Genomic DNA, 72,089 nt, shown 5'->3' on the forward strand with positions numbered 1-72,089 from the left:
AACTTCCTTTCTTTTAGCAACAAACATAAACCATAAAAAGAGCATTTTTCAAAGGAAGTAATGATCTCTAATCTTTCTCTCGCACTCGAACACTTCCTTAATTGGCCCTTAACCACCTCTTAAGTTTGTACATTTCCGTTTCATATACATTTTTCTTAACAAAACATATTTCATTAGTATTTTATGATATAATAAAAATGCCAACACAGGCACATAGCCTGTGTGCAAGCATTCACGCAAGTGAGTGATTTTATATAAAAAAAAATAAAAAATCGGGCAAAAAAAAATAACAGCTTTTTAGAAAAAAAAATTAGAGTTAACAAACCAAACAAAATAAAATTGAACAAAAAATCAAATAAAATACAAAAAAAAAAATAGAAGCAGCCAAGCTAACAAACCAAAGCAAATATCATCATAATATTCATTTATTTAAAAACTCTATATACATACATACAATCCCATACATATAAATAAACAACACAGTCCTTTAAACAAAAAAAAAAAACCTTTAACAACCATTACTAGGATGATGAGTATGATGATCATTAACATCACTATTACTGCTACTAGCAACTAAAACTTAAAGGTCTTTGATGCTGATGAGATGATGGCTTTAGTTGGTAACAATAATGAGAAAAAAAAGCTTCTAATATTGACACTCTTCAACAAAATATGAGTGCACTTTTGTTAAGACCATACCAACTAGAGCTATTCATACCAGACCATACCTTGCCATTCATTAATGTTCACACAATCATCAAATAACACAAAACCATGAATTGCTATGATAATAATGAAGGCTATGATGATGTTGTTGTTGATAATGATGATGGTGTCATAATGTATACATAGAGTGCTAGTAACCTTTGTTGTTGTAAATATGGTTTGTTTATAACTATTTCAAATATCTCAACCACTCAACTCTCTTCTTTCTCTATAGAACTGACTGCAACCTTCTGCTTTGGCAAACACAAAACACAGCTCCTGGCATTGAACTTTGCACAACTACCTTTAACATCAACGTCATTATCATCATCATCATCTTCAACAACAGCATTGTCCTCATCAACACTAACAACATCATCGTCAGTACTAATCATCACCATCGTCATCACATCAACATTATGATTTTTGTGGAAAACCTCATCAGTTTTTATAACACTGAAATTCCATAGATGGAAAATTTATGTTTTCCCATTTTTGCATAGACTTTACACAGTTGTCTTCGTAGTCGCCGACTTCTCATTTGGGATTCAAACAAAACATTGACTACGACGATAATAGCAGTAAAAATCTCTGGATATTCATTGCTTCAGAGGCTTTTATAAATGTTTATGGATTTGTTGTGTATGTATCTTAAGTACCCTACAGTCCTATAGTAATATCCCATAACTAGAACTGAACTAGAACTGAACTAGAAACAGAACTAGAACTGAACTGAACTAGAACTGAACTAGAACTGAACTAGAACTGAACTAGAACTGACTAGAACTGAACTAGAACTGAACTAGAACTGAACTAGAAATAACTAGCTAGAACTGAACTAGAACTGAACTAGAACTGAACTAGAACTGAACTAGAACTGAACTAGAACTGAACTAGAACTGAACTAGAACTGAACTAGAAACTGAACTAGAACTGAACTAGAACTGAACTAGAACTGAACTAGAACTGAACTAGAACTGAACTAGAACTGAACTAGAACTGAACTAGAACTGAACTAGAACTGAACTAGAACTGAACTAGAACTGAACTAGAACTGAACTAGAACTGAACTAGAACTGAACTAGAACTGAACTAGAACTGAACTAGAACTGAACTAGAAACTGAACTAGAACTGAACTAGAACTGAACTGGAACTAAACTAGAACTGAACTAGAACTGAACTAGAACTGAACTAGAACTGAACTAGAACTGAACTAGAACTGAACTAGAACTGAACTAGAACTGAACTAGAACTGAACTAGAACTGAACTAGAACTGAACTAGAACTGAACTAGAACTGAACTAGAACTGAACTAGAACTGAACTAGAACTGAACTAGAACTGAACTAGAACTGAACTAGAACTGAACTAGAACTGAACTAGAACTGAACTAGAACTGAACTAGAACTGAACTAGAACTGAACTAGAACTGAACTAGAACTGAACTAGAACTGAACTAGAACTGAACTAGAACTGAACTAGAACTGAACTAGAACTGAACTAGAACTGAACTAGAACTGAACTAGAACTGAACTAGAACTGAACTAGAACTGAACTAGAACTGAACTAGAACTGAACTAAACTGAACTAGAACTGAACTAGAACTGAACTAGAACTGAACTAGAACTGAACTAGAACTGAACTAGAACTGAACTAGAACTGAACTAGAACTGAACAGAACTGAACTAGAACTGAACTAGAACTGAACTAGAACTGAACTAGAACTGAACTAGAACTGAACTAGAACTGAACTAGAACTGAACTAGAACTGCTAGAACTGAACTAGAACTGAACTAGAACTGAACTAGAACTGAACTAGAACTGAACTAGAACTGAACTAGAACTGAACTAGAACTGAACTAGAACTGAACTAGAACTGAACTAGAACTGAACTAGAACTGAACTAGAACTGAACTAGAACTGAACTAGAACTGAACTAGAACTGAACTAGAACTGAACTAGACTGAACTAGAACTGTACTACAACTGAATTAGAACTGAACTAGAACTGAACTAGAACTGAACTAGAACTGAACTAGAACTGAACTAGAACTGAACTAGAACTGAACTAGAACTGAACTAGAACTGAACTAGAACTGAACTAGAACTGAACTAGAACTGAACTAGAACTGAACTAGAACTGAACTAGAACTGAACTAGAACTGAACTAGAACTGAACTAGAACTGAACTAGAACTGAAAAACTGAACTAGAACTGAACTAGAACTGAACTAGAACTGAACTAGAACTGAACTAGAACTGAACTAGAACTGAACTGAACTAGACTGAACTAGAACTGAACTAGAACTGAACTAGAACTGAACTAGAAACTGAACTAGAACTGAACTAGAACTGAACTAGAACTGACTAGAACTGAACTAGAACTGAACTAGAACTGAACTAGAACTGAACGAAACTGAACTAGAACTGAACTAGAACTGAACTAGAACTGAACTAGAACTGAACTAGAACTGAACTAGAACTGAACTAGAACTGAACTAGAACTGAACTAGAACTGAACTAGAACTGAACTAGAACTGAACTAGAACTACTGAACTGAACTAGAACTGAACTAGAACTGAACTAGAACTGAACTAGAACTGAACTAGAACTGAACTAGAACTGAACTAGAACTGAACTAGAACTGAACTAGAACTGAACTAGAACTGAACTAGAACTGAACTAGAACTGAACTAGAACTGAACTAGAACTGAACTAGAACTGAACTAGAACTGAACTAGAACTGAACTAGAACGAACTAGAACTGAACTAGAACTGAACTAGAACTGAACTAGAACTGAACTAGAACTGAACTAGAACTGAACTAGAACTGAACTAGAACTGAACTAGAACTGAACTAGAACTGAACTAGAACTGAACTAGAACTGAACTAGAACTGAACTAGAACTGAACTAGAACTGAACTAGAACTGAACTAGAACTGAACTAGAACTGAACTAGAACTGAACTAGAACTGAACTAGAACTGAACTAGAACTGAACTAGAACTGAACTAGAACTGAACTAGAACTGAACTAGAACTGAACTAGAACTGAAGAACTGAACTAGAACTGAACTAGAACTGAACTAGAACTGAACTAGAACTGAACTAGAACTGAACTAGAACTGAACTAGAACTGAACTAGAACTGAACTAGAACTGAACTAGAACTGAACTAGAACTGAACTAGAACTGAACTCGAACTGAACTCGAACTGAACTAGAACTGAACTAGAACTGAAACTAGAACTGAACTAGAACTGAACTAGAACTGAACTAGAACTGAACTAGAACTGAACTAGAACTGAACTAGAACTGAACTGGAACTGAACTAGAACTGAACTGGAACTGAACTAGAATTGAACTAGAACTGAACTAGAACGGAAGAAGAAGTAGCGTCCCTTTAATTCGTGTTAATCAAGTAATTTTCCTGACTTCCTTCCTCTTTTGTATATTTTTTGTATACCGGATAAACATTTATATTTGAATGTTGTTTTCAATTCTCCAAGTGCCTCATGATTTTTATATGCACCAACCTTTTTTGTCCTACAACATAAATTGCGTTTTCTTTTAACTGCTCCATACTCCAACCACAAAATGAATGGCAGGCTATGTCTACTCAGTCTCCCTGCCTGCCTTTATGACTTGCCTTGTCTCTGCAGGCTTTTCTTTGCCTTTATGCAATATTTTTTTGGTTGCATGCTTCTTTTTTGTAGCATTCACACATATTGTGCGAAATTGTTTACAAAACTCATAAAAAATCATGCAATCAAAAGGATGAATACGTAACTTCACTTATTTCCTCAGTGTTTTTAATTTTTGTATATATATGTGTGTGTGTGGTTTTTTATTTCCCATATTTTTTTTCAAACTTTTCAGCTTTTTATTATTTTCAGTATTTTTTCTTGTTTTAATAAATACTTTACATTCACAAACAAAAAGGAGGTTTAATTAAATTTTGAGCCAGGCTCACTCTCTCAATCTCTTTTAAAACATTAAATTTTCTGTTTCGTTTGAAATTGAAATTTGAAAAAGCTTTTATCAGCAATTGAAAGTTGAGTGGATCCATTAAAAGGAAAAGATATATATTTAAAAAAAAAATATTATTTCCGAATACTGAGCAGTACACGAAAAAAACAATTATGAAAGTGCTAGGATATAAGAGTGTGAGTGTGTTTTCACAAGGACTTTCAATTGTATCAATTAAATCAGGACATTTGAAGTGTGGATACGTTTGAGTTATTAAAAGATGTAAGGGAATATAAAAAAATTGTTATTAAATTAATAAAATTTTGGATTTAAAAATTTAATTTTTAATGTTTTATGATGACATTAACTACTTAACTTGGAACAAAGTATAACTGTAAAAAAACACAGTTATATTTTCTTACCTCGCTGATGAATTGTGACAAAAAATAGTGTTTGTTTAGCACTAAAAATATGTGCCATATACATACATATTAATGTAGAATATTTTTATTAACACCTTGAGAAAAATATTAGGGTTTTTAAGAAATTGACACTTGCTATAAAAATGAGAAATTGTCGCAGATTTTCTATAAAATGGAAAGAGTTAGAAAATTTTCTACAATAAAATCTCCTAGAAAGAGTTATATTCTAGTTCAGTTCTAGAACTGAACTAGAAATATAATAGAACAGAACTATCACTGAACAAGGACAAAACTAGAACAGAACTAGAACAGAACTAGAACAGAACTAGAACAGAACTAGAACAGAACTAGAACAGAACTAGAACAGAACTAGAACAGAACTAGAACAGAACTAGAACAGAACTAGAACAGAACTAGAACAGAACTAGAACAGAACTAGAACAGGACTAGAACAGAACTAGAACAGAACAACTAGAGCAGAACAGAACTAGAACAGAACAGAACAGAAAACAGAACTAGAACAGAACTAGAACAGAACTAGAACAGAACTATAACAGAACTAGAACAGAACAGAACAGAACAGAACTAGAACGAACTAGAACAGAACTAGAACAGAACTAGAACAGAACTAGAACAGAACTAGAACAGAACTAAACAGAACTAAAAGAACTAAAACAAACTAAACAGAACTAGAACAGAACTAGAATAGAACTAGAACAGAACTAGAACAGAACTAGAACAGAACTAGAACAGAACTAGAACAGAACTAGAACAGAACAGAACTAGAACAGAACTAGAACAGAACTAGAACAGAACTAGAACAGAACTAGAACAGAACTAGAACAGAACTAGAACAGAACTAGAACAGAACTAGAACAGAACTAGAACAGAACTAGAACAGAACTAGAACAGAACTAGAACAGAACTAGAACAGAACTAGAACAGAACTAGAACAGAACTAGAACAGAACTAGAACAGAACTAGAACAGAACTAGAACAGAACTAGAACAGAACTAGAACAGAACTAGAACAGAACTAGAACAGAACTAGAACAGAACTAGAACAGAACTAGAACAGAACTAGAACAGAACTAGAACAGAACTAGAACAGAACTAGAACAGACTAGAACAGAACTAGAACAGAACTAGAACAGAACTAGAACAGACTAGAACAGAACTAGAACAGAACTAGAACAGAACTAGAACAGAACTAGAACAGAACTAGAACAGAACTAGACAGAACTAGAACAGAACTAGAACAGAACTAGAACAGAACTAGAACAGAACTAGAACAGAACTAGAACAGAACTAGAACAGAACTAGAACAGAACTAGAACAGAACTAGAGCAGAACTAGAACAGAACTAGAACAGAACTAGAACAGAACTAGAACAGAACTAGAACAGAACAGAAGAACTAGAACAGAACCTAGAACAGAACTAAACAGAACTAGAAAAACAGAACTAGAACAGAACTAGAATAGAACTAGAACTGAATTATAACAGAACTTTATTGAAAAAAAAAAAAATTAAGATTCCAAAAAATTTTTATTTTCATTTACTATGACTTTTTCTTTCAAATTATTTTGCGTTTTAAAAAACTGGTAACATTTTCAAAACTAGACTTCATTACCTGTCCAGTGATGTATAATAAGTGGTATGCTTCTGATCGCCAGACTCTAAAACAAGACATTGAAATCATACCCTTTTAAAAAAAATTGCTACGAATTTTATCTTGCTGAACGATGCTTACTATGCGCTTCTCATTTAATCATGTACCTACCGCATTTTGGTAGAAAAGGCTTCTTTTGATGTTTTTGTTTTTGGGGCATAAGTAAACTTCTGCAAACGGCAAAAGACGCTAGAACTAGAACAGAACTAGAGCAGAACCAAAACAGAACTAGAAAAGGAAAGGTGAAAAGGCTTCTTTTGATGTTTTTGTTTTTTGAGAGCATAAGTAACTTCTGTAAACGGCAAAAAAACGCTGAACTAGAACTGAACTAGAACTGAACTAGAACTTAACTGGAACTGAACTAGAACTGAACTAGAACTGAACTAGAACTGAACTAGAACTGAACTAGAACTGAACTAGAACTGAACTAGAACTGAACTAGAACTTAACTGGAACTGAACTAGAACTGAACTAGAACTGAACTAGAACTGAACTAGAACTGAACTAGAACTGAACTAGAACTGAACTAGAACTGAACTAGACCTGAACTAGAACTGAACTAGAACTGAACTAGAACTAAACTAGAACGGAACTAGAACTGAACTAGAACTGAACTAGAACTGAACTAGAACTGAACTAGAACTGAACTAGAACTGAACTAGAACTGAACTAGAACTGAACTAGAACTGAACTAGAACTGAACTAGAACTGAACTAGAACTAAACTAGAACGGAACTAGAACTGAACTAGAACTGAACTAGAACTGAACTAGAACTGAACTAGAACTGAACTAGAACTGAACTAGAACTGAACTAGAACTGAACTAGAACTGAACTAGAACTGAACTAGAACTGAACTAGAACTGAACTAGAACTGAACTAGAACTGAACTAGAACTGAACTAGAACTGAACTGGAACTGAACTGGAACTGAACTAGAACTGAACTAGAACTGAACTAGAACTGAACTAGAACGGAACTAAAACTGAACCAGAACTGAACTAGAACTGAACTAGCTCTAAACTAGATCTAATCTTGAACTGTACTCTCCCAGAAATTCATAAAAAATCCACCCTATTACCTGTGCTTTATTATCGTTACATGTTTGTATGTTAATATAGTGGGTCCATGAAATATTTTCACATAATAAATCGCTTAAATAAACCTCTTTTTTATGCAAATTAACATACACGAATGAAAGAAAAAAAATGTTTTAGAAAAATATCGCGTACTATTGTTTATTTTCTGTTTGCATACATTCATTTACTCACACCCAACATATGAAGACATGAACGGTAACAAACACACACACATACAGCTGCTATCATGACACGTATATAACAATTGCTTTTCTTTATATATTTTTCTTAACAAAGGCAGTAGGCAGTCGGAAAGGAAACAATTAACTAATCAACTAATCTATCAATAGATTAGTTTTATATCCTTTAATGCAAAGGATCCAAGTTTAACAAGTATAATTGTGGAAGACTTTTGCCAGTGATGGGCAACACTAACAAAAATTGGATCTTTTTAAATATAGGCTCGAAAGTTTGCCAAGTTGTGCATGTAGTTTCTGAATTTCATAGAAAACTTCTCTTACTACCCTCGTATTTCACAATTGTTATTAATGCAAAGAGTTATGAGATATATTTTCATACATCCATGAAACTGTGTTGAGATCTTTGTTTCTTCTTTTTTGTGAATTTCTGCAAATGTTTTTCTTGAAATGTTATTTTGTTTCTTTTGTTTTTTTTTTGGTACGTGCTAAAAAATTTCATGGTCTGGCAACTTAATTCATTTTGAGTTATTTTATCATTTTTATTTACATTTCAAAATAAATCTCATACAATAAAAAATACACATACTTTCATCAAGATACATACATTGTAAACGTTATACATCTAAAAACAAACCCCCCCCCCTGCTCCACCTACAACAAACACTTCCTTGTGGTTCTTTATGCATAAAATGAACTGCTTGGTTTTAGATTTTCTTCCGTTTTTCTTGGTTTTCTAAAAAAGGGTTTCTTAATTTTTGGGAAATTTTGCCGAGATCTTCCCTTCTATCTTTTTTAAGAGAAAATTTCTTGTTTCTATATAGAAATTCTATATCTCTTCTTTAGAGAATTTTTTCTAAAATTTCTTGTTCTAAAACCCCTAATTTTTTTTAGCACTTCTTTCCTCTAACATGTCATCATTTTTCACGTGTAAATTGGAGTAGAACATACATTTATTTTATCTTCTGTTTAGATTTCTTTAAATAAATCATACCGTCGTTCTAGGTTGGTTGGTTAAAGTTTTCCAAAAGGAGAGTTAACGCCATTCACACGTTCCTATCCATATGTTTTTCGTTTTTTTTTTTGGTTCTTTCGCATTTTTGTCTTTCTTTTTGAGGTGATTACCAGTGTAATGTGAGATTTCGTGTGACATGTTTGTTATATATTGTTTGTTTGCTGTTTTTATTTTCATTCAGCAAAATTAACATGGAATGTGCTGTTTCCGTTTAAAAAAAAAAATAGGCGTTACCTTTAAATGAGCTAGATAAATACGGTTAACATTAAACTTATGGCAGACAATTTAATGGAATGTTTGATGTGGAGGAAAAACTTAAAATGCTGATATCTATATCTAATGGGAAAAAGTTAGAAAAAAACTAGAAGTTTTTCTTCAGTCAAATACTTATATGGCAATGCCATATCTGGACCAAAAACAAGAATATAATCTTGAATATAGAATAGATTACGGACTAGACTATAGACTAGACTATAGCCTAGACTATAGACTAGACTATAGACTAGACTATAGACTAGACTATAGACCAGACTATAGACTAGACTATAGACTAGACTATAGACTAGACTATAGACTAAACTATAGACTAGACTATAGACTAGAACTATAGACTAGACTATAGACTAGACTATAGACTAGACTATAGACTAGACTATAGACTAGACTATAGACTAGACTATAGACTAGACTATAGACTAGACTATAGACTAGACTATAGACTAGACTATAGACTAGACTATAGACTAGACTATAGACTAGACTATAGACTAGACTATAGACTAGACTATAGACTAGACTATAGACTAGACTATAGACTAGACTATAGACTAGACTAAAGACTATATACTAGACTATAGACTAGACTATAGACTAGACTATAGACTAGACTATAGACTAGACTATAGACTATAGACTAGACTATAGACTAGACATAGACTAGACTATAGACTAGACTATAGACTAGACCTATAGGAAACTAGCTATAGACCTAGACTATAGACTAGACTATAGACTAGACTTAGACTAGACTATAGACTAGACTATAGACTACCTATAGACTAGACTAGACTACATAGACTAGACTATAGACTAGACTATAGACTAGAACTATAGACTAGACTATAGACTAGACTATAGACTAGACTATAGACTAGACTATAGACTAGACTAGACTAGACTATAGACAACTATAGACTAGACTATAGACTAGACTATAGACTAGACTATAGACTAGACTAATAGACTAGACTATATACTAGACTATAGACTAGACTATAGAACTAGACTATAGACTAGACTATAGACTAGACTATAGACCTAGACGATAGACTAGACTATAGACTAGACTATAGACTAGACTATAGACTAGACTATAGACTAGACTATAGACTAGACTATAGACTTAGACTATACTAGACTATAGAACTAGACTATAGACTATGACTAGACTATAGACTAGACTAAGACTATATAGACTAGACTAGACTATAGACTAGACTATAGACTAGACTATACAGACTAGACTATAGACTAGACTAGACTATGACTAGCTAGACTATAGACTAACTAGACTAGACTAGACTAGACTAGACTAGACTAGACTAGACTAGACTAGACTAGACTAGACTAGACTAGACTAGACTAGACTAGACTAGACTAGACTAGACTAGACTAGACTAGACTAGACTAGACTAGACTAGACTAGACGACTAGACTAGACTAGACTAGACTAGACTAGACTAGACTAGACTAGACTAGACTAGACTAGACTAGACTAGACTAGACTAGACTAGACTAGACTAGACTAGACTAGACTATAGACTATAGACTAGACTAGACTATAGACTAGACTATAGACTAGACTATAGACTAGACTATAGGCTAGACTATAGACTAGACTATAGACTAGACTATAGACTAGACTATAGACTAGACTATAGACTAGACTATAGACTAGACTATAGACTAGACTATAGACTAGACTATAGACTAGACTATAGACTAGACTATAGACTAGACTATAGACTAGACTATAGACTAGACTATAGACTAGACTATAGACTAGACTATAGACTAGACTATAGACTAGACTATAGACTAGACTATAGACTAGACTATAGACTAGACTATAGACTAGACTATAGACTAGACTATAGACTAGACTATAGACTAGACTATAGACTAGACTATAGACTAGACTATAGACTAGACTATAGACTAGACTATAGACTAGACTATAGACTAGACTATAGACTAGACTATAGACTAGACTATAGACTAGACTATAGACTAGACTATAGACTAGACTATAGACTAGACTATAGACTAGACTATAGACTAGACTATAGACTAGACTATAGACTAGACTATAGACTAGACTATAGACTAGACTATAGACTAGACTATAGACTAGACTATAGACTAGACTATAGACTAGACTATAGACTAGACTATAGACTAGACTATCGACTAGACTATAGACTAGACTATCGACTAGACTACAGACTAGACTATAGACTAGACTATAGACTAGACTATAGACTAGACTATAGACTAGACTATAGACTAGACTATAGACTAGACTATAGACTAGACTATAGACTAGACTATAGACTAGACTAAACTAGACTATAGACTAGACTATAGACTAGACTATAGACTAGACTATAGACTAGACTATAGACTAGACTATAGACTAGACTATAGACTAGACTATAGACTAGACTATAGACTAGACTATAAACTAGACTATAAACTAGACTATAGACTAGACTATAGACTAGACTATAGACTAGACTATAGACTAGACTATAGACTAGACTATAGACTAGACTATAGACTAGACTATAGACTAGACTATAGACTAGACTATAGATTAGACTATAGACTAGACTATGGACTAGACCATAGACTAGACTATAGACTAGACTATAGACTAGACTATAGACTAGACTATAGACTAGACTATAGACTAGACTATAGACTAGACTATAGACTATAGACTATAGACTAGTTTATAGACTAGACTATAGACTAGACTATAGACTAGACTATAGACTAAACTATAGACTAGACTATAGACTAGACTATAGACTAGACTACAGACTAGACTATAGACTAGACTATAGACTAGACTATAGACTAGACTATAGACTAGACTATAGACTAGACTATAGACTAGACTATAGACTAGACTATAGACTAGACTATAGATTAGACTATAGACTAGACTATGGACTAGACCATAGACTAGACTATAGACTAGACTATAGACTAGACTATAGACTAGACTATAGACTAGACTATAGACTAGACTATAGACTAGACTATAGACTAGTTTATAGACTAGACTATAGACTAGACTATAGGCTAGACTATAGACTAGACTATAGACTAGTCTATAGACTAGACTATAGACTAGACTATAGACTAGACTATAGACTAGACTATAGACTAGACTATAGACTAGACTATAGACTAGACTATAGACTAGACTATAGACTAGACTATAGACTAGACTATAAACTAGACTATAGACTAGACTATAGACTAGACTATAGACTAGACTATAGACTAGACTATAGACTAAACTATAGACTAGACTATAGACTAAACTATAGACTAGACTATAGACTAGACTATAGACTAAACTATAGACTAGACTATAGACTAGACTATAGACTAGACTACAGACTAGACTATAGACTAGACTACGGACTAGAATATAGACTAGACTTTAGACTAGACTTTAGACTAGACTATAGACTAGACTATGGAGTAGAATGGGCAAAAGACTACACTGTAGACTAGACTATATTCTGGACTATAGACTAGACTATAGTCTGGACTACAGACAAGACTATAGTCTGTACTATGGGCAAGATTGAAGTTTTGTTTATATGTAAGACTATGGTGTGGAATATAGACAATGCTATTGTCTAGACTGCATACAAGACTGTAATTTGTTGTATTTTGTCAAATATTTGAACAATATGACAACATCTTTATTATTTTAAATTGCTACTATATTTAGTAAATTTTACTATAAAACCTTAGTAAAACCGTTTACATATGGTTTAAACATATAATTTTACAACCTTTATTTTTGTGCTATATACATATTTGACAACTATTAAACTGCTACCAGCTGCCTCTTTGTCATCTCTAAAAACAAATTTTGATAATGAAGCATAAAATTAAAATAATTACAAGTATCAAAATGTAAATTTTTCTTAGTTTGTTATCTAAAATTAAGTTGCTTACTTATTAGCATTAAATCAACATTAAAATGGGAAAAATTAAATATCCAAAAAAAAAACACAGAAAACTACTATAATATAAAAAAATAAATAGATAAAAATCAACAATTTAATTATAAGAATATAAAAAAACACAAACAATCCCCAAAACGAAAAAAACACATTGTCAACAGAAATTAACAACAGTAGCTACAACTTACCATAGAGCGAATGCATCAGCTACAATGTTGATGACAAAATAAATTTAAACACAAAAATATTTGACTAATTTCCTTTCAACACAAGAAAAAAAAGAATAATATAGTATTAAACTAAATAAACCAGTAATAAATTATAATACAATGACTACCAGCCAAACATTTGACCCATAAAAGATGACTGCCAGCCAGTCAGTGAATATTTGTCTTTGACTGCCAAAGTTTTTTTTGTTTCTCAGGAAATTGTAAGCAGTTTCTAACCACAAATACAAGTGAACATATAAATTATGTCATAAAATAAATAATTAAATAAATAAGATTGAGATAAAATAATACAAAACAAACTAACCAAGTTACTTTTACTATTTTATATACTTGTAATAGTGGTCATAAAATGAAAGTCTTTTTCTAATTATCAAGCTTCTGGAGAATCATAAACCGTTAGCAGAGCTGGCAGGAAGGGTTAATCTTAGACAAGTAACTTGGAAATTAAATAGGAGGGTAGAACAGTAATGAAAGCAAAATACTAAAACAGAATCAAGAGCTAACTAACTAAACTAACTAACTAAAACACCACTAGAACAGAACTGAATAAACAGAACTAGAACGGAACTAGAACAGAACTAGAACAGAACTAGAACAGAACTAGAACAGAACTAGAACAGAACTAGAACAGAACTAGAACAGAACTAGAACAGAACTAGAACAGAACTAGAACAGAACTAGAACAGAACTAGAACAGAACTAGAACAGAACTAGAACAGAACTAGAACAGAACTAGAACAGAACTAGAACAAACTAGAACAGAACTAGAACAGAACTAGAACAGAACTACAACAGAACTAGAACAGAACTACAACAGAACTAGAACAGAACTACAAAAGAACTACAACAGAACTAGAACAGAACTAGAACAGAACTAGAACAGAACTAGAACAGAACTAGAACAGAACTAGAACAGAACTAGAACAGAACTACACAGAACTAGAACAGAACTAGAACAGAACTAGAACAGAACTAGAACAGAACTAGAACAGAACTAGAACAGAACTAGAACAGAACTAGAACAGAACTAGAACAGAACTAGAACAGAACTAGAACAGAACTAGAACAGAACTAGAACAGAACTAGAACAGAACTACAACAGAACTAGAACAGAACTAGAACAGAACTAGAACAGAACTAGAACAGAACTAGAACAGAACTAGAACAGAACTAGAACAGAACTAGAACAGAACTAGAACAGAACTAGAACAGAACTAGAAAAGAACTAGAACAGAACTAGAACAGAACTAGAACAGAACTAGAACAGAACTAGAACAGAACTAGAACAGAACTAGAACAGAACTAGAACAGAACTAGAACAGAACTAGAACAGAACTAGAACAGAACTAGAACAGAACTAGAACAGAACTAGAACAGAACTAGAACAGAACTAGAACAGAACTAGAACAGAACTAGAACAGAACTAGAACAGAACTAGAACAGAACTAGAACAGAACTAGAACAGAACTAGAACAGAACTAGAACAGAACTAGAACAGAACTAGAACAGAACTAGAACAAACTAGAACAGAACTAGAACAGAACTAGAACAGAACTAGAACAGAACTAGAACAGAACTAGAACAGAACTAGAACAGAACTAGAACAGAACTAGAACAGAACTAGAACAGAACTAGAACAGAACTAGAACGAACTAGAACAGAACTAGAACAGAACTAGAACAGAACTAGAACAGAACTAGAACAGAACTAGAACAGAACTAGAACAGAACTAGAACAGAACTAGAACAGAACTAGAACAGAACTAGAACAGAACTAGAACAGAACTAGAACAGAACTAGAACAGAACTAGAACAGAACTAGAACAGAACTAGAACAGAACTAGAACAGACTAGAACAGAACTAGAACAGAACTAGAACAGAACTAGAAACAGAACTAGAACAGAACTAGAACAGAACTAGAACAGAACTAGAACAGAACTAGAACAGAACTAGAACAGAACTAGAACAGAAACTAGACAGAACTAGAACAGAACTAGAACAGAACTAGAACAGAACTAGAACGAGAACTAGAACAGAACTAGAACAGAACTAGAACAGGAACTTAGAAGACCTAGAACAACTAGCACAGAACTAGAACAGAACCTAGGAACAGAACTCGAACAGAACTAGACTACAGGAACTAGAACAGAACTAGAACAGAACTAGGCAGAACTAGAACTAGAACTAGAACAGAACTAGAACAGAACTTAGAAACAGAACTAGCACAGAACTAGAACAGAACTGAAGAACAGACCAGAACTAGAACAGAACAGAACAGAACTAGAACAGAACTAGAACAGAACTAGAACGAACTAGAACAGAACTAGGAACAGAACTGAACAGAACTAGAACCGAACTAGAACAGAACTAGAAAAGAACTAGAACAGAACTAGAACAACTAGAACAACTAGAACAGAAACTTTAGAACAGAACTAGAACAGAACTTAGAACAGAACCTAGAACAGAACTAGAACAGAACTAGAACAGAACTAGAACAGAAACTAGAACAGAACTAGAACAGAACTAGAAACAGAACTAGAACGAACTAGAACAGAACTAGAACAGAACTAGAACAGAACTAGAACGAACTAGAACAGAAGAACTAGAACAGAACTAAGAACAGCAGAACTAGAACAGAACTAGAACAGAACTAGAACAGAACTAGAACAGAACTAGAACAGAACTAGAACAGAACTAGAACAGAACTAGAACAGAACTAGAACTGAACTAGAACTGAAATATAACTGAACTAGAACTTAACTAGAACTTAACTAGAACTGAACTAGAACAGAACTAGAACAGAACTAGAACAGAACTAGAACAGAACTACAACAGAACTAGAACAGAACTAGAACAAACTAGAACAGAACTAGAACAGAACTAGAACAGAACTAGAACATAACTAGAACAGAACTAGAACAGAACTAGAACAGAACTAGAACAGAACTAGAACAGAACTAGAACAGAACTAGAACAGAACTAGAACAGAACTAGAACAGAACTAGAACAGAACAGAACTAGAACAGAACTAGAAACAGAACTAGAACAGAACTAGAACAGAACTAGAACAGAACTAGAACAGAACTAGAACAGAACTAGAACAGAACTAGAACAGAAAGAACTAGAACAGAACTAGAACAGAACTAGAACAGAACTAGAAACAGAACTAGAACGAACTAGAACAGAATAGAACAGAACTAGACACAGAATAGAACAGAACACTAGAACAGAAAACTAGAACAGAACAGACTAGACTAGATAGAACTAGAACAGAACTAGAACAGAAACTGCACAGAACTAGAACAGACTAGAACAGAACTAGAACAGAACTAGAACAGAAATAGAACAGAAACTAGAACCGAACGAGAAACCGACCAGAACAGAATAGAACAGAACTAGAACAGAACTAGAACCGAACTAGAACAGAACTAGAACAGAACTAGAACAGAACTAGAACAGAACTAGAAACAGAACTAGAACAGAACTAGACAAAAACTAGCACAGACAACTAGACAGAACTAGAACAGAACTGAACAGAAAATTAGAACAGAACTAGAACAGAACTAGAACAGAACTAGAACAGAACTAGAACAGAACTAGAACAGAACTAGAACAGAACTAGAACAGAACTAGAACAGAACCTAGAACAGAACTAGAACAGAACTAGAACAGAACTAGAACCGAACTAGAACAGAACTAGAACTGAACTCGAACTGAAATATAAACTGAACTAGAACTTAACTAGAACTTAACTAGAACTGAACTAGAACTGAACTAGAACAGAACTAGAACAGAACTAGAACAGAACTAGAACAGAACTACAACAGAACTAGAACAGAACTAGAACAGAACTAGAACAGAACTAGAACAGAACTAGAACAGAACTAGAACAGAACTAGAACAGAACTAGAACAGAACTAGAACAGAACTAGAACAGAACTAGAACAGAACTAGAACAGAACTAGAACAGAACTAGAACAGAACTAGAACAGAACTAGAACAGAACTAGAACAGAACTAGAACAGAACTAGAACAGAACTAGAACAGAACTAGAACAGAACTAGAACAGAACTAGAACAGAACTAGAACAGAACTAGAACAGAACTAGAACAGAACTAGAACAGAACTAGAACAGAACTAGAACAGAACTAGAACAGAACTAGAACAGAACTAGAACTAGAACAGAACTAGAACAGAACTAGAACAGAACTAGAACAGAACTAGAACAGAACTAGAACAGAACTAGAACAGAACTAGAACAGAACTAGAACAGAACTAGAACAGAACTAGAACAGAACTAGAACAGAACTAGAACTAGAACTAGAAGAACTAGAATAGAACTAGAACAGAACTAGAACAGAACTAGAACAGAACTAGAACAGAACTAGAACAGAACTAGAACAGAACTAGAACAGAACTAGAACAGAACTAGAACAGAACTAGAACAGAACTAGAACAGAACTAGAACAGAACTATTTTATCTAGACTATAATATTGTCCATAGTCTAGATAAAGTATAGACATTATTCAAGACCATAGCTAAAAAAAAGTTTTTTTCCTAAATTCTTTAAGTAACCTCGTATCTCACTAACTTTTAAGCTTTTAATTCACTTTAACAGGTAGTCTTTTCATTAAAATTTTAATTTCCTATTTATGTTATTTTTTTACAACAGCGACATGCGCCACCTCAGTTTATGAGTTATTTTTCAATTCATTACTGTGTTCTAAACTATAGCTTTTTTATCATAGAGTTGTATTAATTTATTACAACTAAATGTAACTGTGTTAATTTTTATCTATTGCATGTCATCTCCCTGCCCAGAAAAAAAATAACACAATGATCATTAAATATGTAAAGAAAAACAAAACTCAAACTCCAACCCAACTTAAACAACACAATCATACCACCAGAGGCAAGTGCAGCTTAAACTAATTTCAAACAAAATTTTCAAACTAGAAAAAAAGGTGATCCCAAGCAAATTCAAATAACATTTTAAACATCCACCTCTTTTAGCCACCGTTTTAGAAAAGAAAATTTTAGTCTGGGAACTTGTTCGCCAGTTAACTATAGCTTTACGTTAAAATGTTTAACTAATTTTTCATTGTACATTCGTTTATTTTCCCCGAAAAAAAAAACAAACTTTGACAGACCTACATAGACAATGGACAAAAAGAATTTTCTTATTTTCTAATTTCTTTGAATGTTTTGTCAAGCTAATTAGTTGGTACCACGAGAAAAAAAAACAACTAAATATGGGGAAATAAGTAACTGTCTTAGTTTGGAATGTATGTATTTATTAAAATTTGTACTTGTATGAGAAAATATGTTTAAGCGTTAGTATGTTGAAGCTTTTTTTTTTTGTAAAATATAGAGAAAAATTAATGATTGTCTTATTTACTGATTAACTGACAGTCCAACCATCCCAATATAAACAAACGTCTGAGGTGAGAATACAATTGTTAAGGTACCCTACACAAGACAAGACTATAGACTAGACTGTAGTCTGGACTATAGACTAAACTATAGTCTGGACAATAGACTAGACTATAGACTAGACTATAGACTAAACTATAGTCTGGACTATAGACTAGATTATAGTCTGGACTATAGATAAGTCAATAGTCATAATTATATATAAGTTTATAGACTGGACTATAGATAAGTCAATAGTCATAATTATATATAAGTCTATAGACTGGACTATAGATAAGTCAATAGTCTGGACTGTAGATAAGCCTATAGCCTGGACTGTATATTGGTTTATATTCTGCATTATAGGTAAGTCTATATTCTGGACTATAGATAAGCCTATAGTCTGGACTATAGATAAGCCTATATTGTAGGCTATAGTCTAGACAATAGACTAGACTATAGACTAAACTTTAGTCTGGACTATAGACTAGATTATAGTCTGGACTATAGATAAGTCAATAGTCATAATTATATATAAGTCTATACACTGGACTATAGATAAGTCAATTGTCTGGATTATAGATAAGCCTATAGTCTGGACTGTAGATAATCCTATAGTCTGGACTGTAGATAAGCCTATAGCCTGGACTGTATATTGGTTTATATTCTGCATTATAGGTAAGTCTATATTCTGGACTATAGATAAGACTATGGTCTGGACTATAGATAAGCCTATAGTCTGGACTATAGATAAGCCTATATTCTGGACTACAGAAAAGTCCATAGTCTAGCCTATCGATAAGTCTATAGTCTGGACTACAGATGAGCCTATAGTCTGGACCACAGATGAGCCTATAGTCTGGACTATAGATAAGCCTATAGTCTTCACTATACATAAGTCTATAGTCTGGACTATAGAAAATTCTATAGTGCGGACCACAGATAAGCCTATAGTCTGGACTATAGATAAGCCTATAATCTGGAGCATAGATAAGCCTATAGTCTGGACTATAGATAAGCCTATAGTCTGGATTATAGATAAGCCTATAGTCTGGACTATAGACAAGTCTATTGTCTGGACTATAGACAAGTCTATTGTCTGGACTATAGACAAGTCTATTGTCTGGACTATAGACAAGTCTATTGTCTGGACTATAGATAAGCCTATAGTCTGGACTATAGACAAGTCTATATTCTCGACTATAGATTATCCTATAGTCTGGACTATAGATAAGCCTATATTCTGGACTATAGATAAGCCTATAGTCTGCACTATAGATATGTCTATAAGCGGGACTATAGATAAGTCTATAGTCTGGACTGTAGATTAGTCTATAGTCTGGACCACAGATTAGTCTATAGTCTGGACTATAGATAAGTCTATAGTCTGGAATATATATTAGCCTTTAGCGTGGACTATAGATTAGCCAATAGTCTGGAATATACATAGTTAACACTATAGACTTAAACATAGTCTCCACTATAGACTAGATTATAGCCTTGAATATAGACTAGACTATAGTCTTGACTATAGAACCAATTATTGTATTGAATATAGAACAGACTATAGTCTTGACTATAGAAGAGACTATATATAGTATTGACTATAGAATAGACTATATATAGTCTTGACTATAGAACAGACTATAGACTTGACTATAGAATATACTATAGTCTTGCCCATAGAATAGACTATAGTCCTGAATATAGAATAGGCTATAGTTATGACTACAGAATAGACTATAGTCCTGAATATAGAATAAATTATAGTCTTGACTATAGACGAGACTGTAGTCTTAACTATAGAATAAACTACAAGCTTAACTATAGAATATACTATAGCCTTAACTATCGAATAGACTATAGTCTTATCTATAGAATAGACTATAGTCTTGACTATAGAATAGATTATAGTCTTGACTATAAACTAGACTATAGTCTTGACTATAAACTATACTATAGTCTTGACTATAGACTAGACAATAGTCTCGACTATAGACTAGACTATAGACTTGACTATAGACTTGAATATAGTCTTGACTACAGACTAGACTATAGTCTTGACTACAGACTAGACTATAGTCTGGACTATAGAATAGACTATAGTCTTGCCTATAGAATATACTATAGAATAAACTATAGACTTGTCCATAGTCCAGAATATAGTCACGACTATAGTCTATTCTATAGTCAAGACTATAGTATATTCTATACTCAAGACTATAGTCAATTTTATAGTCAAGGCTATAGTCTAGTGTATAGTCAATACTATAGTCTAGTGTATAGTCAATACTATAGTCTACTCTATAGTCAATACTATAGTCTAGTCTATAGTCAATACTAAAGTCTAGTCTATAGCCAAGACTATAGTCTAGTCTATAGTTAATACTATAGTCTAGTCTATAGTTAATACTATAGTCTAGTCTATAGTTAATACTATAGTCTAGTCTATAGTTAATACTATAGTCTAGTCTATAGTCAAGACTATAGTCTAGTCTATAGTCAAGACTATAGTCTAGTCTATAGTCAAGACTATAGTCTAGTCTATAGTCAAGACTATAGTCTAGTCTATAGTCAAGACTATAGTCTAGTCTATAGTCAAGACTATAGTCTAGTCTATAGTCAAGACTATAGTCTAGTCTATAGTCAAGACTATAGTCTAGTCTATAGTCAAGACTATAGTCTAGTCTATAGTCAAGACTATAGTCTAGTCTATAGTCAAGACTATATTCTAGTCTATAGTCAAGACTATAGTCTAGTCTATAGTGAAGACTATATTCTAGTCTATAGTCAAGACTATAGTCTATGCTATAGTCAAGACTATAGTCTAGTCCATTGTCAAGACTACAGTCTAGTCTATTGTCCAGACTATAGACTAGAATATAGTCTTGACTACAGACTAGACTATAGTCTTGACTACAGACTAGACTATAGTCTTGACTACAGACTAGACTATAGTCTGGACTATAGACTAGACTGTAGTCTTGACTATAGAATAGACTATAGTCTTGCCTATAGAATAGACTATACAATAAAATATAGTCTTGACTATAGAATAGACTATAGTCTTGTCTATAGAATAGACTATAGTCTTAACTATAGACTAGACTATAGTCTTGACTATAGACTAGACTATAGTCTTGACTATAGACTAGACTATAGTCTTGACTATAGACTAGACTATAGTCTTGACTATAGACTAGACTATAGTCTTGACTATAGACTAGACTATAGTCTTGACTATAGACTAGACTATAGTCTTGACTGTAGACTAGACTATAGTCTTGACTATAGACAAGTCTATAGTCGTGACTATAGTCTGGACTATAGACAAGACTATAGTCTGGACTATAGACAATACTATAGTTTGGACTAGAGACAAAACTATTGTCTGGACTATAATAATAAGTCTATAATATTGACTATAGACTTAACTATTTTCTGGACTATAGAAAATACTATATTCAGTACTTCAGAGGCATAAGTCTATTGTCTTCCTTATGGACTAAATATTACTGTAAGATACTTCTTAAACATGTTGACCGGCACTCGCTTGCTATTAGCTAATATTATTCATATTTCTCAAATATCTAATGAACTTCTACACCTTTTATACTGTAACTTAAGAAGTTTAAATCATAATCTATATTCGTCATGCCTCAGCTACTGACTGACACATCATATAACTACAATTTCATATAGTATTCTATAGAAATGAGAAAAAGAACCTCTATCGAAAACATTTAAAAAATTCATTTTTCAAAAACAACCATTAGTACTTAGAAGAAACAAAAATTCTTCTTTTTTTCACAACTTCAAATAATTTTGTATTAAAAACCCATTAAAATTATTAAATTAACATAAATATGTATATATAGCTGAATGTATATATAAATGTATGCAGACATGGAAAATTATAATTATAGATTTGTAGTTATTTTAGTTTAATTTTATCATTTCATCTCATCATCATTTATTTAAAAAAAAAACTTGTTGTTGCTTTGGTTCCCTTATAATTCATTCTTTTGTTTCTTCTTCTTCTTTGTATTTATGATTTTCTACAAACAAATTATATTCAAATATATAATTACTGATTTAGTGCCGCTGTTATTTGGGTTTTAGTTTAAAGACCACCTAAAGCGTTTGCCACCTTTTTTCCACTATTCTATAAACCAAACACTCCGGCCATTTCTTAAGGCAAGCAGGTATTTAAATTTAAAAATTTTTACAAAAATGAGTTATTATATATAATTATCAAATTTACATAGAAAGTTTATGCAAAAATATCGGAAATAATTACGGAAAATACTTAATAATTATTTTGTTTGTTGCTTTTTTTTTTTTGTTTGTTAAGAGTTTCTCACATAGATTTGTTATGCTTCTTAGACTTCCGTAATTATTCAAAATAAAATAAGAAATTATTTGAAATTATAAAGTTGAAGATAATTAATTAATGACTGTATTGTAAGAGTATTATGTAATATGACGAAAAGAAACTTAAGACTGTATTAAGATCTACAACTAACAAAAAACTGAGAATATTTTTCAGATCATCTATCATGATACGTCTTCATATAGCGAGAAATGTATAGTGCAGACTGTAGTCTTGTCCATAGTTCAGACAATAGCCTTGTCCATAGACCAGACTATAGTCTGGTTCATAGACCAGACTATAGTCTTGTCTGTGGACTATAGACAAAATTATAGTCTGGACTATAGACAAAACTATAGTCTGGACTATGGACAAAACTTTAGGCTGGACTATAGACAAAACTTTAGGCTGGACTATAGACAAAACTATAGTTTTGTCTATAGTCCAGACTATAGTATTGTCTATAGTTCACGCTATAGTCTTGCCTATAGTCTGGACTAAAGACTTGACTATTGTCCAGAATATAGTCTTGTCTATAGTCCAGACTATAGTTTTGTCTATAGTCCAGACTATAGTTTTGTTTATAGTCTAGACTATAGTTCTGTCAATAGTCTAGATTAAAGTTCTGTCCATAGTTTTGTCTACAGCCCAGACTAGAGTCTTGTCTGTAGTCCAGACTATAGTCTTGTCTATAATCTTGTCTACAGTCCAAACTATAATTCTGCCTATAGTACCGACTATAGTTTTGTCTATAGTCTAGACTATAGTTTTGTCTATAGTCCAGACTATAGTTTTGTCTATAGTCCAGACTATAGTTTTGTCTATAGTCCAGACTATAGTTTTGTCTATAGTCAGACTATAGTTTTGTCTATAGTCCAGACTATAGTTTTGCCTATAGTCCAGACTATAGTTTTATCTATAGTCTAGACTATAGTTCTGCCTATAGTCCAGACTATAGTTTTATCTATAGTCTAGACTATAGTTCTGCCTATAGTCTAGACTATAGTTCTGTCTATAGTCTAGACTATAGTTCTGTCTATAGTCTAGATTATAGTTCTTTCTATAGTATTGTCTGTATTCCAGACTATAGTTTGTCTATAATCCAGACTATAGTTTTGTTTATAGTCTAGACTCTAGACTATAGTTCTGTTTATAGTCTTTCTATAGTATTGTCTATAGTCCACACTATAGTTTTGTCTATAGACAACACTATAGTCCAGACTATAGTTTTGTATATAGTCCAGACTATAGTCTTGTCTCTAGTCCAGACTATAGTCTTGTCTATAGTCCAGACTATGGTCTTGTCTATAGTCCAGAATATAGTCTTGTCTATAGTCCAAACTATAGTTCTGCCTATAGTCAAGATTATAGTTTTGTCTATAGTCCAGACTATAGTTTTGTCTATAGTCCAGACTATAGTTCTGTCTATAGTCCAGACTATAATTCTGTCTATAGTCCAGACTATAGTTCTGTCTATAGTCTAGACTATAGTTCTGTCTATAGTCTAGGCTATAGTTCTGTCTATAGTCTAGGCTATAGTTCTGTCTATAGTCTAGGCTATAGTTCTGTCTATAGTATTGTCTATAGAACAGACTATAGTTTTGTCTATAGTCCAGACTATAGTTTTGTCTATTGTCCAGACTATAGTTTTGTCTATAGTCCAGACTATAGCCTTGTCTATAATCCAGACTATAGTCTTGTCTATAGTCCAGACTATAGTCTTGTCCATAATCCAGACTATAGCTTTTTCTATAGTCCAGACTATAGCTTTGTCTACAGTCCAGACTATAGTATTGTCTCTAGTCCAGACTATAGTGTTGTCTATAGTCCAGACTATAGTTTTTTCTATAGTCCAAAATATAGTCTTGCCAGTAGTCCAGACTGTAGTATTGGCTATAGTCCACGCTAAAGCCTTGCCTATAGTTTAGACTATAGTCTTGTCTATAGTCCAGACTATAGTCTTGTCGATAGTCCAGACAATAGTTTTGTCTATAGTCCATACTATAGTTTTGTCTATAGTCCAGACTATAGTTTTGTCTATAGTCCAGACTATAATTTTGTCTATTGTTCTGTCTATAGTCTAGACTATTGTTCTGTCTATAGTCTGCACTATACTTCTGTCTATAGTATTGTCTATAGTCAACACTATAGTTTTGCCTATAGTCCAGACTATAGTTTTATCTATAGTTCAGACTATAGTCTTATCTATAGTCCAGACTATAGTCTTGTCTATAATCTTGTCTATAGCCCTGACTATAGTCTTGTCTATAGTCCAGACTATAATCTTGTCTATAGTACAGACTATAGTATTGTCTATAGTCCAGACTATAGTATTGTCTATAGTCTAGGCTATAGTCTTGTCTATAGTCCAGACTATAGTCTTGTCTCTAGTCTAGACTATAGTCTTGTCTCTAGTCCAGACTATAGTCTTGTCTGTAGTCCAGACTATAGTCTTGTCTATAATCCAGACTATAGTCCTGTCTATAGTCCAGATTATAGTCTTGTCTATAGTCCAGACTATAGTCTTGTCTATAGTCTAGAGTATAGTCTTGTCTATAGTCCAGGCAATAGTCTTGCCTATAGTGGAGACTATATACAATTGTTAAGTCAGGACTAGGGTCCAAACTATTTCAGATTATAGTATTACATAACCTAGCTCCCTCTGTAGCTAGGACTCTGTTACTATTTTTAGTACAGATATTAGTTCCGCCTAGAGTCCACTCTCGTTAAAAGAAATATTTAAAAAGTTCCTTTATCTTTATTACTAATCAGTCAAAATTCTATTTTTATTCAATAAACAACAACAATTTCATAAGATAATTAAAAATCTAACCCAATATACTCCTAACACCTTCCGATAAATGATGTATATCTGTAAAATGTTCTAAAAGAGAGCGAGAACAAGACTTAAAAACTCTATGACAATTTGCTCCCGAACGACCCAAATGTTCTGCATGATAATATTCATTATCCGAATGAGTTGATAATTTGTCGGCAGATGAGGAAGGCCTTAATAACAATACAGAACTTTAGTAACTAATATAGCAGGGTGTAACTGAAATAGTACTTACGTTAATAAAATATGCAGTAACTCTGCTACCAAACCATTATAATAATGGAAGTTTGTCTCGGCAGCCTCACAAATACTTTTCAAAACGCAATCGCGTCCAGAAAGGCCCATGCTGTAATTGAAAGGTAATTATAAAGTTAATATTAAATTCTAATGTATTTAAAACAATCCTTACCGTTGTGCCAATCCCTCTAACCCTTTATATATAGTCCACCGATAACTACTAAGTACAACTTTTTTATTAATTCTTAAAAACTCTTCCTTATTTTGTAGGGGCGCTTCTTTCGGTGTGGATAAAAACTTGTCCAATTTTATGGGTTTTCTGATACTACGTTTTTGAAATGGCATTACAGTTCGAATTTTTAATTGGGTAACATTTTCGGGTAGAAAATATTCTGCCTTGAGGACATAACCCGTTGTCATGGCTTCATATTTTAAGTTGTCCAAAGGTATACCTATGCCGGAAATCCACTAAAAACAATAAAAAAATTAAATTTTTTAAACTAGATTTAAAATTTTCAGAATTTAAATTGTTGAGTTTTTCAAACTTTCTAAAAATTTTCTTCCTATTTAATTCACCTGTATTCTGGTGGGCGCTGTCCGTGGGAAGACCAATAATGGCACTATTACAGCTTCCACCGGTAGCAATAAAATAAAAATTCCACTCACAATATAAAAACCAAATTTACTCATATTTTCCAAAATCTTTTAAAGAACGGTATTAAAATTCTTGTTAATAAAATAAATTCTTTACGTTATTTCATCAAAAAAAATCTCACCAAGATGTGAAAATTTGTGAAATCTTTCGTTACGTTTCAGCACAGACTAAATGTATTGTTTTATTTTGGTTTCTTAATAACCAAAGATTTTCATTAGTTTTTACTATTTAAAAAAAGTTAAGACAATAATAAACTATACTTCCTCATGCAGTTTAATCTTGTACTATTCAGTAAAAGTAAAGAGTTTTTAAACCCGTTTTTGTAATTAGCACTTTTGATTAGACCTTTAACTGGCACGACATCTCACATCAAACGTCAAACATATTCTAAGACTAAAATGCTTTGAGTTTATGAAAAGTATCTTCTCCAAGAGATTTTAAAGATTTCTAACATTCTGTACAAGGTGGTGCATAGATAAGGTGAAAGCTCAGTTCTAGTTGTGTTCTAGTTCAGTTCTAGTTCAGTTCTAGTTCTGTTCTAGTTCTGTCTAGTTCTGTTCTAGTTCTGTTCTAGTTCTGTTCTAGTTCTGTTCTAGTTCTGTTCTAGTTCTGTTCTAGTTCTGTTCTAGTTCTGTTCTAGTTCTGTTCTAGTTCGTTCTAGTTCTGTTCTAGTTCTGTTCTAGTTCAGTTCTAGTTCTGTTCTAGTTCTGTTCTAGTTCTGTTCTAGTTCTGTTCTACTTCTGTTCTAGTTCTGTTCTAGTTCTGTTCTAGTTCTGTTCTAGTTCTGTTCTAGTTCTGTTCTAGTTCTGTTCTAGTTCTGTTCTAGTTTTCTAGTTCTGTTCTAGTTCTGTTCTAGTTCTGTTCTAGTTCTGTTCTAGTTCTGTTCTAGCTCTGTTCTAGTTCTGTTCTAGTTCTGTTCTAGTTCTATTCTGTTCTGTTCTAGTTCTGTTCTAGTTCTGTTCTAGTTCTGTTCTAGTTCTGTTCTAGTTCTGTTCTAGTTCTGTTTAGTTCTGTTCTAGTTCTGTTTTAGTTCTGTTCTAGTTCTAGTTCTGGTTCTAGTTCTGTTCTAGTTCTGTTCTAGTTCTGTTCTAGTTCTGTTCTAGTTCTGTTCTAGTTCTGTTCTAGTTCTGTTCTAGTTCTGTTCTAGTTCTGTTCTAGTTCTGTTCTAGTTCTGTTCTAGTTCTGTTCTAGTTCTGTTCTAGTTCTGTTCTAGTTCTGGTTCTAGTTCTGTTCTAGTTCTGTTCTAGTTCTGTTCTAGTTCTGTTCTAGTTCTGTTCTAGTTCTGTTCTAGTTCTAGTTCTGTTCTAGTTGTTCTAGTTCTGTTTCTAGTTCTGTTCTAGTTCTGTTCTAGTTCTGTTCTAGTTCTGTTCTAGTTCTGTTCTAGTTCTGTTCTAGTTCTGTTCTAGTTCTGTTCTAGTTCTGTTCTAGTTCTGTTCTAGTTCTGTTCTAGTTCTGTTCTAGTTCTGTCTAGTTCTGTTCTAGTTCTGTTCTAGTTCTGTTCTAGTTCTGTTCTAGTTCTGTTCTAGTTCTGTTCTAGTTCTGTTCTAGTTCTGTTCTAGTTCTGTTCTAGTTCTGCTCTTCTAGTTCTGTTCTAGTTCTGTTCTAGTTCTGTTCTAGTTCTGTTCTAGTTCTGTTCTAGTTCTGTTCTAGTTCTGTTCTAGTTCTGTTTCTGTTTAGTTCTGTTTCTAGTTCTGTTCGAGTTCTGTTCTAGTCTGTTCTAGTTCTGTTCTAGTTCTGTTCTAGTTCTGTTCTAGTTTCTGTTCTAGTTCTGTTTTAGTTCTGTTTTAGTTCTGTTCTAGTTCTGTTCTAGTTCTGGTTTCTGTTCTGTTCTAGTTTCTGTTCTAGTTTCTGTTCTAGTTTCTGTTCTAGTTCTGTTCTAGTTCTGTTCTAGTTCTGTTCTAGTTCTGTTATAGTTCTGTTCTAGTTCTGTTCTAGTTCTGTCCTAGTTCTGTTCCAGTTCTGTTCTAGTTCTGTTTCTAGTTCTGTTCTAATTCTGTTCTAGTTCTGTTCTATTCTGTTCTAGTTTCTGTTCTAGTTTCTGTTCTAGTTTCTGTTCTAGTGTCTGTTCTAGTTCTGTTTAGTTCTGTTCTAGTTCGTTCTAGTTCTGTTCTAGTTCTGTTCTAGTTTGCTAGTTTGTTCTAGTTCTGTTCTAGTTCTGTTCTAGTTCTGTTCTAGTTCTGTTCTAGTTCTGTTCTAGTTCTGTTCTAGTTCTGTTCTAGTTCTGTCTAGTTCTGTTCCAGTTCTGTTCTAGTTCTGTTCTAGTTCTGTTCTATTCTGTTCTAGTTCTGTTCTAGTTCTGTTCTAGTTCTTTAGTTCTGTTCTAGTTCTGTTCTAGTTCTGTTCTAGTTCTGTTCTAGTTCTGTTCTAGTTCTGTTCTAGTTCTGTTCTAGTTTGTTCTAGTTCTGTTCTAGTTCTGTTCTAGTTCTGTTCTAGTTCTGTTCTAGTTCTGTTCTAGTTCTGTTCTAGTTCTGTTCTAGTTCTGTTCTAGTTCTGTTCTAGTTCTGTTCTAGTTCTGTTCTAGTTCTTCTAGTTCTGTTCTAGTTCTGTTCTAGTTCTGTTCTAGTTTGTTCTGTTCTAGTTCTAGTTCTCTAGTTTCTGTTCTGTTCTAGTTTGTTCTAGTTCTGTTCTAGTTCTGTTCTAGTTCTGTTCTAGTTCTGTTCTAGTTCTGTTCGTTCTGTTCTAGTTCTGTTCTAGTTCGTTCTAGTTATGTTCTAGTTCTGTTCTAGTTCTGTTCTAGTTCTGTTCTAGTTCTGTTCTAGTTCTGTTCTAGTTCTGTTTAGTCTAGTTCTAGTTCTGTTCTAGTTCTGTTCTAGTTCTGTTCTAATTCTGTTCTAGTTTGTTCTAGTTCTGTTCTAGTTATGTTATGTTCTAGTTCTGTTCTAGTTCTGTTCTAGTTCTGTTCTAGTTCTGTTCTAGTTCGTTCTAGTTCTGTTCTAGTTCTGTTCTAGTTTAGTTCTGTTCTATCAATTATGTTCTAGTTGTTCTAGTTCTGTTCTAATTATGTTCTAGTAATGTTCTAGTTCGCTCTAGTTCATCTTAAGAAGTGCAACACCTGTTCATTTTCTTCAACACTTCTCATTCTGCATTAATTATACATTACCACATACTGCAACTTTCTTTTAAAATTTACCATAACTTCGACTATAATAAATTTAGCAAACAGTTGCAAACTAACAACTGTCAGAGACACACATACAAAATGTTGTTGCTACAAACAGATAAAGTACAAATGACCCACATAACAATACTAAAATTACTGACCACAATTATCTTGGTCAGGGTGAATGGAATAAATTGTGTGTTATTTCCAAGAGGTGGATCGTTTGGGGTAAGTTAATGAAATCATGTTAGTTTTTGAAAAAAATTATTAAATTATTAATATTTTGCTAGTACTTAGCAGCCGTGGCCATGCCTTTGGATTTACCTAATCGTAATGTTTATATGGCTTTTAATTTTGAATCTAATTATGGTCTACCCTCCAATGACTCCTATAATGAATGGATTGATAGAGTAAGTTTTTTTACTTAAATACATTTTATAATTTAGATTTCATTGTGCTCTTTTCATATTTAGTGGAACATTGATGAAGAATTTGTGGGCATTGGCAATGATGTGACCCCTATTAATAATCGCAAAAAAACGTTCTGATTTCTTGCCTCATTATGATCGTCGTCGCTCATTCTATCTACCGCTCGTTACGGGTTATTTGGACCACTTTCAAATGAATGGCACTGCCTGTCTGCTGAGAACAATTTGTGAAGTTTCGGCTCTAGCCTCCATGAAAACAATGGTGTCTTGGGCAGCATTTTCAAGATTTTATTCATGTAATTATCAGAAATTTATTTTTATTTTTTTTTCTTTTCACTTTTCCTTTGGTGCTTGTTTTAATTCGAATTTATAATTTTTGTTTGGTTCTTATAAAAGTCAATTGTGGCAGCGATAAGACAAGATTGGGAATGTAAAGTTTGCGTTCTTAACGAAATTTTTAAAAGTGCTTTAAAGATAAAAGAAATATGTGCTTGATTATCATAAAGAGTATTTCGTAAGGACCCTATAGCAAGTAATATAAGTTTAGGAACTAGAACAGAACTAGAAATGAACTAGAACTGGAACTGAACTAGAACTGAACGGGAACTGAACTAGAACTGAACGGGAACTGAACGGGAACTGAACTAGAACTGAACTAGAACTGAACTAGAACTGAACTAGAACTGAACTAGAACTAAACTAGAACTGAACTAGAACTGAACTAGAACTGAACTAGAACTGAACTAGAACTGAACTAGAACTGAACTAGAACTGAACTAAACTGAACTAGAACTGAACTAGAACTGAACTAGAACTGAACTAGAACTGAACTAGAACTGAACTAGAACTGAACTAGAACTGAACTAGAACTGAACTAGAACTGAACTAGAACTGAACTAGAACTGAACTAGAACTGAACTAGAACTGAACTAGAACTGAACTAGAACTGAACTAGAACTGAACTAGAACTGAACTAGAACTGAACTAGAACTGAACTAGAACTGAACTAGAACTGAACTAGAACTGAACTAGAACTGAACTAGAACTGAACTAGAACTGAACTAGAACTGAACTAGAACTGAACTAGAACTGAACTAGAACTGAACTAGAACTGAACTAGAACTGAACTAGAACTGAACTAGAACTGAACTAGAACTGAACTAGAACTGAACTAGAACTGAACTAGAACTGAACTAGAACTGAACTAGAACTGAACTAGAACTGAACTAGAACTGAACTAGAACTGAACTAGAACTGAACTAGAACTGAACTAGAACTGAACTAGAACTGAACTAGAACTGAACTAGAACTGAACTAGAACTGAACTAGAACTGAACTAGAACTGAACTAGAACTGAACTAGAACTGAACTAGAACTGAACTAGAACTGAACTAGAACTGAACTAGAACTGAACTAGAACTGAACTAGAACTGAACTAGAACTGAACTAGAACTGAACTAGAACTGAACTAGAACTGAACTAGAACTGAACTAGAACTGAACTAGAACTGAACTAGAACTGAACTAGAACTGAACTAGAACTGAACTAGAACTGAACTAGAACTGAACTAGAACTGAACTAGAACTGAACTAGAACTGAACTAGAACTGAACTAGAACTGAACTAGAACTGAACTAGAACTGAACTAGAACTGAACTAGAACTGAACTAGAACTGAACTAGAACTGAACTAGAACTGAACTAGAACTGAACTAGAACTGAACTAGAACTGAACTAGAACTGAACTAGAACTGAACTAGAACTGAACTAGAACTGAACTAGAACTGAACTAGAACTGAACTAGAACTGAACTAGAACTGAACTAGAACTGAACTAGAACTGAACTAGAACTGAACTAGAACTGAACTAGAACTGAACTAGAACTGAACTAGAACTGAACTAGAACTGAACTAGAACTGAACTAGAACTGAACTAGAACTGAACTAGAACTGAACTAGAACTGAACTAGAACTGAACTAGAACTGAACTAGAACTGAACTAGAACTGAACTAGAACTGAACTAGAACTGAACTAGAACTGAACTAGAACTGACTAGAACTAGAACACTAGAACTGAACTAGAACTGAACTAGAACTGAACTAGAACTGAACTAGAACTGAACTAGAACTGAACTAGAACTGAACTAGAACTGAACTAGAACTGAACTAGAACTGAACTAGAACTGAACTAGAACTGAACTAGAACTGAACTAGAACTGAACTAGAACTGAACTAGAACTGAACTAGAACTGAACTAGAACTGAACTGAACTAGAACTGAACTGAACTAGAACTGAACTAGAACTGAACTAGAACTGAACTAGAACTGAACTAGAACTGAACTAGAACTGAACTAGAACTGAACTAGAACTGAACTAGAACTGAACTAGAACTGAACTAGAACTGAACTAGAACTGAACTAGAACTGAACTAGAACTGAACTAGAACTGAACTAGAACTGAACTAGAACTGAACTAGAACTGAACTAGAACTGAACTAGAACTGAACTAGAACTGAACTAGAACTGAACTAGAACTGAACTAGAACTGAACTAGAACTGAACTAGAACTGAACTAGAACTGAACTAGAACTGAACTAGAACTGAACTAGAACTGAACTAGAACTGAACTAGAACTGAACTAGAACTGAACTAGAACTGAACTAGAACTGAACTAGAACTGAACTAGAACTGAACTAGAACTGAACTAGAACTGAACTAGAACTGAACTAGAACTGAACTAGAACTGAACTAGAACTGAACTAGAACTGAACTAGAACTGAACTAGAACTGAACTAGAACTGAACTAGAACTGAACTAGAACTGAACTAGAACTGAACTAGAACTGAACTAGAACTGAACTAGAACTGAACTAGAACTGAACTAGAACTGAACTAGAACTGAACTAGAACTGAACTAGAACTGAACTAGAACTGAACTAGAACTGAACTAGAACTGAACTAGAACTGAACTAGAACTGAACTAGAACTGAACTAGAACTGAACTAGAACTGAACTAGAACTGAACTAGAACTGAACTAGAACTGAACTAGAACTGAACTAGAACTGAACTAGAACTGAACTAGAACTGAACTAGAACTGAACTAGAACTGAACTAGAACTGAACTAGAACTGAACTAGAACTGAACTAGAACTGAACTAGAACTGAACTAGAACTGAACTAGAACTGAACTAGAACTGAACTAGAACTGAACTAGAACTGAACTAGAACTGAACTAGAACTGAACTAGAACTGAACTAGAACTGAACTAGAACTGAACTAGAACTGAACTAGAACTGAACTAGAACTGAACTAGAACTGAACTAGAACTGAACTAGAACTGAACTAGAACTGAACTAGAACTGACTAGAACTGAACTAGAACTGAACTAGAACTGAACTAGAACTGAACTAGAACTGAACTAGAACTGAACTAGAACTGAACTAGAACTGAACTAGTAGAACTTAACTAGTTCAGGAACTAGAAAATATTTGGTAAAATTTTTCTTTACAGAAATGTTTTTTGATGTTTTAATTTAGTTTCCTTTAAAGTCCATTATGTCCAACTCTTGGCATTCTTATTGTCTCATGTATTATTACGTATTTGTTGATATTCCTTATATCCTATACATTCCAATTATCCTTGTTTCCCAAAAAGCAAAAAAAATATACATACAAATGAAATGTATGATAATTACTCATTTGGGTAACATATTTTTTCTTATTGTTCTACTTGTGATTATATATGTTGAATAGGCCCACAACATCCCAACCAGAAACATCACCACTACATCATCATATAAACGACATCAACCTCTATCGTGCTGAATGGCAAGGCAGACAGTATTTGGCCAATAACGATGGTGAGGAACACAACGAAAATGTTACTAATGCTTGTATGGATTATATGGATTGGTGTCCTGAAGGAGTTATTAATATGATTTCAAGTTGGTATTAAACAACAAAAGCTACAATAACAACTATAATAGCCCCACAAACAAAAATGTTATTATTGTCTGTTTTATTTAACGGTCGACTGAACGGCCGGTCGGTTATGTTGTGTGTGAAACTGAAATTAAGTCAAAAATATGAAAACAAAACTTACTCAATAAAAATTGTTTTAAATTCTTTCATTTCATTCTTTTTTTTTTATTCATTTGTTTGGTATCTGTGTTTTTGGAAAAAAAAAAATTTGCTCGTAATAACCAATTTTGTACATTTGTATGGTATATTATGTTAAAATTGAGAAAATAAAAAACAAAAATAAAAATAAAGAAAAATATTTTAGATTAAACAGGTGATTATGCTCTCAATATGATAACGAAGAGCTTTAAGATGTGTTTATGCGAAAATCCTAAATTAAAAACCTTTTTTGAATGTTTTCGAGAAATGGTTGTTTTTACATATTCTTAAAAACAATGACTTTTACGCCATAAATGTAATTGCTATGCACAAGTTAGACCATAGACTGGACCATATAGTCTGAACTATAGAAAACATTATTACTTCAGTTTTAGTTCAGTTCTAGTTCAGTTCTAGTTCAGTTCTAGTTCAGTTCTAGTTCAGTTCTAGTTCAGTTCTAGTTCAGTTCTAGTTCAGTTCTAGTTCAGTTCTAGTTCAGTTCTAGTTCAGTTCTAGTTCAGTTCTAGTTCAGTTCTAGTTCAGTTCTAGTTCAGTTCTAGTTCAGTTCTAGTTCAGTTCTAGTTCAGTTCTAGTTCAGTTCTAGTTCAGTTCTAGTTCAGTTCTAGTTCAGTTCTAGTTCAGTTCTAGTTCAGTTCTAGTTCAGTTCTAGTTCAGTTCTAGTTCAGTTCTAGTTCAGTTTCTAGTTCAGTTCTAGTTCAGTTCTAGTTCAGTTCTAGTTCAGTTCTAGTTCAGTTCAGTTCAGTTCTAGTTCAGTTCAGTTCAGTTCTAGTTCAGTTCTAGTTCAGTTCTAGTTCAGTTCTAGTTCAGTTCTAGTTCAGTTCTAGTTCAGTTCTAGTTCAGTTCTAGTTCAGTTCTAGTTCAGTTCTAGTTAGTCTAGTCAGTTCTAGTTCAGTTCTAATTCATTTCTAGTTCAGTTCTAGTTCATTTCTAGTTTAGTTCTAGTTCAGCTCTAGTTCAGTTCTAGTTCTAGTTCTAGTCAGTCTAGTTCAGTTCTAGTTCAGTTAGTTCAGTTCTAGTTCTAGTTCAGTTCTAGTTCAGTTCTAGTTCAGTTCAGTTAGTTCTAGTTCAGTTCTAGTTCAGTTCTAGTTCAGTTCTAGTTCAGTTTCTAGTTCAGTTCTAGTTCAGTTCTAGTTCAGTTCTAGTTCAGTTCTAGTTCAGTTCTAGTTCAGTTCTAGTTCAGTTCTAGTTCAGTTCTAGTTCAGTTCTAGTTCAGTTCTAGTTCAGTTCTAGTTCAGTTCTAGTTCAGTTCTAGTTCAGTTCTAGTTCAGTTCTAATTCAGTTCTAGTTCAGTTCTAGTTCAGTTCTAGTTCAGTTCTAGTTCAGTTCTAGTTCAGTTCTAGTTCAGTTCTAGTTCAGTTCTTGTTCAGTTCTAGTTCAGTTCTAGTTCAGTTCTAGTTAAGTTCTAGTTCAGTTCTAGTTCAGTTCTAGTTCAGTTCTTGTTCAGTTCTTGTTCAGTTCTAGTTCAGTTCTAGTTCAGTTCTAGTTCAGTTCTAGTTCAGTTCTAGTTCAGTTCTAGTTCAGTTCTAGTTCAGTTCTAGTTCAGTTCTAGTTCAGTTCTAGTTCAGTTCTAGTTCAGTTCTAGTTCAGTTCTAGTTCAGTTCTAGTTCAGTTCTAGTTCAGTTTAGTTCAGTTCTAGTTCAGTTCTAGTTCAGTTCTAGTTCAGTTCTAGTTCAGTTCTAGTTCAGTTCTAGTTCAGTTCTAGTTCAGTTCTAGTTCAGTTCTAGTTGAGTTCTAGTTCAGTTCTAGTTCAGTTCTGTAATCCCTGGTGACAGCTTAATTTATCTCTTTATTCCGTTTTGACTATTTCTTTGTAAATTTCTTTAAATTAAAAATTTATTTTATTCTCATGCTTTAATGGAAAAAAAACACAGCACACAAAATACATTTGTTTGCAAGTAATATAATGTGAATACGAAAGCTGGACTAAAGATGCTGCTGAAAACTTAAAGAAATACGCGGTTTGTGTCAGCCACAGCTTAAACAGCGATCGCTCCTTCCGTTTCAATTGCCAACAACAAAAGAATTTTTGTATTGTTTTTGTTCATGCTTTCAATCCTGGTTTATAATCCTTGTTCTTAAATATTGTATGGTTTTCTTTTTTTTAATTTTAAACAATTGTTGTCAACAATGAATTCTTTGTTTTTTTCCTGTTCCCTTTGAATTCCTTTTTGGAGTGCAAAAATGAGTTTTGATTGGTTTTTTTTTAAACCCCAAAGTCCTTAAAGGATTTTCGGGTTTAGGATTGATTTCGTTGTTTTTGTTTAGTAAAGCGGTTTCTTAAAGAATTGTTTTGTTGCGCGTATTGTGTTTGATATGTGTTGCATTGTTATTTAAGGATTTAATTGTGGTTTGGGTTTTTAATGTTTGTGGCATAAAGATATGTTTTGGAAAAGTAAAAATCCGCTTATTTTCAATTAATATTTATTTGGCGAGAGAAATACGCCTCTTTGATTTGCAATATTTTAAAAGCCATTGAAAAAAAAATATCAAATTTCTTCTCAAGGGAAAAAATCTAAAGAAATTAACTGAAAAGGAAGTGTATGTTTTTTAAAAATGTACAAAATTTAAATGTTTTATAATGAACTAATAAACATATTTCTAATAATAAAAACGATTTGGGAGGAGCTTTGTGTTATAGAACAGTACACAAAATCATTTGGGAATGCTATTTATATTTAAGGGTCACAGACTGTAGTCTAAAGTATATACTATAGACCGCACTAGTTTATAGTCTAGTTTATAGTCTAGTTTACAGTCTAGTCTATAGCCTAGTCTATAGCCTAGTCTATAGTCTAGTCTATAGTCTAGTCTATAGTCTAGCCTATAGTCTAGTCTATAGTCTAGTCTATAGTATAGTCTATAGTATAGTCTATAGTCTAGTATATAGTCTAATCTATAGTCTAGTCTATAATCTAGTATATAGTCTAGTCTATAGTGTGGTCTGTAGTCTAGTCTATAGTCTAGTCTATAGTCTAGTCTATAGTCTAGTTTATAGTCTAGTCTATAGTCTAGTCTATAGTCTAGTCTATAGTCTAGTCTATAGTCTAATCTAGTCTATAGTCTAGTCTATAGTTTAGTCTATAGTCTAGTCTATAATCTAGTCTATAGTCTAGTCTATAGTCTAATCTATAGTCTAGTCTATAGTCTAGTCTATAGTATAGTCTATAGTCTAGTCTATAGTCTAGTCTATAGTCTAGTCTATAGTCTAGTCTATAGTCTAGTCTATAGTCTAGTCTATAGTCTAGTCTATAGTCTAGTCTATAGTCTAGTCTATAGTCTAGTCTATAGTCTAGTCTATAGTCTAGTCTATAGTCTAGTCTATAGTCTAGTCTATAGTCTAATCTATAGTCTAGTCTATAGTCTAATCTATAGTCTAGTCTATAGTCTAGTCTATAGTCTAGTCTATAGTCTAGTCTATAGTCTAGTCTATAGTCTAGTCTATAGTCTAGTCTATAGTCTAGTCTATAGTCTAGTCTATAGTCTAGTCTATAGTCTAGTCTATAGTCTAGTCTAGTCTATAGTCTAGTCTATAGTCTAGTCTATAGTCTAGTCTATAGTCTAGTCTATAGTCTAGTCTATAGTCTAGTCTAGTCTAGTCTATAGTCTAGTCTAGTCTAGTCTATAGTCTAGTCTAGTCTATAGTCTAGTCTAGTCTATAGTCTAGTCTAGTATAGTCTATAGTCTAGTCTATAGTCTAGTCTATAGTCTAGTCTATAGTCTAGTCTATAGTCTAGTCTATAGTCTAGTCTATAGTCTAGTCTATAGTCTAGTCTATAGTCTAGTCTATAGTCTAGTCTATAGTCTAGTCTATAGTCTAGTCTATAGTCTAGTCTATAGTCTAGTCTATAGTCTAGTCTATAGTCTAGTCTATAGTCTAGTCTATAGTCTAGTCTATAGTCTAGTCTATAGTCTAGTCTATAGTCTAGTCTATAGTCTAGTCTATAGTCTAGTCTATAGTCTAGTCTATAGTCTAGTCTATAGTCTAGTCTATAGTCTAGTCTATAGTCTAGTCTATAGTCTAGTCTATAGTCTAGTCTATAGTCTAGTCTATAGTCTAGTCTATAGTCTAGTCTATAGTCTAGTCTATAGTCTAGTCTATAGTCTAGTCTATAGTCTAGTCTATAGTCTAGTCTATAGTCTAGTCTATAGTCTAGTCTATAGTCTAGTCTATAGTCTAGTCTATAGTCTAGTCTATAGTCTAGTCTATAGTCTAGTCTATAGTCTAGTCTAGTCTATAGTCTATAGTCTAGTCTAGTCTAGTCTAGTCTATAGTCTAGTCTATAGTCTAGTCTATAGTCTAGTCTAGTCTAGTCTATAGTCTAGTCTATAGTCTAGTCTATAGTCTAGTCTATAGTCTAGTCTATAGTCTAGTCTATAGTCTAGTCTATAGTCTAGTCTATAGTCTAGTCTATAGTCTAGTATAGTCTAGTCTATAGTCTAGTCTATAGTCTAGTCTATAGTCTAGTCTATAGTCTAGTCTATAGTCTAGTCTATAGTCTAGTCTATAGTCTAGTCTATAGTCTAGTCTATAGTCTAGTCTATAGTCTAGTCTATAGTCTAGTCTATAGTCTAGTCTATATTCTAGTCTATAGTCTAGTCTATAGTCTAGTCTAAGTCTAGTCTATAGTCTAGTCTATAGTCTAGTCTATAGTCTAGTCTATAGTCTAGTCTATAGTCTAGTCTATAGTCTAGTCTATAGTCTAGTCTATAGTCTAGTCTATAGTCTAGTCTATAGTCTAGTCTATAGTCTAGTCTATAGTCTAGTCTATAGTCTAGTCTATAGTCTAGTCTATAGTCTAGTCTATAGTCTAGTCTATAGTCTAGTCTATAGTCTAGTCTATAGTCTAGTCTATAGTCTAGTCTATAGTCTAGTCTATAGTCTAGTCTATAGTCTAGTCTATAGTCTAGTCTATAGTCTAGTCTATAGTCTAGTCTATAGTCTAGTCTATAGTCTAGTCTATAGTCTAGTCTATAGTCTAGTCTATAGTCTAGTCTATAGTCTAGTCTATAGTCTAGTCTATAGTCTAGTCTATAGTCTAGTCTATAGTCTAGTCTATAGTCTAGTCTATAGTAGTCTATAGTCTAGTCTATAGTCATAGTCTATAGTCTAGTCTATAGTAATCTTGTCTATAGTAATCTTATTCACACAACTCTGAAAGAAAAATTTACATATTAAAGGTTTCCTTCAGTTTTTATCGAGATCGTTCTGCGTTCTGAAAAATAATTGGATTCTTGGATGTGATCTTGCACAATAAAGAAACATATTTTAATTGCTTATGCAAAACCAATGAAGCACGCTCTAAACTGGAGTTGAATCTTGTGAAAGGTGGTCAGATATTCTGCACACAACAAACCACTCTTTCATTCCTTGTATTTGTAGGCCAATTATGATCTAACAAAATTTAAATTAAAATCAATGTTGATGTACCCTGATAACATGTCCTTCTTCCTCTGCCAGCTTTTCTCATTGTCCTCTATCTCATTTCTAGATCCATCTGCATTCTTTGCCTCTTCTTATTCGGGGTTTACCTCAAAATCAGGTTTAGGTTTTTTATCTCCTGCAAAAACCAATGACAAATATCCTTTTTTTATTTATATAGTTCAGTGTGGTTGGGTTTTTTTCTGGGTTTTCTTGCTGCATAATCTGTTCTTATTTTGTTTAACATCTTTCTTATCTCTCCTTGTGTTTTTTGTGTTTATTAAGACACGTTTTGTTTCTGGCATGTTGTTGCCAAAACATTCATGCCCTTTAGAAAAGAGTTTCTTTATTCCTGCTTTTGTAAAAGTATTTACCGCTGAAGGTATAAATACGTTGCTTGTTTGTATTTTGTATAATCGTCTTTAAATTACGGATTAAATAAGATTACTAACCTATACTGCTTCTTCTGCTTCGAAGGATTTTGTTGCACAAATTAGTGCAAATATAGTATAGAAATTGTTTGCAGAAGGAAAAAGTACTTAAAAATAGAAACATCTTTGTTTGCGGTTTAAGTACGTATTATTGCATTTCTTAATGAAAAACACCTTAAGGGCAAACAAGCTGCATTCGAACAAAACGTTTTGAAATCTACTTGAATGTAGAGAGGCTTGATTAAAATTTAAACTACTTACGCCTCTGGTAATTTGTAGGCTTGCGATCGAAGTAAATTTGGGTTACATTAAAGAAACAGGATTTAAGGATTTTTGCCAAATATCTTTAAACAAATTTAAAGAGATCGTAAATAAGGTTTTATACTATATACTAGACTATAGACTAGACTATAGACTAGACTATAGACTAGACTATAGACTAGACTATAGACTAGACTATAGACTAGACTATAGACTAGACTATAGACTAGACTAGCCTATAGACTAGACCTATAGACTAGACTATAGACTAGACTATAGACTAGACTATAGACTAGACTATAGACTAGACTATAGACTAGACTATCGACTATAACCTAGGACTAGACTACTAACTAGACTATAGCACTAGACTATAGACTATTACACTAGACTATACACAGACTCTAGACTAGACTATAGACTAGACTAGTAGACTAGACTATAGACTAGACTATAGACTAGACATAGACTAGACTATAGACTAGACTATAGACTAGACTATAGACTAGACTATAGACTAGACTATAGACAGACTATAGACTAGACTATAGACTAGGCTATAGACTAGATTATAGACTAGACTATAGACTAGACTATAGACTAGACTATAGACTAGGACTATAGACTAGACTATAGACTAGACTATAGACTAGACTAATAGACTAGACTATAGACTAGACTATAGACTAGACTATAGACTAGACTATAGACTAGACTATAGACTAGACTATAGACTAGACTATAGACTAGACTATAGACTAGACTATAGACTAGACTATAGACTAGACTATAGACTAGACTATAGACTAGACTATAGACTAGACTATGATAGACTATAGACTATAGACTAGACCTATAGACTAGACTATAGACTAGACTATAGACTAGGCTATAGACTAGACTATAGACTAGACTAGACTATAGACTAGACTATAGACTAGACTATAGACTAGACAGACTAGACTATAGACTAGACTATAGACTAGACTATAGACTAGACTATAGACTAGACTATAGACTAGACTATAGCTAGACTATAGACTAGACTATAGACTAGACTATAGACTAGACTATAGACTAGAACTAGACTATAGACTAGACTATAGACTAGACTCTAGACTAGACTATAGACTAGACTATAGACTAGACTATAGACTAGACTATAGACTAGACTATAGACTAGACTATAGACTAGACTATAGACTAGACTATAGACTAGACTTAGACTAGACTATGACTAGACTATAGACTAGACTATAGACTAGACTATAGACTAGACTATAGACTAGACTATAGACTAGACTATAGAATAGACTATAGACTAGACTATAGACTAGACTATAGACTAGACTTTAGACTAGACTATAGACTAGACTATAGACTAGACTATAGACTAGACTATAGACTAGACTATAGACTAGACTGACTAGACATAGACTATAGGATAGACTAGACTATAGACTAGACGATAGGACTAGACTTTAGACTAGACTATAGACTAGACTATAGACTAGACCTATAGACTAGACTATAGACTAGACTATAGACTAGACTTATAGACTAGGAAGACTATAGACTAGACTAGAGCTATGGAACTAGACTATAGGACTACGATATAACTAGGACTATAGACATACTATAGACTAGACTATAGACTAGACTATAGGACCTAGGACTATAGACTAGACTATAGTACATAGACTATAGGACTAGGACTATAGACCTATACTACTAGACTAGACTATAGACTAGGACTATAGACTAGACTAGAACTAGACTATAGACTAGACTATAGACTAGACTATAGGACTAGACTAGACTAGACTAGACTAGATAGACTAGGACTATAGAATAGACTATAGACTAGACTATAGACTAGACTATAGACATGACTATAGACTAGACTATAGACTAGACTATAGACTAGACTAGACTAGATAGACTAGACTATAGTATAGACTAGACTATAGACTAGACTATAGACTAGACTATAGAATAGACTATAGACTAGACTATAGACTAGACTATAGACTAGACTATAGACTAGACTATAGACTAGACTATAGACTAGACTATAGACTAGACTATAGACTAGACTAGACTATAGACTAGACTATAGACTAGACTATAGACTAGACTATAGACTAGACTATAGACTAGACTATAGACTAGACTATAGACTAGACTATAGACTAGACTAGACTATAGACTAGACTATAGACTAGACTATAGACTGGACTATAGACTAGACTATAGACTAGGCTATAGACTAGACTATAGACTAGACTATAGACTAGACTATAGACTAGACTATAGACTAGACTATAGACTAGACTATAGACTAGACTATTGTCTAGACTATAAACTTGACTATAGGCTAGATTATAGACCAGACTATATTTTAAAGTTTAGAAAAACAATCCAAATTATTAATCCTTTTATGTGCAAAATTTTTTATCATCCATAGCTATTTGGGCTTAAGTTCAATTCCGCCACCTTTTTTAGCAAATATATAATTACTCTTTCCCTTAATGTTTTGCAATTTAATTGTGACCATTTAAATGTTTATAAATCTGTGTAAACTTGTATAATTATGTAAATAGTACTTAGTAAATTAATATTAATTAAATCTATACAATTGTGAATTATTGCTTATTAATTTCGACAGTTTTATTAAAAACATTTAATAAAACATAAAAATTTATCTCTATAACGGCAGAGGGGACTAAAAAGGTGCACTACATTAATGAGACATAGATCTAGTTAGATAATATAATCGAACAAAGAAAGTATATACCAAATGTGGTTTATTCTAATAATGATGACAAAAAGTCGTAAAAGGCAGGTTACTAAGCTGTGATTTTGTTACAATTTTATGACATCGAAAATGTCATTAATTACTTGACCAATTTGTATTTTATATATTTAAAGGACGAGGATTATAAATACATATTTTCAAAAACTATGTTATTGCTTATTTACATATTGGAGACATTATTCTGTATAATTAAACCGCTTCAGTGGTATTATATCCTTTGAGAAACATAGTTAACTATTTTCTTTAGTTTATAATTATTTAATTGAATATAAAATTATTTCTTTTGAACTAATGCTATGTTGACCTAATTGTAGCATGGATTATTACATATACATACATACATAAATATGTATGTATATGTATTAAAAAAAACTACTTTGTATAATAAAAATTCTATTTTTTAATTTCCTTTGCATGAATACACTAATAATACTTTAAATTAAATTAAAATGATTATAAGCTTACATTTGGTTGGTTCGTAAACCCTGTACATAAACAACTACATAAGTATATACATATGTATGTAGTTAATTATTAAATATTAAATGAAAAGCTTTTTATAGGATGAAACAAATATCTATTATCAAATAGGAAAAAATAGGAAACTAGACTATATATTAGACTATAAACTAGATTATGGATATTGACTAAGTCATAATTTAGAATAAAATCCTTAACCCTACACGATGGACTATAGTCTAATCTAGACTACAGACTAGACAGTATACTAGATAAACCTAGCTCAAATCCTTACCATAACTTATACTCCTCTCCAAAATATAGACTAGACTAAATCCAACAAATCGATAAACCTACAGTTCAAACTATACACTAAAGTTCAGATTCAAAACAAAACAATAGACTAGACTATAGACTATATCATGGACAAGACTACAGAGTAGACCGTAGGTAAGACTATAGACCAGACTATAGACTAGACTATAGACTAGACTATAGACTAGAATATAGACTACACTATAGACTAGGCTATAGACTATACTATAGACTAGACTATAGACTAGACTATAGAGTAGACTAAAGACTATTCTATAGACTAGACTATTGACTAGCATATAGACTAGCATATAGACTAGACTATAGACTAGACTATAGACTATACTATAGACTAGACTATTGACTAGCGTATAGACTAGACTATAGACTAGACTATAGACTAGACTATAGACTATACTATAGACTAGACTATTGACCAGCATATAGTCTAGACTATAGACTAGACTATTGACTAGCATATAGACTAGACTATAGACTAGACTATAGACTAGACTATAGACTAGACTATAGACTAGACTATAGACTGGACTATAGACTACACTATATACTAGACTATAGACTAGACTATAGACTAGACTATAGTCTAGACTTTTGACTATACCATGGACCAGACTACAGACAAGACTATAGACTAAACTACAAACTAGACTAGAATATAGACTCGACTATAGACTAGACTAAAGACTAGACTATAGACTAGACTACAGGCTAGACTATAGACTAGACTATAGACTAGACCATAGACTAGACTATAGACTAGACTATAGACTAGACTATAGACTAGACTAGACTATAGACTAGACTATAGACTAGACTATAGACTAGACTATAGACTAGACTATAGACTAGACTATAGACTAGACTATAGACTAGACTATAGACTAGACTATAGACTAGACTATAGACTAGACTATAGACTAGACTATAGACTAGACTATACACTAGACTATAGACTAGACTATAGACAGACTAGACTAGACTAGACTAGACTATAGACTAGACTATAGACTAGACTATAGACTAGACTATAGACTAGACCGTAGACTAGACTATAGACTAGACTATAGACTAGACTATAGACTAGACAATAGACTAGACAATAGACTAGACTATAGACTAGACTATAGACTAGACTATAGACTAGACTATAGACTAGACTATGGACTATACTATAAACTAGACTATAGACTAGACTATAGACTAGACTATAGACTAGACTATTGACTAGACTATAGACTAGACTATAGACTAGACTATAGACTATACTATTCTAGTCTATAGTATAGACTAGACTAGACTATAGACTAGACTATAGACTAGACTATAGACTATACTATTCTAGTCTATAGTATAGACGAGACTAGACTATAGACTAGACTATGACTAACTAGACTATAGACTAGACTATAGACTAGACTATAGATTAGACTATAGACTAGACTATAGACTATACTATAGACTAGACTATAGACTAGATAGAAGCTAGACTAGACTAGACTAGACTAGGACTAGACTATAGACTAGACTATAGACTAGACTATAGACTAGACTATAGACTAGACTATAGACTATACTATAGACTAGACTATAGACTAGACTATAGACTAGACTATAGACTAGACTATAGACTAGACTAACTAGACTAGACTAGACTAGACTAGAACTAGACTAGACTACTATAGACTAGACTATAAACTAGAACTATAGAACTACTAGACTATAGACTAGACTATAGACTAGACTATAGGACTAGACCTATAGACTAGACTATAGACTAGACTATAGACTAGACTATGAACTAGACTATAAGACTAGACTAATAGACTAGACATATAGACTAGACTATAGACTAGACTATAGACTAGACTACAGACTAGACTATAGACTAGACTATAGACTAGACTATAGACTAGACTATAGACTAGACTATAGACTAGACTATAGACTAGACTATAGACTAGACTATAGACTAGACTATAGACTAGACTATAGACTAGACTATAGACTAGACTATAGACTAGACTATAGACTAGACTATAGACTAGACTATAGACTAGACTATAGACTAGACTATAGACTAGACTATAGACTAGACTATAGACTAGACTATAGACTAGACTATAGACTAGACTATAGACTAGAATATAGACTAGACTATAGACTAGACTATAGACTAGACTATAGACTAGAATATAGACTAGACTATAGACTAGACTATAGACTAGACTATAGACTAGACTATAGACTAGACTATAGACTGGACTATAGTCTAGACTATAGACTAGACTATAGACAAGACTATAGACTAGACTATAGACTAGACTATAGACTAGACTATAGACAGACTATAGACTAGACTATAGACTAGACTATAGACTAGACTATAGACTAGACTATAGACTAGACTATAGACTAGACTATAGACTAGACTATAGACTAGACTATAGACTAGACTATAGACTAGACTATAGACTAGACTATAGACTAGACTATAGACTAGACTATAGACTAGACTATAGACTAGACTATAGACTAGACTATAGACTAGACTAGACTAGACTATAGACTAGACTATAGACTAGACTATAGACTAGACTATAGACTAGACTATAGACTAGACTATAGACTAGACTATAGACTAGACTATAGACTAGACTATAGACTAGACTATAGACTAGACTATAGACTAGACTATAGACTAGACTATAGACTAGACTATAGACTAGACTATAGACTAGACTATAGACTAGACTAGACTAGACTAGACTATAGACTAGACTATAGACTAGACTATAGACTAGACTATAGACTAGACTATAGACTAGACTATAGACTAGACTATAGACTAGACTATAGACTAGACTATAGACTAGACTATAGACTAGACTATAGACAAGACTATAGACTAGATTATAGACTAGACTATAGACTAAACTATGGACTAGACTATAGACTAGACTATAGACTAGACTATAGACTAGACTATAGACTAGACTATAGACTAGACTATAGACTAGACTATAGACTAGACTATAGACTAGACTATAGACTAGACTATAGACTAGACTATAGACTCGACTATAAACTAGACTATAGATCAGACTATAGACTAGACTATAGACTAGACTATAGACTAGACTATAGATTAGACTATAGACTAGACTATAGACTAGACTATAGACTAAACTATGGACTAGACTATAGACTAGAATATAGACTATACTATAGACTAGACTGTAGACTAGACTATAGACTATACTATAGACTAGACTATAGACTATACTATAGGCTAGACCATAGCCCACTAGACTAGTAGACTAGTCCAAAGTATAGAGTAGACTATAGAATAGACTTTTGACCAGATAGACTATACTATAGACTAGACTGTAGACTATACTATAGACTAGACTGTAGACTATACTATAGGCTAGACTGTAGACTATGCTATAGGCTACACCATAGTCCAAACTGTAGACTAGTCCAAAGTATAGAGTAGACTATAGACAAGACTTTAGACCGGATAGACTATACTATAGACTAGACTGTAGACTATACTATAGACTAGACTGTAGACTATACTATAGGCTAGACTGTAGACTATGCTATAGGCTAGGCCATAGTCCAGACTGTAGACTAGTCCAAAGTAGACTATTGACTAGACTACAGTCCAGACTATTGACTAGACTATGGCCACAAACATATATCTAAAGCTAAGACTATAGTGTAGACTACAGTGATTACAGTATATGTATTTGCTAGATTTTTTAGCCCAGAATGTACACTAGAGTATATGTCAGACTATAGACTATAATTCAAGACTTAGACTAGCCATTAGCCTAGAAAATAGGAATCTACAACTTTAAATAGAAACCATTTCTTATATATTGTTTTAAAATATTAACATTAAATTTTAATAAACCTTTCTGCTTTCAAAATTTTTAATATAATTTTATTAATATTGATACATGTCACAATGTTTTTTTAGTGTTTAATTTAATCTCTCTTTCTTTTTCTTTTACTCCCTCCTTAAATGAAACCTCATCTGCTGCTAAAAGTTTTAATACCGTTAATTAAAAAAGATCTTTTAAGAAACAAGAGAAAAAATACAAATAAACACCTAATAAGTAACAGCTGTTAACAATATATTATCAGGAATATTATAAAACTAAATATGCATTTTTATTTAAAGAAGATTTTTTTGTTGGTTTTCAAAATTTTAGCTCCAAAAATTTTAACATTTTATACACGTACAAGTATTTAAAGTGTATTAACAAAAACATACATCACATGTGACTTACTTACTTTTAGTTCCACATATGGGTAACTTAATCTGCTAGAAAATATATAAACTAAAAAAACGTATGGATACATATGGCTCCCAGCTATAACATCATTAAACTCCAGTTTTAATCTTACAGCTCCTGCTTACACACCAACTACTAGTTTGGGCGTTTCATTTTCAATTACTAACAACAACCTTAAAGAAAATATATCATTTCAGAAACAAAAATATTCAAAAATTTTATAAAGAAAAAAATGTGTTGACGACGTGCGACATCAGGCTGTGTGCTGTACGAAAATCTCAAATTTCATCTTTCCGAAAAAAAAAACCAAGAAAAAAATTCTTTACTACAAGTACTTACTTGGTACATGTCATCAACAATTTTTGGGGTATGTTGGTTTTTGTGGGCTGTTCTGTTACTGCAACTAATTAGAAATCAATTTGTATGCTTTTTATGTCTGTTTTACATGACTCTTGGTTCTTTTGTGGTTTTGTAGTTCATAAATAATTTTTAGTTTGTAAAGTCCACCTGTTATACTATTCCCCAAAGTGCTGGATAATGTAAAGTTCTCATTTTTTTTTCTGTTGTTGTTGGTTTCAGTAATTTATGTGTTGCTTGTCAAATTGCCACATATCCTGATAGTTTGGACTCATGTGTGAGTTTGACATATTTTTTTTTTCGTAAGGAATTAAATGTAACTTATACACGCATATACTATTTAGAGCTGTGTTGGAGTTTATTTTTTTTTAACGGAAGTAATATATACAATTTTTTGATATTTAATTTGAAACACATACCTTTTGGGAGATTACTTTTAAAATATGTGGTATTTTCATTGGAGCTTATAATAGAGTTCAAAAGAGTTCAGTATATTATTCAAAATATAACTTATATTTCCGGGTAAAATGTATACTTTTCAAGATACTAGATAGTCTCACTAGACTATAGACTTTACTACTATAATCTATAGTCTAGTCTATTATCTAGTCTATAGTCTTGTCTATAGTCTAGTCTATAGTCTAGTCTATAGTCTAGTCTATAGTCTAGTCTAGTCTAGTATAGTCTAGTCTATAGTCTAGTCTATAGTCTAGTCTATAGTCTAGTCTATAGTCTAGTCTATAGTCTAGTCTATAGTCTAGTCTATAGTCTAGTCTATAGTCTAGTCTATAGTCTAGTCTATAGTCTAGTCTATAGTCTAGTCTATAGTCTAGTCTATAGTCTAGTCTATAGTCTAGTCTATAGTCTAGTCTATAGTCTAGTCTAGTCTAGTCTATAGTCTAGTCTATAGTCTAGTCTATAGTCTAGTCTATAGTCTAGTCTATAGTCTAGTCTATAGTCTAGTCTATAGTCTAGTCTATAGCCTAGTCTATAGTCTAGTCTATAGTCTAGTCTATAGTCTAGTCTATAGTCTAGTCTATAGTCTAGTCTATAGTCTAGTCTATAGTCTAGTCTATAGTCTAGTCTATAGTATAGTCTAATCTATAGTCTAGTCTATAGTAAAGTCTATAGTCTAGTCTATAGTCTAATCTATAGTCTAGTCTATAGTAAAGTCTATAGTCTAGTCTATAGTCTAGTCTATAGTCTAGTCTATAGTCTAGTCTATAGTGTAGTCTATAGTCTAGTCTATAGTCTAGTCTATAGTCTAGTCTATAGTCTAGTCTATAGTCTAGTCTATAGTCTAGTCTATAGTATAGTCTATAGTCTAGTCTATAGTCTAGTCTATAGTCTATATTATAGTCTATAGTCTTGTCTATAGTCTAGTCTATAGTCTTGTCTATAGTCTAGTCTATAGTCTATAGTCTAGTCTATAGTGTAGTCTATAGTATAGTCTATAGTCTAGTCTATAGTCTTTTCTATAGTGTAGTCTATAGACTAGTCTATAGTCTAGTCTATAGTCTCGTCTATAGTCTAGTCTGTAGTCTAGTCTATAGTCTAGTCTATGGTCTAGTCTATGGTCTAGTATATAGTCTAGTCTATAGTCTAGTCTATTCTATAGCCTAGTCTATGGTCTAGTCTATAGTCTAGTAAATAGTCTAGTCTGTAGTCTAGTCTATAGTCTACTCTATAGTCTAGTGTATAGTCTTGTCTATATTCTAGTCAATAGTCTTGTCGATATACTAGTCGATATTCTATTCTATAGAGTATATTCTATTTTGGTCTGTTCCATCATTTAGTCAGGATTTTGTTTTTGTCTGTGTTAGAATTTAAAGACCTAAATTTAAAGGAAATTTCTTTCAAAAATATCTAAAATATTTTATGAAAAGTACATGGCAGACATATAAATGTTAATTAATGTCTTGATATATAAACAAATATATTTGTTGAAGTCGATTGTTAAAACACCTTTCAAAAATATGAAATTTTAATCTTTTAGATTTATGAAAAACTCTTCGAAACAAACAGTATTTTCTACCATTGACGCTGTTCTTAATGTTTATATGAATCATTTCGATATGCCTGTCTTCTGGGGTGATTTGTTTTGACTGCACCTGCTAATATCTAATATCTTTTCTAATGTCCATCAATCTTTTTTTGGTGAGAAATACTGGCGCCAGCTCGATGCTGAGTGTATTAGAGAGATTTTATTCTGATGTGGAGCATTAAATTAATTTAAACGGTCTAATTCTTCAACAATCCTTCTAATTAGTGACAGTTGGTGTCGGCGGAGTATGAAATATTTTATAAACAAAAGAATATTTTAATGCACCTTTCAAAAAGTCAAAAACTGAATTATATACGGAATAAGAATTACACTTCTTTTCTGAAAACATTGTTATCAAATTTTAACTAAAATCTTCTCATTAGCATAACTTTAAATTGCTTTTTCATTTACTTAAACTTTTGCACCTTCCGGATATTGAAATTGACTTTTGACATATAAAATTTATCTGTTTACTTTCCCTTAGGCGTTACAACTATAAGATCTACTTTAATGAAACAACAAAATACTCACGGCTATAAAATTGTTTTCTTTAATATTTTCCAAATTTAATTTTACACAAAACTTTTATTATAACCAGACCTTCGGTAATTGGGTCATTTAAATTCTTGCGTATATGCAAGGCAAGGTTTCATATAAATTTAATATAAAATATTTACTTACACACACATATATAATTAAATAAATAAAAATATAAAAAATATCTCTGGAAATATTTATGAAAAAGTGCGTGTATTTGTCTGAACTTTGCATATGCAAACAAACAAATTGACAGAACAACAGATAGACAGACAGACATTTATATACAAAGGCAAATATTTTCCATAACCAAACCTACATGTACATATAAAAGAGAAATACATACATACATATGTATGTGTATTTATGTAAATATATTTGTATTTACAAATCACATGCAAAAAGTGTCAACATTATACACATCCTTTTTGTTCAGTTTATTTTTACATTTTTTTATTATTTTATTTAACATTTTATTTTTTCAACAACAACAACAATAACAACAGCCAATAGCATTTTATGCACACAGCCATACACACCAAGTTATCCACAGAAATGCTCTTCTCATACTACAATCATCATCATCACCACCATAAAACGGAAGGAAACTTTTTAACAGGGTTTGGCAAACGGAACAAATAAAACTAAGGTGTACATTTTTATACGTACATATATTGTTTCTACTTCCTTACTAAGGTGTGTAGTTTGGTATAGGATTTTTTCTTTTTCCATTTTCTATGTTAGAGTGTTGAATAACTTTAGTTGAGAGCTAGCAGGTTAAAAGACCCAGAGAGGGAATTGCCAAGGCTGGGAATTAAAAGGGCCCAAAATTAGTCTCTTAAATCCTCAAGATCTTGTAAGATTACCATATAATATAGTCTAGTCTATAGTCTAGTCCATAGTTTAGCTTATAGTTTAGTTTATAGTCTAGTCTATAGTCTACTGTATAATATAGTCTATAGTCTAGGGCCCAAAGTTAGTCCCTTAAATCCTCAAGATCTTGTAGGAATACCTTATAATATTATCTACTCTATAGCCTAGTCTGTAGTCTAGTCCATGGTCTAGCCTATAGTCTACTCTAGTCTAGTCTATAGTCTAGTCTATAGTCTAGTCTATAGTCTAGTCTATAGTCTAGTCTATAGTCTAGTCTATAGTCTAGTCTATAGTCTAGTCTATAGTCTAGTCTATAGTCTAGTCTATAGTCTAGTCTATAGTCTAGTCTATAGTCTAGTCTATAGTCTAGTCTATAGTCTAGTCTATAGTCTAGTCTATGGTCTAGTCTATGGTCTAGTCTATAGTCTAGTCTATAGTCTAGTCTATAGTCTAGTCTATAGTCTAGTCTATAGTCTAGTCTATAGTCTAGTCTATAGTCTAGTCTATAGTCTAGTCTATAGTCTAGTCTATAGTCTAGTCTAGTCTATAGTCTAGTCTATAGTCTAGTCTATAGTCTAGTCTATAGTCTAGTCTATAGTCTAGTCTATAGTCTAGTCTATAGTCTAGTCTATAGTCTAGTCTATAGTCTAGTCTATAGTCTAGTCTATAGTCTAGTCTATAGTCTAGTCTATAGTCTAGTCTATAGTCTAGTCTATAGACTAGTCTATAGTCTAGTCTATAGTCTAGTCTATAGTCTAGTCTATAGTCTAGTCTATAGTCTAGTCTATAGTCTAGTCTATAGTCTAGTCTATAGTCTAGTCTATAGTCTAGTCTATAGTCTAGTCTATAGTCTAGTCTAGTCTAGTCTATAGTCTAGTCTAAAGTCTAGTCTATAGTCTAGTCTAAAGTCTAGTCTATAGTCTAGTCTAAAGTCTAGTCTATAGTCTAGTCTATAGTCTAGTCTATAGTCTAGTCTATAGTCTAGTCTATAGTCTAGTCTATAGTCTAGTCTATAGTCTAGTCTATAGTCTAGTCTATAGTCTAGTCTAGAGTCTAGTCTATATTCTGGTCTATATTCTACTATATGGTCTAGTCTATAACCTATTCTATAGTCTAGTCTATAGTCTAGTCTATAGTCTAGTCTATAGTCTAGTCTATAGTCTAGTCTATAGTCTAGTCTATAGTCTAATCTATAGTCTAGTCTATAGTCTAGTCTATAGTCTAGTCTATAGTCTAGTCTATAGTCTAGTCTATAGTCTAGTCTATAGTCTAGTCTATAGTCTAGTCTATAGTCTAGTCTATAGTCTAGTCTATAGTCTAGTCTATAGTCTAGTCTATAGTCTAGTCTATAGTCTAGTCTATAGTCTAGTCTATAGTCTAGTCTATAGTCTAGTCTATAGTCTAGTCTATAGTCTAGTCTATAGTCTAGTCTATAGTCTAGTCTATAGTCTAGTCTATAGTCTAGTCTATAGTCTAGTCTATAGTCTAGTCTAAAGTCTAGTCTATAGTCTAGTCTAAAGTCTAGTCTATAGTCTAGTCTAAAGTCTAGTCTATAGTCTAGTCTATAGTCTAGTCTATAGTCTAGTCTATAGTCTAGTCTATAGTCTAGTCTATAGTCTAGTCTATAGTCTAGTCTATAGTCTAGTCTATAGTCTAGTCTATAGTCTAGTCTATAGTCTAGTCTATAGTCTAGTCTATAGTCTAGTCTATAGTCTAGTCTATAGTCTAGTCTATAGTCTAGTCTATAGTCTAGTCTAAGTCTAGTCTAGTCTATAGTCTAGTCTAGAGTCTAGTCTATATTCTGGTCTATATTCTACTATATGGTCTAGTCTATAACCTATTCTATAGTCTAGTCTATAGTCTAGTCTATTGTCTAGTCTATAGTCTAATCTATAACCTAGTCTATAGTCTAGACTATAGTCTAGTCTATAGTCTATTCTATAGTCTAGTCTATAATATAGTCTATAGTTAAGTCTATAGTCTAGTCTAGATGTTTTATTCCAGTTTATTCACGAAGTTCTAAAAATAAACATACATATATGTATATCTCAGGTATAGTTTTAAACCCCTTTAAGTCCTGCACTTATTTCCCTGTGTATTCAAATGTAAAATTGGCTTCATATAAATTCCACAAATATTTTACATTATGTGTATATTTTGCTATTGTGACATGACATGTGTATAAAATGTATCTTACTCTTACTTTCCTCCTTTTCGGGAAGAAATGTTAAACCAGAAACAAAAAACCTAGAAAAACAAATTTTAAAGCAGTAATAAAAGCCAACACTAACAAAAATCGTGTCATATAGAAAAAAAAAATAATACAATAAAACACGTATGAGATAATATGTTAAGAAATAAAAACCAAAATACAAAAAAAACTAAACGCATGTAAATATGTAAAAATTTAACGCGAAATGTCTTAACAAAATTTAAAAATTTTTAACAACCCCCCCCCCCCCCCCCCCATTTAGCTGTTTACCTTAACCAAACTGCTCCTTTACATGACACACAAAACAGCACGCACATCCTTTACAGACTTTAACATATTGCTCCCCCAAATAAACAACGAAAACAGCAACAATGGCACGTCAACTTCAACAGCAGGGAAAGAGGAAAATAAATGGCAGCAGGGGGCAAATGTCTGATATGTGAAGCTTTTTTCCCTTTGCTGCTTATAAAGGTGTAGTTGTTAACATTTTGGTGGATGGGCCATATATAACGGAACGTTAGTGGTTTTTCTTAGACCGAGTTTCTATTATTTACATTACACAAAAAGCTTAACAGAAAAAACGCATTATTAAACATTTCATTGTTTGTTTGTTTGTTTGTCTATGTCATGTAGTTGAAGTTAAATTTTAAATAAAATAAATATATATTTGGTTTGACTTTAGCGGGATTTATTTATATACATACATATGTACATATGTGAGTTTTTTCATTCCCCAAAAAAAAAAATATTTTCTGTTGAGTTGGTAATTTTATTTTCACGCATTTACATCAACAATGGTGGAAGAAATGTTACATTTACTTTTATAAAACACACACACACACAAATAGCTAATATTATTTTTAGATAATACAGACTGAAAATAAGCTTTTGTAATTGTACAATGTCTGATATGACTTTTTATTTAACAACTCACACCTTTAGTCTCTGGTGTCTGAAATGTTTACTAAAATGTACATACATAGGTGGGTGGTTTCGGAAGATTGATTAGAGTTTAAGTAAATATTAAGAATTTTTAAATTAGTTAAAACAAATTTATACAAAGAGCTTCAATTTTTATCCTAAATTATAATAAATTTATACTGCAGTTCCAAATATAATCTCAGTTTAGCTTCGATGGTTAATGAACCAAAACAGAACTAGAACAGAACACGAACAGAACTAGAACAGAAGAAGAACAGAACTAGAACAGAACTAGAACAGAACTAGAACAGAACTAGAACAGAACTAGAACAGAACTAGAACAGAACTAGAACAGAACTAGAACAGAACTAGAACAGAACTAGAACAGAACTAGAACAGAACTAGAACAGAACTAGAACAAAAACTAGAACAGAACTAAAACAGAACTAGAACAGAACTAGAACAGAACTAGAACAGAACTAAAACAGAACTAGAACAGAACTAAAACAGAACTAAAACAGAACTAGAACAGAACTAGAATAGAACTAGAACAGAACTAGAACAGAACTAGAACAGAACTAGAACAGAACTAGAAACAGAACTAGAACAGAACTAGAACAGAACTAGAACAGAACTAGAACAGAACTAGAACAGAACTAGAACAGAACTAGAACAGAAACTAGAACAGAACTAGAACAGAACTAAGAACAGAACTAGAACAGAACTAGAACAGAACTAGAACAGAACTAGAACAGAACTAGAACAGAACTAGAACAGAACTAGAACAGAACTAGAACAGAACTAGAACAGAACTAGAACAGAACTAGAAACAGAACTAGAACAGAACTAGAACAGAACTAGAACAGAACTAGAACAGAACTAAAACAGAACTAGAACAGAACTAGAACAGAACTAGAACAGAACTAGAACAGAACTAGAACAGAACTAGAACAGAACTAGAACAGAACTAGAACAGAACTAGAACAGAACTAGAACAGAACTAGAACAGAACTAGAACAGAACTAGAACAGAACTAGAACAGAACTAGAACAGAACTAGAACAGAACTAGAACAGAACTAGAACAGAACTAGAACAGAACTAGAACAGAACTAGAACAGAACTAGAACAGAACTAGAACAGAACTAGAACAGAACTAGAACAGAACTAGAACAGAACTAGAACAAACTAGAACAGAACTAGAACACTAGAACAGAACTAGAACAGAACTAGAACAGAACTAGAACAGAACTAGAACAGAACTAGAACAGACTAGAACAGAACTAGAACAGAACTAGAACAGAACTAGAACAACTAGAACAGAACTAGAACTAGAACAGAACTAGAACAGAACTACAGAACTAGAACAGAACTAGAACAGAACTAGACAGAACTAGAACACTAGAACAGAACTAGAACAGAACTAGAACAGAACTAGAACAGAACTAGAACAAACTAGAACAGAACTAGAACAGAACTAGAACAGAACTAGAACAGAACTAGAACAGAACTAGAACAGAACTAGAACAAACTAGAACAGAACTAGAACAGAACTAGAACAGAACTAGAAAGAACTAGAACAGAACTAGAACAACTGAACAGAACTAGAATAGAACTAAACAGAACTGGAACAGAAGTGGAACATGCCAATTTACAATTCATCCACTTCATTACCTTCAAATTTTACTTGTTAACAATCTACGAAACACATATCCTTTTATACTAAAATAATCCTTTTTTCAACAATTTCACAATAAAGTCATGTGATATCATCAGACAAATATATACATTTAATCATTACATCTAAATACATACCAGCTACAAACATATATTGCTTTTATTATTGTTCTCGTCAGCATTATCCAGGTTTTAGCTGTTTTTGCATCCTTTTTTCCCTTAATGTCTGCTTGGTTGTATCTCTTCTTTTCACAAACATTCTTTTGTACTTTATTGTGGCTAGAAAATAACGCTTTGTAGATGATGATGGTGATGATGACATTGTGGTTGTGGCAGGAGAAGCTTTAACGTTATACAAGTGTTACTTAGTTAGAATAGCTGTTGCTATTCCCTTTTCGCTATTTTATTGTCGTCATCATTGTTTTAGTTGTTGTTGCCAAAGTAGCGTGATATAACGTGATAAATTCGTTAAATAATTATCTTATGTGGTTTACATATCACTTTGTGTTAAAATAATTAGTTAAAAAATTTTCTTTTTTTTTTTTTTGGAAAATGTGTAATAGTATATGTTTCTCCTTTTCATTTGCTGTTTTAATCCTTTCGCTGTTATTTACACAATTTTTTGTATGAATTATAAGGTGTCAGATGAGGTTGTGTAGTTCTATAAAAAAAAATATATAAAACAGATAGAGGAATTGAGTTTAATTAGATTAAAATGCTATTTTCAAGATTTATAGATTCAATTAGGAATTAATGGCTATGTATAGACAAATCGGGGAGACTAGGAAAAGAATTTTTTAAAATTTAATATTATATACACATAGTTATTAGCACTTAATCTCACATTTTCTCTAAAATGGGAAAATATTCAAAGAAAAGCTTGTCGAATCAAATAAAAAATAGAAATCTCTTTCCTCGCCAACTAAATTTTATAAATAAACAAGAGTACATCTAAAATATAAAAAAAAAATGTTTCCCACATTCATTAACATTTAATGCTTATTAGTACATAATTATAAAAATAATTTTTATGAATTTATAAACTAGAAGTAATTACCATTCCAATGATATATAACATATGTATATTTCATTTTACGGGACTTTAAACAATCGTTTTCAAACAAACACCCCTATTGTGAAAAATCGCTGCTTATAACAGCTTAGTAGTGCTTACTATGCGCTTCTCATAATTTCATGTACCATAAGCTTGTACATTAAGCTTTTCAAAAGTTGTTGTTATTGTTGGCAAATGTTCGGCATTATGAGTAGATGATGTTTAGACTGTTTTGTTGACGTTTTGTAAAAAATAAATGTTTTAGGCAAAAATATTAAAATTTGTAATCAAAAATTTTGATTTTCAATAAATATTTAGAAAAAGTAAATTTTTAACAAAAGTTTAATTTAAAATAAGTTAATTTTTAAGTAAATAATATCGAATTAAGCGAACTAGGACTGAACTAGAACCGAACTAAAACTGAACTAGAACTGAACTAGAACTGAACTAGAACTGAACTAGAACTGAACTAGAACTGAACTAGAACTGAACTAGAACTGAACTAGAACTGAACTAGAACTGAACTAGAACTGAACTAGAACTGAACTAGAACTGAACTAGAACTGAACTAGAACTGAACTAGAACTGAACTAGAACTGAACTAGAACTGAACTAGAACTGAACTAGAACTGAACTAGAACTGAACTAGAACTGAACTAGAACTGAACTAGAACTGAACTAGAACTGAACTAGAACTGAACTAGAACTGAACTAGAACTGAACTAGAACTGAACTAGAACTGAACTAGAACTGAACTAGAACTGAACTAGAACTGAACTAGAACTGAACTAGAACTGAACTAGAACTGAACTAGAACTGAACTAGAACTGAACTAGAACTGAACTAGAACTGAACTAGAACTGAACTAGAACTGAACTAGAACAGAACTAGAACTAAACTAGAACTGAACTAGAACTGAACTAGAACTGAACTAGAAACTGAACTAGAACTGAACTAGAACTGAACTAGAACTGAACTAGAACTGAACTAGAACTGAACTAGAACTGAACTAGAACTGAACTAGAACTGAACTAGAACTGAAGTAGAACTGAACTAGATCTGAACTAGAACTGAACTAGAACTGAACTAGAACTGAACTAGAACTGAACTAGAACTGAACTAGAACTGAACTAGAACTGAACTAGAACTGAACTAGAACTGAACTAGAACTGAACTAGAACTGAACTAGAACTGAACTAGAACTGAACTAGAACTGAATTAGAACTGAACTAGAACTGAACTAAACTGAACTAGAACTGAACTAGAACTGAACTAGAACTGAACTAGAACTGAACTAGAACTGAACTAGAACTGAACTAGAACTGAACTAGAACTGAACTAGAACTGAACTAGAACTGAACTAGAACTGAACTAGAACTGAACTAGAACTGAACTAGAACTGAACTAGAACTGAACTAGAACTGAACTAGAACTGAACTAGAACTGAACTAGAACTGAACTAGAACTGACTAGAACTGAACTAGAACTGAACTAGAACTGAACTAGAACTGAACTAGAACTGAACTAGAACTGATACTAGAACTGAACTAGAACTGAACTAGAACTGAACTAGAACTGAACTAGAACTGAACTAGAACTGAACTAGAACTGAACTAGAACTGAACTAGAACTGAACTAGAACTGAACTAGAACTGAACTAGAACGAACTAGAACTGAACTAGAACTGAACTAGAACTGAACTAGAACTGAACTAGAACTGAACTAGAAAACTGAACTAGAACTGAACTAGAACTGACTAGAACTGAACTAGAACTGAACTATGACTAGAACTGAACTAGAACTGAAACTAGAACTGAACTAGAACTGAACTAGAACTGAACTAGAACTGAACTAGAACTGAACTAGAACTGAACTAGACTGAACTAGAATTGAACTAGAACTGAACTAGAACTGAACTAGAACTGAACTAGAACTGAACTAGAACTGAACTAGAGCTTAACTAGTACCATTTTTCTAACGTTGCCGATATGATTTCACCGTTAAAATTTTTCATTTAAATATACATAGCGTTTTTAAAAATACTTACAATTTTCCCATCCTTCCGCATTTTCCGTATTAATAATTTTCTTTTTTGCAAAAAATTCTCACTCAAAATTTCAAAGGTAGAAAAGGTATATTTCTGTTTACTTAATTTTTTATAACGTAAAACAATATAGTAAATTGAAACCTATATCCTGTCGATAGTATCTAATAGATGTTTTCCTCTTTTTTTTCCTCTTTTAACTCATTGTGACATTTTTCTGCAGTCAGACAAAACAAATCCTGCATAAAGTAGTGAATTTGATATTTTTGTGCGAAAAAAAATAAAGGAGTAAAGAGGTGTACAAAAAAACTCATGTATCATTTTAGCAACGTGTCAAGTAGTTGTTGTGGTTGCTCTTGTTGACTCGTTTGTCTGTAAGTCTTCTGTGTGTATAAGTGTCAGTTTATAATAAAAGATCGGAAATAGGTGGATATATTGTGGTTGATGCATGTGCCTGTGGTAAAAACTCCTACCAGCTAACGCCCATTTTTTTTGCTTCAGTTGAAAGTTAAAACGCGCGATATGTTTTTGCTAAATTTTTATTTCTATATAAATATTTTGTTGGCTATAGTTATTGTTTTTGTAAAGGGATTTGAAAAAAATTGTGTTATTAAGCAAGAACTGAACCATACAGAACTAGAACAGAACTAGAACAGAACTAGAATAGAACAGAACTAGAACAGAACTAGAACAGAACTAGAACAGAACTAGAACAGAACTAGAACAGAACTAGAACAGAACTAGAACAGAACTAGAACTGAACTAGAACTGAACTAGAACTGAACTAGAACTGAACTAGAACTGAACTAGAACTGAACTAGAACTGAACTAGAACTGAATTAGAACTGAACTAGAACTGAACTAGAACTGAACTAGAACTGAACTAGAACTGAACTAGAACTGAACTAGAACTGAACTAGAACTGAACTAGAACTGAACTAGAACTGAACTAGAACTGAACTAGAACTGAACTAGAACTGAACTAGAACTGAACTAGAACTGAACTAGAACTGAACTAGAACTGAACTAGAACTGAACTAGAACTGAACTAGAACTGAACTAGAACTGAACTAGAACTGAACTAGAACTGAACTAGAATTGAACTAGAACTGAACTAGAACTGAACTAGAACTGAACTAGAACTGAACTAGAACTGAACTAGAACTGAACTAGAACTGAACTAGAACTGAACTAGAACTGAACTAGAACTGAACTAGAACTGAACTAGAACTGAACTAGAACTGAACTAGAACTGAACTAGAACTGAACTAGAACTGAACTAGAACTGAACTAGAACTGAACTAGAACTGAACTAGAACTGAACTAGAACTGAACTAGAACAGAACTAGAACAGAACTAGAACAGAACTAGAACAGAACTAGAACAGAACTAGAACACAACTAGAACAGAACTAGAACAGAACTAGAACAGAACTAGAACAGAACTAGAACAGAACTAGAACAGAACTAGAACAGAACTAGAACAGAATAAAACTTAAATAGAACTATAAGTCTTAAATCAATAATGAATCGAATTCCAGAGTATTTGTTCCGAAAACACCTTTTATTTCAAGACCCTTTTGCTACGCAGTTTTAAAAAAAAATTTAAGTTATTTTCTGTACAATTCTCGTCTTCTTTTACTTGTGGTTATACAAGAAGGATGCTTCTGTTCCTGTTTCCCACTACTGCGGACTGACTGCTGCTCCGTTGTCAGTTTCATGACTAAAGTTCTGTATATGTGTTTTACCAAAAGTATATGTTTCATTCAATTTGTTGTTGGATCCTTTTTGTAGATTCCACTCAATACTTCATGCAACTTTATTATTTCGCCTTTTTATTGTTGTGGACTATTGTGTTCTGTGTGTTTTTGAATGAACACTTTTGGATGATGCTGAAAGGTGATATACGACTCCATACTTATTGGGTTATACGATTCCTTTGCCATAGCTGAAAGTGGAATTGTTGAGAGATTTGGTATTTTAATGTAGATTTGTTATGTGGTTGAGCGAGAGAGAGAGGTTCATGTACAAAATGGTACTTGTATGTTTAATTTAGTCCTTATGCAGCAGTGGCACATTGTTGTGTATTATTGTCGTATTGTATTGTTGAACATGTTGTATCTTTCAGATTTTACTCTAATTTTGATTGTCAGTTTGGATTTTTTATTTATTTCTTAAACAAAAGCATATTCGCATTACAAACCAACAAACAATGAAACATACGGAAATGCATTAAATTTTGTTTGATTTAAGATTTAAGTAGTTGGAAAAAATTTCGAATAAGACTCTTGTATTTTACGAAAGTATGTGTAATCTGATATTTCACCACACAGGTGCTGGCGTGTGTGTTTTTTGGAAATTTATTTGATTAGATGAAACAGGTATTTGTATTTCAATTTTCGTTAAATCTTTATAAGAGTAGGAGTTTTATTTATAGCAAAATATTTATTTTTGCGTTTCCAAAAGGTCTAGCAGTAAAGTGTCCTTTTGGGGTTACTATTTCGTATACGTATAAGCAATTTATATTTGTTTTGATATGACAGGTAGTCAGTCATTAAGGAAAGAACAGATATCCTCCTTTTGCGTAGCTTATTTGAAAGGATATTATTTCAAATGTTATTTGAAGACGTCTTAAATAAAGTGGTTAAGTGTCTAAAAACCAAAACTAGTTTCCTGCGCAATGAAGTAAAACTGAACACGAACTGAACATGAACTGGAACTGCAACTAGACACTGACCTAGAACTGACTAGAACTGAACTAGACTGAACTAGAAACTGAACCCTAAAACTAACTAGAACTGGAACTATAACTGCACTAGACTGGAACTAGAACCGAACTAGAACTAGAAGAACTAGAACTGAACTAGAAGAACTAGAACTGAACTAGAACTGAACTAGACTGAACTAGACTGAAATAGAACTGAATAGAACTGACTAGAACTGAACTAGAACTAGAACTGAACTAGAAACTGAACTAGAAACTGAACTAGACTGAACTAGAACTGAACTAGAACTGAACTAGAACTGACCTAGAACTGAACTAGAACTGAACTAGAAACTGAACTAGAACTGAACTAGAACTGAACTAGAACTGATGAACTAGAACGAACTAGAACTGAACTAGAACTGAACTAGAACTGAACTAGAACTGAACTAGAACTGAACTAGAACTGAACTAGAACTGAACTAGAACTGAACTAGAACTGAACTAGAACTGAACTAGAACTGAACTAGAACTGAACAGAACGAACTAGAACTGAACTAGAACTGAAACTAGAAACTGAACTAGAACTGAACTAGAACTGAACTAGAACTGAACTAGAACTGAACTAGAACTGAACTAGAACTGAACTAGAACTGAACTAGAACTGAACTAGAACTGAACTAGAACTGAACTAGAACTGAACTAGAACTGAACTAGAACTGAACTGAACTAGAACTGAACTAGAACTGAACTAGAACTGAACTAGAACTGAACTAGAACTGAACTAGAACTGAACTAGAACTGAACTAGAACTGAACTAGAACAGAACAGAACAGTACTAGAACAACAGAACAGAACAGAACAGAACTAGAAGAACTAGAACAGAACTAGAACAGAACTAGAACAGAACTAGAACAGAACTAGAACAGAACTAAAACAGAACTAGAACAGAACTAGAACAGAACTAGAACAGAACTAGAACAGAACTAGAACAGAACTAGAACAGAACTAGAACAGAACTAGAACAGAACTAGAACAGAACTAGAACAGAAATAGAACAGAACTAGAACAGAACTAGAACAGAACTAGAACAGAACTAGAACAGAACTAGAACAGAACTAGAACAGAACTAGAACAGAACTAGAACAGAACTAGAACAGAAATAGAACAGAACTAGAACAGAACTAGAACAGAACTAGAACAGAACTAGAACAGAACTAGAACAGAACTAGAACCGACACTAGAACAGAACTAGCCAGAACTAGAACAGAACTTAGAACAGAACTAGAAACAGAACCTAGAACAGAACTAGAACCAGAATAACAGAATCGAACAGAACTAGAACAGAACTAGAACAGAACTAGAACAGAACTAGACACAGAACTAGAAAACAAAGCTAAGTAGACGTAGAATAGAAGTAGAAGGTAAGTATGATTTGTCCGTCACATCCATGCTTCCCCAAAATCTTGCCACAATCACCATTACCTGCGTCTTTAGGAACATTAGCAACAAAATCCCCTTATTTTACTTTTAATCACTTAATTCACCACGGAACTTCTCAATCTAATAACTTTATCCCAAAAAAATTCTCTTTACATCAACTCAAAGTCCCTCCAATTTACATGTTGTCATCATAAAGCTGAAGCTCAATTAACTATTCGCCACCACCAACTGCAATAGCGAAAAAAATCAGTTTAAAACTGTTTTTTAACCCTCGAAAAAATCGACTCTAGCTATTGGCCAAAATAACAAGAAAAACAAAACCATAAATCGGTCATGCTAAAATATATCGATATCCATACGTATTTCTATATTGTTTTGCTGGCCATCTGGTTTTATGTAGATTTTTTTCTTCTTGTTTTTAGCATTTTTTATGATTTTTTGATATTTTTCCTCGTTTGATGTAAAAAGTGTGTTTAAAGATTTTTTTGTAACAAAAAATGTTTTTCGGCCGTTTTTTTAACCATAAAAAAGTTTATTATTATTTCTTTTTTGTTTTGCTGGGGAAAGAGGCAGAAAAAAATCTATGTTTACCTGCATCTGTTGTCGGTTTTTATTATAAATTTATACATTTTGTATATATACAGCGAGTAATCGATCTTTTTTTACTTTGTACTTGTGGTTTATTTACATCCGTTATTGAAATTGTAGTATTGATGACCAAATACTGTAGAAAATTAAAAAAAAATCCAGCAAAACATACAATTGTTGTAGTTGCAGATGCGAATTTATATCCGGCACTTGTACCTGGCAGGATTTACATTCAACTTCCGAAACTGCAGTTAAACAAAACACTGGAAGTGGGAAACGTAAGATAGTGAGGGGGAGAGGTTGCAGCAGTACTTTAACATTTAAATAAAGTGTCCAATTTCCATAATGGTTTTAATATAGTCGACTTTTTCTTTAAAGTAGTGGATTAAATGGTGCAACGGGAGAAGTAATGGCAAGTAAGATGGAAGCGAGGGTGGAAACAAGAGTTGGAATGCGAGATATCAGATAAATTGGTTTTGAAAATTAGTCGAGGGGTTTAACTGGGAACCAAATATTTTTGTATCTGATACAAATACTAGAAAGAATACAGGCAAATAAAGGAGACTAACTAACTAACTAACTAACTAACTAACTAACTAACTAACTAACTAACTACTAACTACTAACTAACTACTAACTAACTAACTAACTACTAACCTAACTAACTAACTAACTAACTAACTAACTAACTAACTAACTACTAACTAACTAACTAACTAACTAACTAACTAACTAACTAACTAACTAACTAACTAACTAACTAACTAACTAACTAACTAACTAACTAACTAACTACTAACTAACTAACTAACTAACTAACTAACTAACTAACTAACTAAACTAACTAACTAACTAACTAACTAACTAACTAACTAACTAACTAACTAACTACTACTAACTAACTAACTAACTAACTAACTAACTAACTAACTAACTAACTAACTAACTAACTAACTAACTAACTAACTAACTAACTAACTAACTAACTAACTAACTAACTAACTACTAACTAACTAACTAACTAACTAACTAACTAACTACTAACTAACTAACTAACTAACTAACTAACTAACTAACTAACTAACTAACTAACTAACTAACTAACTACTAACTAACTAACTACTACTAACTAACTAACTAACTAACTAACTAACTAACTAACTAACTAACTAACTAACTAACTAACTAACTAACTAACTAACTAACTAACTAACTAACTAACTAACTAACTAACTAACTACTAACTAACTAACTAACTAACTAACTAACTAACTAACTAACTAACTAACTAACTAACTAACTAACTAACTAACTACTAACTACTAACTAACTAACTAACTACCTAACTACTAACTAACTACTAACTACTAACTAACTAACTAACTAACTAACTAACTAACTAACTAACTAACTAACTAACTAACTAACTAACTAACTAACTAACTAACGAACTAACTAACTAACTAACTAACTACTAACTAACTAACTAACTAACTAACTAACTAACTAACTAACTACTAACTAACTAACTAACTAACTAACTAACTAACTAACTAACTAACTACTAACTAACTAACTAACTAACTAATAACTAACTAACTACTAACTAACTAACTAATAACTAACTAACTAACTAACTAACTAACTAACTAACTAACTAACTAACTACTAACTAACTACTAACTACTAACTAAACTAACTAACTAACTAACTACTAACTAACTACTAACTAACTAACTAACTACTAACTAACTAGAAACTAATACTAACTAACTAACTAACTAACTAACTAACTAACTAACTACCTAACTACCTACTAACTAACTAACTAACTACCAACTACTAACTAACTAACTACTAACTAACTAACTACTAACTACTAACTAACTAACAACTAACTAACTAACTAACTAACTAACTAACTAACTAACTAACACTACTAACTAACTACTAACTAACTAACTAACTACTAACTACTAACTAACTAACTAACTAACTAACTACTAACTAACTAACTAACACAACTAACTACTAACTAACTAACTAACTAACTAACTAACTAACTAACTAACTAACTAACTAACTAACTACTAACTAACTAACAACTACAAACTACTACTACTAACTAACTACTAACTAACTAACTACTAACTAACTCCTAACTACTAACTAACTAACTACTAACTAACTAACTACTAACTACTAACTACGACTAACTACCTCTAACTAACTACTAACTACTACTACTAACTAACTAACTAACTAACTAACAACTACTAACTAACTAACTACCTAACTACTAACTAACTAAACTAACTACTAACTAACTAACTACTAACTAACTACCGAACTAACTACAACTAACTAACTACTACTAACCTCAACTAACTAACAACTAAACTAACTAACTAACTAACTAACTAACTAAATAACTACTAACTAACTAACTAACTAACTAACTACCTAACTACCTAAATACTAACTACTAACTAACTAACTAACTACCTAACTAACTACGAACAACTAACTAACTAATACTAATTTGGAAAATTTTTTTTATCGAATATTCTTCAATATTCTTTAAATTTCTCTTTCTTATCAAAAATTTCTCTTTTTTATGAAATATTTTTAAAATATTTTTTTTAAGTTTCTCTTTATTTCGAAAGTTTATTTCTTTTATAGAAAAATATAGAGAATTGCTCTCTTTTTATAGAAAAATTTTTTTTATAAAAATTTATAAATGTATTTTTTAATATAAATTTTTTTTTAATTTCTCTTTGTACAGAATTTTTGAAAAATTTATATTTTATAGAAAATTTAAAATTTTTATAAAAATTTTCAAAATTTTCTCTTTTTATAGAAAAATTTTGTAAAATTTTCTTTTTTTAACTGTCAAAATTTTTCATTCGTATAGCAAATATTCAAAAATGTATCTTTCTTATAGCAAATTTTTAAAATTTCTATTTTACAGATCATTTTCGAAAATTTATATTTTTTTATTAAAAATTTCTCTCTTTTATAGAAAATATAAAAATGTTCTGTTATTATAAAAATTTTTCTATAAAAGTTATTTTCTCATAAATTTCTAGTTTTTTAAAAATTCCTGTTCTTAAAGAAAATTTTATAAAAAAATTATTTTTCTTTGAAATTTTCTAAAATTTCTCTTTTCAATGAAAATTTCTGAAATGTCTCTTTTTTTTTAAGAAAATTCGAAAAGAAGTTCTCAATTAATTATACATAAGCGGCCGACATTAAACAATTACGCTAGCCTTTGATCTTTAGCTCTTGAACTCATTTTAATACATATTCTTTTTCCCAGAATATGTCAAATCTCACTTTTTTCTCACCGTCTGTAAATTGTTATTATAATACCTTTTATGTTTTTAACACCAACGCCTTTTGAGACTTTTGTGACACCTCAAAATACTGGTCATACTATTAAAAACCAGGTGAGAAATTTCTTTTTGAAATACTAAACAATACAAATATAATTTATTAACATTATTTTGGCCAAGGACAATTGCCAAAAATACAATGAAATTTTCTATCTGTGACAAATGCCGAAAATCAATTAAAAGAAAATTACAAAACAAAAGGATGCGAACAAATCATACACACACATCTTTTCTTACAAACTAACACTTTGATACAATAAGAGAAAAGGAGAGAAATAGAAAAAAAGAAGTTATTTGGAATATACATAAGTCATTTAAGTCATGTTAAAGAAAATTACATGTCATTTTGTGGAACAATTAGAACAAAATGTACAAGTAACAATACCACTAAAGGCGTTCACTAATTGTTGTTGATCAAAGTTTCCAATAGTTGTTGTTGCTGGAGGAGATGCAATCATATAGAATAAGTTACTATTGTACCAAAGGTATTTACACCAGCAAACGAATTATACACACTACATCAGGGTATAAAGAACAGAACTAGAACAAACTAGAACAGAACTAGAACAGAACTAGAACAGAACTAGAACAGAACTAGAACAGAACTAGAACAGAACTAGAACAGAACTAGAACAGAACTAGAAACAGAACAGAACAGAACTAGAACAGAACTAGAACAGAACTAGAACAGAACTAGAACAGAACTAGAACAGAACTAGAACAGAACTAGAACAGAACTAGAACAGACTAGAACAGAACTAGAACGAACTAGAACAGAACTAGAACAGAACTAGAACAGAACTAGAACAGAACTAGAACTAGAACAGAAACAGAACTAGAACAGAACTAGAACAGAACTAGAACAGAACTAGAACAGAACTAGAACAGAACTAGAACAGAACTAGAACAGAACTAAACAGAACTAGAACAGAACTAGAACAGAACTAGAACAGAACTAGAACAGAACTAGAACAGAACTAGAACAGAACTAGAACAGAACTAGAACAGAACTAGAACAGAACTAGAACAGAACTAGAACAGAACTAGAACAGAACTAGAACAGAACTAGAACAGAACTAACAGAAACTAGAACAGAACAGAACTAGAACAGAACTAGAATAGAACTAGAAAGAACTAGAACAGAACTAGAACAACTAGAACAGAACTAGAACAGAACTAGAACAGAACTAGAACAGAACTAGAACAGAACTAGAACAGAACTAGAACAGAACTAGAACAGACTAGAACAGAACTAGAACAGAACTAGAACAGAACTAGAACAGAACTAGAACAGAACTAGAACACAGAACTAGAACAGAACTAGAACTAGAACAGAACTAGAACAGAACTAGAACAGAACTAGAACAGAACTAGAACAGAACTAGAACAGAACTAGAACAGAACTAGAACAGAACTAGAACAGAACTAGAACAGAACTAGAACAGAACTAGAACAACTAGAACAGAACTAGAACAAACTAGAACAGAACTAGAACAGAACTAGAACAGAACTAGAACAGAACTAGAACAGAACTAGAACAGAACTAGAACAGAACTAGAACAAACTAGAACAGAACTAGAACAGAACTAGAACAGAACTAGAAAACAGAACTAGAACAGAACAGAACTAGAACAGAACAGAACTAGAATAGAACTAGAACAGAACTAGAACAGAACTAGAACAAACTAGAACAGAACTAGAACAGAACTAGAACAGAACTAGAACAGAACTAGAACAGAACTAGAACAGAACTAACAGAACTAGAACAGAACTAGAACAGAACTAGAACAGAACTAAACAGAACTAGAACAGAACTAGAACAGAACTAGAACAGAACGAACAAACTAGAACAGACTAGAACAGAACTAGAACAGAACTAGAACAGAACTAGAACAGAACTAGAACAGAACTAGAACAGAACTAGAACAGAACTAGAACAGAACTAGACAGAACTAGAACAGAACTAGAACAGAACTAGAACAGAACTAGAACAGAACTAGAACAGAACTAGAACAGAACTAGAACAGAACTAGAACAGAACTAGAACAGAACTAGAACAGAACTAGAACAGAACTAGAACGAACTAGAACTAGAACAGAACTAACAGAACTAGAACAGAACTAGAACAGAACTAGAACAGAACTAGAACAGAACTAGAACAGAACTAGAACAGAACAGAACAGACTAGAACAGAACTAGAACAGAACTAGAACAGAACTAGAACAGAACTAGAACAGAACTAGAACAGAACTAGAACAGAACTAGAACAGAACTAGAACAGACAGAACTAGAACAGAAATAGAACAGAACTAGAACACAACTAGAACTAGAACTGAACTAGAACTAGAACTAGAAAATGTTCGAAAATTTAACATACAGTGTTAAAAATTCGTCTCTTTCTTACTTTTTTTATAAGAACTACTCTGTATCGCATTTAAATTGCAAACAAACTATTGAGAATCGAATTAATTTTGTAAAAGTTTTCCTTTTTGTTGTAGTTTAGTAAATTTGTGATACTTTTTTCTTGTTGCAATTGTTGTAATTACAAACACATGTAAAACAATTTGTTAAATACACCTAAAGCTACCAAAATTCAACTGTAGTTTTAGCATTGAAACTATTTCGAAAGAGTAGAGGGTGTATCCCAGCAAATGCCTTAAAGGACTTTTTCTTTTAAGTATGTGTGTGTGTGTGTGTATGTGTGTATGTGTGTCTGCTACATAAAATTTCTAATTGTTTTCTAGTTACAAAGAAATTACTTGGTCAAAATTTCTATTGAATTCGTATTGGTTTGTTAATCAAATCTTGATGACTTGTAATTTTTTTTCATCTCCTTTCTTTTCTTAAACATTCTTTGTGTTTTCTTTGCTATTTTTAGACTCTTGTACAATAGTAGAATGTAAAGGTGTATTTTTCTTTCTTTTTGTTTGGATTTTGCTTATGTTTAACTGGACGTTTGTCGGTAAATTTTCTAATTACATTACAAAAGGTAAATTAATGACTTTGAAGGTTTCATTTGGGCCGAGCTAATGCAGCCACTGGCGCTTATTACACAAGTGATTCTGAGAGTTACTGCTGAAATGTTAAACAACTAAAAGATGTTAAGAAATGCTTAAAAATCACACCTTGACTTTGGTTCGGCTTGCTTAAGGTTAATCAGAAATGTATTTATTTCCTTAGAAATTCGCCAGAAGGTCAATTAAAAGTATAATTCTAAGGAAAAAGTAGCAAAGTAATTCGTCAAGTCTTAAGGCTGTGACTTAACACTTGAATAGTTAAAGTAGGATTTCTTTTGATGTATAAAAAATTGCATTTAAACTACTAATGTGATTTATGTGTAACTAGAACAGAATAAGGACAGAACCTAGAACAAAACTAGAACAGAACTAGAACAGAACTAGAAACAGAAACTAGAAACCCAGAACTAGAACAGAACTAGAACAGAACTAGACAGCACTAGAACAGAACTAGAACAGAACTAGAACAGA

The 72,089-nt window shown here is 32.4% G+C and overlaps 2 protein-coding genes across 2 annotated transcripts; one reads left to right on the forward strand and one right to left on the reverse strand.

Moving 5' to 3' along the window:
• Window positions 1-26,163: 26,163 nt before the first annotated feature.
• Window positions 26,164-27,098, reverse strand: LOC119608631. The gene is made up of 5 exons (XM_037963122.1): window positions 27,095-27,098; window positions 26,985-27,037; window positions 26,581-26,876; window positions 26,407-26,517; window positions 26,164-26,344 (listed from the first exon to the last, which is right to left on the reverse strand). The coding sequence occupies exons 1-5, from the start codon at window positions 27,096-27,098 to the stop codon at window positions 26,164-26,166; spliced, it is 645 nt and encodes a 214-aa protein (XP_037819050.1).
• A 3,141-nt stretch (window positions 27,099-30,239) lies between these two features.
• LOC119608632 lies at window positions 30,240-34,542 on the forward strand. The gene is given in 6 exon segments (XM_037963123.1): window positions 30,240-30,391; window positions 30,454-30,573; window positions 30,637-30,698; window positions 30,700-30,827; window positions 30,830-30,887; window positions 34,341-34,542. Coding segments are annotated over 6 exon segments (699 nt in total). The 5' UTR covers window positions 30,240-30,262.
• Window positions 34,543-72,089: the final 37,547 nt, after the last annotated feature.

The sequence above is a fragment of the Lucilia sericata genome, unplaced genomic scaffold (assembly GCF_015586225.1).
Source record: "Lucilia sericata isolate MDLA Ls3-8-SP2 unplaced genomic scaffold, ASM1558622v1 Contig000861F_arrow, whole genome shotgun sequence".
NCBI lineage: Eukaryota > Metazoa > Arthropoda > Insecta > Diptera > Calliphoridae > Lucilia > Lucilia sericata.

What these genes read in the sequence shown, in the direction of transcription:
- LOC119608631 (XM_037963122.1), bottom strand. An exon ending in TTAGAGGGATTGGCACAACG is followed by an intron (nt 26,518 to 26,580) that starts GTAAGGATTGTT and finishes TTTCAATTACAG; the next exon opens with CATGGGCCTTTCTGGACGCG. An exon ending in TTACTGCATATTTTATTAAC is followed by an intron (nt 26,345 to 26,406) that starts GTAAGTACTATT and finishes ATTGTTATTAAG; the next exon opens with GCCTTCCTCATCTGCCGACA.